At 46.2% G+C, this 72,089-nt stretch overlaps 1 pseudogene; it reads left to right on the top strand.

The window, feature by feature from the left end:
* Positions 1 to 41,775: 41,775 nt before the first annotated feature.
* Positions 41,776 to 43,383, top strand: LOC146810686 (endogenous retrovirus group PABLB member 1 Env polyprotein-like; annotated as a pseudogene).
* The last annotated feature ends 28,706 nt before the right edge of the window (positions 43,384 to 72,089 follow it).

The following is a 72,089-nucleotide window of genomic DNA, read 5'->3' as shown; positions in this document are numbered from 1 at the left end:
AAAGCACAGGTTTCAGGGACGTTATAATAAGAAATTAGCAGTTAAAAAAAAACTTCGAAATTCACTGAATAAATCACAGGTTTCAGGGATGTTATAGTTAGAAATTAGCATTTAAAAAACCTTAGATATTCAAGGAAAAAAAACCACATGTTTCCTGGACGTTATAGTTAGGCTGAAATTTCCCTCGTACAAAACCAGAGAAACTCAGCCATTATAGTTAGCTGAGCTAACTATAACTCATGCCCCCGCAATGTACTGCTGATGACATCATATATTACATCACTCATGACATGGTCAGTGACATCACTGATGACATCACTGATGACATCATCCAGTGACTGAGTGTTTCTACTTTATATATATATATCACTTTTTTCCACGCAGAGTTTGATCATTACTTTTCTCCGACATCAGACACGGACCAAAAGATAAGTGCAAATTAGTTATTTATTCCTCCATGCCGCCATAACGTTTCGGCTCATCCGAGCCTTGTTCACATATACACATTTATATACGCCAAAGTATATTGAAGAATGAGTGGGTGTATGAGTGTCTGTATGGATGATTTAGTGGGTGCGTGACTGACTGTATAAGTGAGTGATTAAACATGTCTTAGTGAATGCATGGTTGAGTGACTAATCTGTGGGAATGTGTGTATCAGTCTGTCAGTCGGTGTGAAAGTGGCTGCATGGGTTGCTGAGTAGTTACATAAGTGTCTATATGGGTTATTGATTAGTTATCTGAGTACCTGTATGGGTGCCTGAGTGTCTGTGTGGGTGGGTGAGGGTGTGTGTGACTCACTGCATGGATGTTTGAGTGGGTGAATCCCTGGGTGTATGGGTTCATGAGTGCATCTGTGAGGGACTGTATGGGTGTGTGAGTGTGCGTAAGGCTGTGTTGGTGAGTGAATGGATGTCTCAGTGGTATATGGGTAAGTAACTGCATATGTGAAAGACAGTATTTGTGAGTGTTTGAGTATATAAGTGACTGTATGTGTGAGTGAGTGATTGTGAGAGTGGCTGTATGGGTGAGGGTCTGCTTGTGCCAGCGACTGTATAGTAAAGTATTTGTTAGTATCTGTATGAGTAGTGAGTGTGTATGTGTTTCTTTATGAGTGACTGGCTGTAGGAGTGCCTGCATGGGTGAGTGAGTGGATGTGTATGTAGGCCTATGAATCAGTGAGTGGGTATGCACATACTGGTATTGGTGTGTCAATGGTTTTAAGAATGGTAATCTGAAATTTGGAGTGGGTGTATTGAGGGTTATATTGGGGTGTGAGTAGGTGCATCAGAGATTATGTGGATGATGTCATCAGTGATGTAATTTGAGATATCATCAATAATATCACTGACCATGTAAAGAATGATGTAATATGTGACGTCCTCAGCAATGCATTGCAGGGGTGTGAGTTATAGTTAGCTCAGCCTATAACGGCTAAATATCTCTGGTTTTGAACGAGTGAAATGTCACCCTAACTATACCGTTCCTGTAACCTGTGCTCTCTTCCATGAATTTCTAAGGTTTTTTAAATGCTAATTTCTAACTATAACGTCCCTGAAACCTGTGGGTTTTTACAGGGAATTTCCAAGGTTTTTTAACTAACAGTCAGGTTTGCAGAGTAGTGGACAAAAGGTTCTGGGCATCCGGACAGCTCTTAGGCATTACGTTGTGTAGTAATTACGGGACTTACGGGAGGTACCAGGAGGGCTTCTTTGCCCCCAAGGTCCCTCAGGAGTAAAGTGGACTTTATCCCCCGACCAGTAGTGCGCCAGGAGGCGTGTTTGGAGAGTGGTGGAGAAAGGGGGGTGTGGCATCTGCAAACCTCTTAGCAATCCCACTGTGTGGGACTTACTGGCGGTAACAGGAGGGGTAGATGGTGGGCACCCCAGGACATTGCTGGAGCTGGCCCTAGGGGATGGTGGTCCCCAGGGCCATGAAGGGCTCCTGGAGGGGACTGCATGGCCCCCCTCCCATCTTCTCTGTAGCCCGGGGAGGTTGTGGTCCCCAGGGTCAGAGGTCCACAATGGATCCCCGCCTTTACTTGATTTGAGCTCCAGAAAGGTGGTGGTCCCAGGGGCAGCGGGGGGGAATATGCCTTCCACATTTCATTGAAAATAGCCCCGGGGAGGTGGCGGGCCCAGGGGCTTTGTGGGGGGGCAGGAGCCCCCACACACATTTATTTTAGAAAAAAAGCCCTGGGGAAGTGGCAGTCCCCGGGGCTCCATGGGGTTGGGGCAGGATCCCCCCACACCCTTTAATTAGTAATTAAGCCCCCGGGAGGTGGCAGTCCCCGGGGCATGCAGGTGCCCGTGCAGGCCACCGCATCTCATTTGTAATTTCCCCCGGGACCTGGCCCACCCTGGAGCTTAAAGAAAACGAAGCGCGGAAGACCACGTTTTTTTTTCCGTCGGGATTTGTGGACCCAATGCGTCTCCCACTGAATTTGTTTTAAAAAAATGCTTTTTTTGGCCCTGGGGAACCTTGTGGGAACACCTGAGCAGGCCTAGGAGGTATGGGTGTTTCTACCCTTTTTTCACCTTTTTTCTTGTGACTCGGTTCAACTGAGTCAAAAGATGGCTGCCAACACTTCCTGGTGTGAAGTGTTGACAGCCAATCAATATGTGAGTGTTGGAGTATATAAGTGACTGTATGTGTGAGTGAGTAATTGTGAGAGTGGCTGTATGGGTAAGTGTGTGCTTGTGTCAGTGACTGTATAGGACAGTAAGTATTTATTAGTATCTGTGTGAGTAGTGAGTGTGTATGTGTTTCTGTATGGGTGAGTAAGTCGTTGTGTTATTGATAATAATTGGGTAACCAGCTTGATTTTCTCCCATTGAGTATAATAATGCCTCCTGGAAATTTAATATCCATCTGATTCTCAGCAAAAATTGAAAATGTAGTTCATGTCACTCTGTGAGGAAGTGGTAGATCATTAAAGGGGCTACATGCACAAGGGAAATATAATGTCACTGCTAGGTAAATCTCTTTCCACGTTAGGACTGCCATAATATTTACTGATACACCCTTGTCTCAAATATAGTCATGTGTGTTATACTCAAATATAGTCATGTGTGTTATACAGACCAAACATGTGTACCACCAATGTTTTTTAGATACCCTGATCTTAAAGAACAAACCATAATTCATAAAAGGAAGAGATTACATACAAACAGACTCCAACATTACAGCAGTCTCAATAAAAACAAGAAATATTATCACTCCTTTGCACTTCATCTCGATGCACTGGTCCTCTTAAAAAACCTACGTAACAGAACAAATGAACATGTGATTAAAAACGAGAAGTAAGTGTTACCCGTCCTGACATTAAAAACGAATAAAAGATAATGAAGGGTGAAGGGAATGAAGTTTAAGCTGAGGAACAGGAATATATGTACAATTATGAGGAGACATCACAATACTGTGATCATCCCAAGTACATCTAATTCCTCGTCGTGACTGAGGTGTCATTGCACAGTTTTCTTTTCTTTTTTTCTTTCCATTTCTTTTCTTTGCTTTTGCTCCTTAAACATGAGACAGGTATAATCCTTCAAGCTATAAATACATACTAGAGGTTGGGTTCAAAAATAAGAAAGTATGAATTTGGGGCACTCGTACTGGTGCGACATCTCATAGCTCCTTTTGTTTCTTACGTCCTTTCATGCTCCTTTGTCAAGTACATCAAGTGTCAAATATAATGTAGACGAAGGGTAAAAAGCACATCAAGTTTCAAATATAATGGACATGAGGGGTTAAAGGCTCTTGATTTAAAATGCCGTCCTTGGCGAATATCAGAATGCTTTATGCAATACATGGGCATTAGGTTCCATGTATTTACGGGCAGGTGCAAAAGGCACAAGCTACCTTGCATGACAGCATGAAATTTACAGAGGTCACTATTTTACACCATACGATTGGTTTAATGTTGAATGTGCTATGTTCAATTTGTAATGTCACTTAAAATGTTATTGAATTTATTTTCAAATCCGAACATAACGGACGGCCCTTATTACTTCCATTGTGTCATAGCGCTTTGACCATTCCCCTGTTAAAATGGCACCCATGCTTGCAGTTCTACTTCAATACATTACAAGCACAGAGTCCTCTTTCTTTGTGAACTGTAAGTTTGTGAAAATAATAAGTGACTAGCAGAGTATCCGATTCCTGACCCGTAAGCAAGGAGACAGCTGTCTCTGAAATGCGTTAGGAGTTTATCCATGTTGTGACGTAACCTGAATAAACTGTTCAAACAGCAGAAGAGACTTGTGGATTTTTGGTGTGCAATGAGGCACTAAGGTTTGGTTGAATGTTTTTGGACACACACGCTGAACCACAAGTCACCATTACAAGTGGCATAGGTAACAAGTGTGAAGCAACGAGTGGAGTGTTTGTTTTTTAGCCTCGGAGCCTGCCCAGCATCCTAAACCATCGCATATTGGCCAACATGTATATGACCTGAGAGAAACTGTCAGTACGAACGCCGACTTGAATAGTTATGAGTGCACGAGTGGGAGGACCTGCACAACTCCCACCAAAGTCGGGTAAGTGATGTGATGATCCTCTCTGTGCACTGTTAAAATATGTAGTTGGCAAATTCCAGTTAATGTGTGATAAATAGGCTTACAGAGCTGCTTGCGGTGGTGTAGCACATGTGGCAGTGGCATCCTCAAGCAGTAAGAGGACACTTTGGTGCAAACTAAAGAGCTGGGCACAAACTAGGAATCTATGGCAGCATGTAGAGGAATTAAGCGGGAGGAAGCAATGAAAGAACTCTCTAAACAACCCCAGGGTGACCCTAGCCCAAACAGCAATGAACAAGCAACAAAGGGTGCAGAATTAGCATCTAAAAAACAAATGTGGGACGAGCTATTAAAACTAATGAAGAAAGAGCAGTCAAAGTGGTGGGTGGCAGAAACACTACAAAAGTATATAGAAGTGGAGACCATCTCAAGAGGGCTGAGGGTTCTTATTATCCCAACACATCAAGATCCGGTCCAGGAAATGTTGGAAGAAAGGGCAGCCAACACACATCAATGCTCAAATATAATGCTGAAAATACTGATTAAGTATGCATGGAAAGCAAAAGATAAATTATTGGAGGAAATCAATAAAATAAAGGAAACCTTTACTGAACAATGTTCCAAGGAAGAATTTGAATGAGAAATGGATACCTTGGATAAAAATAGGACAAAGCAGAGGAAGAAATAAAAGCGAAAAAGCAAAGAAAATTTTATAGAGATTTCAAAGTTTACCATACCGGACGGGGAACAACCTTTACAACGCAACTTTTACAACGCACTACCATTACAACGAAACTGTTACAACGCGAGTGCATTGACAACGCAGGACATTACAACGCAAGTCTTTACATCGGCTTGCACTAGATGGCGTGCTAACATTAAAAATAGTGTAGTTTACTATCCCAACACCTTCCCTACTGTTACGTGGACTGGAGTTGGAATAGTAAATTATACTTTTTTAATGTTAGCACGCCATCTAGTGCAAGTCGATGTAAAGACTTGCGTTGTAATGTCCTGCGTTGTCAATGCACTCGCGTTGTAAAACTTTCGTTGTAACAGCATGCGTTGTAACAGCATGCGTTGTAACGTCATACATCCTACCGGACAGACGTTGTAACAGCATGCGTTGTAACGTCATACATCCTACCGGACAGATCCTAACCTTTGGGAAGAAATATGATAAAATCCACAGGAATCAAGAGGAACACAGGCCAGAGCAAGTAAAACCAGGTGTAAGTGGAGCTATAAGTAATATCAATACACCATCTGGCACCACGGTAAATACCCGGAAACAGAAGAAGAAAGTAATACCAGCAAAAGTGACGCCTTGGAAAGTTTGTCAAGCGACAACACTAAGGGAGTAAAAACCCGGTTTTTAAAAGAATGTCATCTCCTATCCAGAGTAATAGCAGAGGTACAGTCCTCCAGAGGAGCACCAAGAAAATATGGTTGTGGAGGAAGAGGAAGAAAAAACAGAGGTACAAGAACAACACAAGACAACCATAGCTCAATGGGAATAGGAGTAGGGGGCCAAACAACAAATAATGGTTCTGGGGAGAAATGTGGTAAATCTTTCAAATATTACTCTCAGCAAAGCACAAATTGAGTTTCTGTGACTGGGTCTAACTTTTTGTCCTACTAAGAGTTTAGACTGTACACAAAGTCACATAAACCTGTTTCGCTTCACAAGAAAACTAAAGTTGAAACAAAGATTTGATTTGAAATAACACAATAAACAACATACAATATCCAGCTCCAAACCATCAAATTTGCGTATCAGTGACATAGACCTTTTACACACCATGTGCAATCTAAAGGAGGGAGAGCATACTATCCAAGACTCAATACTTAACCTTGGTAACTTTGACATTAATTATGAAAAGAACTGCCCAAGCAGCTTTAAACCCAAATCTACTTTCTTTCCCCCAATTACCAGCGATGCCATAGATGTGTTTGAGAAGGGGATAATAAAAGACTTAAAGAAACTAAGATGCACAACTGTGACACGTAGAAGTAACCTGCAACCCCACCACAATCAGGCCATCAAAGAACTTAGAGAGATGATATTGTGATAAAACAATCAGATAAAGGGGGCAACACAGTGGTGATTCCCCATGACGTGTATCTGAAGGAGGGTTATAGACAGCCAAACGATGTGTCTAGCTACACACCATCAAACAAAGAGGAAGCCTCAAAGGCTATTCAGATATATTATGAACAGTTAAGGGACTAGAGAGACCAGGGCTTATTGGAGTATGAGGAATATCAGCTCATAAAGTGTGATTTTTCCAAATTTTCAGCCTTATACCTCCTGCCAAAACACCATGAAAACGCCATGTCGCCACCAGGCAGACCAATTGTATCTTCAATGGGCAGTTTACTAGAAAACACCTCTAGATGCATTGATTAATTTTTAAGGCCATTTGTGGAGAACCTTTCGTCATACATTAAAGATTCAGTTGACTTTCTGCTCATCATAAAGGGCATAACATGGGAGAAAGATTACCATTAATGTGTCTTGATGTAAATAGACTGTCCACATGCATACCTCATGACTTAGGCTTGGAAGCGCGCAGACATTTCTTAAAAGCACGATCCTTATCTTACCTTTTACGTACAGAAATGTTGTTGGATATTATGGCATATTGCCTCAAAAACAACTACTTTCTATTTGACAAAAAAGTCTACTTTCAAGCACAGGGAACAGCGATGGGCACCTGTTTTGCCCCCAGCTACGCAGGTCTGTACTTGGGCTGTTGATAGGGACAGGTGGTCAGACATAACCATCACTTTGACACCCATGCCATCCTGTGGATAAGTTATTGCGACAATATTTTTTGCATTTGGAATGGCACTGTGGCTACTGCAAAAATAAATTGTGGAACGATTGAACACCAATACTTTGAATCTAACATTCACTAGCAATATTGACAAACATAACTTGGAATTCCTTAATCTACAGTTGGAGATAACTAACAACAAACTGGAATCCAAATTACACCGTAAAACAACTGCAGGGAATAGTCTATTGCATGCACCTAAAAATCACCCTTGTTACTTATTTCACAGTACACCTTACAGGGAACTTCTGAGGGCAAGGAGAAACTACAGCTCAGAGAAGGCATTTCTACAAGAAGCACTATGTATGACATGCAGATTCATCAAGAGAGGTTCTTCTAAACTGTATATACAGAAAGCCTTAGACCAGGTCAGGAACATTAGAAGGGAGGATTTACAGATCAGTAAACCCAAGCCTGAAGCTAAGCCCTCAGTCATTCAGCACATAACATATAACACAGCATCACATGAGGTCAGACGTATCTTTAACAAACACTAGTATGTGTTGCAAACAGACAACATATGAGCCAAACACTTAGACAGCCATCCGAGATTAGCATTTAGAAAGAGCAAATCCTTGAAAGATATATTAGGCCGAAATATTTTAACAAAAAATACTAACAGTGGTCAAGTCAGAGGGTTTTATCGGTGCACCAAAGGTAAGGCCGGTAGATGCATGGAGAAAATCAAATGTATAAAGCTAAATCCAGATTGTAGAGATTTTGAAATCCATCAACATCTCACTGGTAACTCTGACTATTGTGTATTCTGCTTGAAATGCCCATGTAATAAAAACTACATAGGAGCACTATACAAAAAGCAAAGATTAGACTTTTGAACACATGAGGGCCATTACGAATGTCAACAAGCAATACCCAGTGGCCAGACATTTTTCTCTGGAGCAGTCCAGTGAGGTACACTTACTGAAATTCTATGTATTAGTTAGAGCACCAGCAAATATCAGAGGGGGCAATAGAAACCTGGAACTCAGAAGATTGGAGTTGAGGTAGATTATCAACTTCCAAACATTATGTCCAACATGCCTCAACCATGCAGAACAATTAGCAGTGCACTTGGGATGATCCCAGTATCGGGATGTCTCCTCATAGTCGTACACGTATTACTGTTACAGCTTAAACTGCATTTCCTTCACCCTCCATTATCTTTTATTCATTTTTAATGTCAGGACTGGTGACATTCACTACCTGTTTTTAATAGCATGTTCATTTGTTCTGTTTTGTTGGTTTTTTAAGAGGACCAGTGCATCAAGATGAAGTGTGAAGGAGTGTTAAGATATCTTGTTTTGATTGAGACTGCCGCCATGTTGGAGTCCTTTTCTATGTAATGTCTTCTTTTTAGGTCTCGCCTTAGCCAGTGCATGCGCTGCTCTGTCGAGACTTTTAGTAAGTGGGCTTCAAAAATCCGAGCATACGCTTTTTGTGTGGCCTAAAGCGTGCGGTTACGCGCACGGTTACGTCCAGAGGTGCCATCTGGCTTCCCTCTCTCATCATGGCTCATTAAGCGCATCGCTCACGGGCACCCTTACACTTGCGGGACGCTGCAGCTGATTTAACTTTTGCCGCAGCGCACGTGTGCAAACACGCGCACACACAACTCCCGGGATTGTCTTCCATGCCATCACTTGTCAGCCAGGCCCCGCACGCACAGGGCCACCATTTCCAAAGGGCTTTGTGTGCGGAGTCCACTTGAGTTATCTTTAAATAGAATGACAATTATTCTTTGGCGGAATACATGAATGCTGATGCGGCGCGCGCCCTTGCCCGGGGCGCTCTTGAGAATGAAGAGTTATTGCCTGGCCCAGGGGGTTCTCCCCTCATTGTGTGCATTAAGCATGGCATATTATCTCGGGCGCGCTTTTATTTACAGTTAATATTGCACCTTTTAGCTTCGATGGGCAGCAGCTTGTGTTTATTCTAGCAGAAGGACCTCGAACGGGGCGCTGTAGAGAGCAGTAAGGTTGTTGCGGAATCCGAAACAAGGTGCGAAGCAAGGATTACAAAAACGCTGTTGTCTGGTTCCTATAGTCAGGCAGCCATTTTCTCTCTCGCTCTCTCACTCTTTCCCACTTCCTACTTCTCTTTTTTCTAACTTCTCTCCCTCACACGCATATCTCTCTTTCAGCCGGCTGGTTGTTTCTCGCTCACTCACTCCTTTCCATCTCTCGCACTTCTTTTTCTCACTTCTCTCTCTCACACACACATCTCTCTTTCAGCCAGCTGGTCGTTTCTTGCTCACTCTCTCCTTCCCATCTCTCTCACTTCTTTTTTTCACTTGTCTCTCTCTTCTCCCCTCTACCTCCTCTATCCCCTCTTTCTGTCTTTCTCCTTTCTTCCTTCCCCCTGATACTTATCCTCTCTTTCCTTAGTCTGTACCTCTCGCACTTAGGTCTTTGTGTCTCTACCGCACTTCCATTTTTTTCCTTTCTTTTTCTGCCCACTTCTTCCTCCTCTCTCTCCTCCCCTCTCACTGTCTTCTCTCCATCTCCCTCTATCGCTCATTTTCCCTCAGTCACCTCTCTGCTTGATTCGCTTCTCTTTTTCTCTATCTCATTGGATTCATTCCCCCTTGATTCTTTCTCACATACTCTTTCTCTAGACTCTCTCATCCTCACGTTTCCTCTTTCTGTCTCTCACGCACTCTTTCATTGTCACCCCTCAATCTCTCAACGTCTGCGTGTTCCGCTCTCTCTCTTCCCGCATCTTTTGCTCTCAACTCTCTCGCACACATACCACAATTATCTTTCTTTTTCCTGTTACCCTCGCTTCCTCTCCTGGGTCCTTTCTGTGCCTCTCTGTTTATTACTCTTTCTCCCTTCTGTTGTCACCCACACTGTCTCTTCACCTCTCTCTGTCTCTCCTGCACCGCTCTCATTGACCTACTCACTCTCGTCTCTATTGCTCTCCCACCCTACACAGTCCCCTTCCACTCACTCCCTCGCTTTCCTGCCCTCACCCCCTCCTTACCTCTCGATGTTGCATGTTCGAGATAGACCACAGGAACATAATTCTATAATAATCTGTAAAAATAAAAAATAACTAGAAAAGTGTAATGCGAACATACTCAAAAGTAAAAATAAAAAACCATACGCGCAGTTTGCTTGTTTTCATCTTTGAAGTTTTAGCTGTTAATTGTGATTCTATATTTGGGGGCCCGCCATTTCACTCGCAGTAAGAAATGCGGCCCTTTTCCCACATATTAAAGCCAGGGTTTGATTTTACTTATTCCAGCGGTGATAGCTTTGAGGACACCCTAAGACATACGGAGCGGTTCTGACAGGGGCTATGGAGCCGCCCTCACCTGATCAAAGCGGGCAGCGTGTAGGGCTGCCCACATCTGGTTTTCTATCGGCACCGACGGTAGTTTAATGCCTTGGGAGGTACAAAAATTAGCAAAGTAATCGAAAGCCGGTATTTTCCCCATTGCCTGTACATACTTCAGACAGCAAACATGAGTAGAAAGCACTTTTTTTGATGTGTTCGAGGGAGCCACTAACGGTACCGGGCTAATAATTAAAGAAAACAGAGACGGTAAAGTGATGCTATTAATTAATCTAAATGATTTTGTTTAAAGTCATATTTAGTATCATGGCCGGGCCTTTCACAGACTTTTAACATGCAAACACGTGACCGGTATGTTTCTCTTGGGAGGGTGGCAACCCTGGCGGTGTGGTACGTTTCAGGTGCAGGAGAGAGGTCTGAGTTTCAGCTATTGACATTGCAAATAACAATGCCTTTTATTTTTGTTTTCGTTTTTAAAACATAAATAAACGGCATTGTCATTAACAATGCCAACAGCTTAAACTCACGTAAATGTGAGACCTATTACTTTGCAAATACTTGTTCTGAAATATGGTTTGTTCTTTAGGAGAAGGGTATCTAAAAATCATTGGTGGAACACATGTTTGGGCTGTGTAACGCGCATGAATATATTTGAGACAAGGTTGTGTCATTTAGAGACAGTAAATATTATGGCAGTTCCTTTGTGGAAAGAACAGGGATATACTCAGCAGTGATATTATATGTCCCTTGTGCATCTAGCCCCTTTGGTGGTCTACCACTGCCTCACAAAGAGACATTAACTCAATTTTCAATTGTGGCTGTGGATCAGATGGATATTAATTTTTCAAGAGGCATTATTATACTCAACGGGAGAACATCAAGCTGGTTACCCGATTATTGGAATTACTGACATTTTTCATAAAGTGGATCCATGGTTAAGAGCATTCTGAAAGTTTATAACACCTTGTATTAGCATTGGGACACATGTGTACTAGACTGTCAGTGCACACCCTCTGAGGCAGAATTGTTCTGTTTTCTCTTCTTTTCTTATCTTTTCTCTCTTTTGCTCCTTAATCAAGATAAGGTGTAATCCTTCAAACTATAATTACACACCAGATGTAGGGTTAGAAAAGCAGAAAATGTGAAGTTGGTGAATGCCCACTAGGGCGACATCTCATAACCTATTTTGTTTCTTATGTTTTTCATGCTCCTTCGCAAGTTCAAGTGTCAAAATAATGTACACAAGGGGTTAAAAGCACGTCAAGTTTCAATTATAATGTACATGAGGGATTAAAAGCCTTCAGTTTAAAATGGCACCCTAGGCGAATATCAGAATGCTTTACATTATGGGCATGAGGTTCAAGTAAATACGGGCAAGTGCAACAGGCACATTTACCGTGCCTGTCAGCATGACATTTACAGAGGTCACTATTTTACACCGTAATATTGGTTAAATGTTGAAGGTGTTATGTTTAATTTGAAATGTACTTTACATTTTTATTGCATTTATTTTCAAATTGTAAAGACAGCCTTTATTACTTCCATTATGTTGTAGTGCTTCAACCATTCCTGCCCATGATGCAGATCCCCTGCAATGCATTACAAGCACTGAGTCCTATTTCTATGTGAATTGTAGGTTTGTGATAGATAGTAATAAGTGACAAGGGAAGTGTCCGCTTCCTGACCCATGAGCAAGGAGACGGCTGTCTCCTCAACGCATTAGGAGTTTAACTGTGTTGTGACATATCCTGAATAAAGTGATCAAATAGCAGTGGAGACTTGTGGATTATTGGTGCGGACGAGCCACTAAGGATTGGTTGAATGTTTTCAGACCCACACCACGAATCACAAGTCACCGTTACAAGAGGCAGAGGTAACAAGTATGAAGCAGCAAGTGGAATATATATGAATGCCAATTACATTGCGATGCCTGAAGTATTTCTCTGCATAAGTAGGAGTTGATGGAGTAAGGTGGCATTCAGCTTGCAACTTAAAATCTGGGAGGAGAAATAACTTGGCTGTCATTTGAAACGTGAGGAATGAACATTGTGCCAACATGGCGTATATAGAAATGGACATTCACAATAAGAACATGCAGTCCTCTGTCACTGTTCACAGTGTTAGTCAGGCAATTGGAATGGGATTGGTATTTCAAATGACACAAATTTTGCGCACTAAGGGGCATGTTTACGTTCCCTGGCGCATCCCTGCAAATGAGCTTTGATGCGCCAGGGAAGATGCGTCACGCAAGTTTGCCCTTGCGCCACCGCAGGTGCGCCGCATTTACAATGCGGTGCATCGTGGCGCAAGGACAAGCAGATGCATGATGCATCTGCCGGCGTAAGGTTGGCGCAGTGCTAAAGTTGTGTCGCAAGCGCGACGCAACTCCAGCACTGTTCCAACTTGCCGTATCCCTAACATGGTGCGTCACGCCTTACGCCTGCTTGAAGCAGGCGTAAGGATTTGACGCACCAGCGTCGGAAAAGTGACTGCGTGAAATCTTGTAGATTTCACTGCGTCACTTTTCCGAGGCTTTTTCCGAAGTAACGCCCACCCTGCATACATTAAACCTGATGCAGGTTTAATGTGGCGCAGGGCTTTACAACGTGACGCATCTCCCTAGATGCATCACGTTGTAAATCTGTTGCAGCATGGCGCTAGCTTTGCGTCACCTCTGCGTCACAAAAGTGACGCAACGGCGGCGCAAAAGTGCAGCACTGGGCTTGTAAATCTGCCCCTAAAAGTTGCATTTAATTGAGGAACATTGAAAAAGGGAAATCTGCCGAAACGTGTTTGTATAAATAAAAGCAGCAATCAACATACTTTTGGAGTGCTCTGTGTGTTCCTTAAGCAGTATACATATTTCGTGAGCAGAATACATACATCTGCCTGTTCTATGTCGCTCGAAAACTGGCTCCGACACGCCACAGGTTTACAAATAAAGAACTTTTATTTGGCGTGGCCACACATGATGTGATTTGGCTGGATCCCCAGCCTTTCACGAACTGGTGAGATGCCATTTTAGATACATTTAAATATACGTCGTGTTCAGCGTGGATAATAAACATTAAAAAAACACTGCGGTCACCTTTTTTCTGATGGTGATAAAAACATGGAATTTACCATATATTCAAGGCTACAACCACAATTGTAATGAAATATTTTTTAAAATGTAATTAAATAATTTAAATATTTCAAATAAATTGATGTTCAGCAATATCTCTCAATAAAATCATCTTTTTCTAGACAAATAAAAGCATCCCAGTAAAGTACTTTTTCTTGGAATCATAACCTATTCGTTTCCTATTCACACTAATGAATTAATAAACAAAAGCACAATGAATACAATTCAAAATCAGTTTTGCAATCACAATTGTTGTTGATTCATGATTGTTAAAATAATTATTAGACTAATTGCATTTTTTAGGGGCGTGGCTTAACACGCAGCGAGAGCGGACATGCCCGGGTAGAGCTCCTGCCTGAGCTCGCTTACCCCGGGTCTTTTATCCGCCGAAAACTCCTTTTTCTGGCCCGAAACTGCCAGCGGACCTGATTCGGCATCTGCTGCATGCCCTGGCCGAATTTGGGGCACATCGGAGACACCGCGCACCACCGGCGCCGACGGCGAGCCTGGAGCCGTCCTGGTGCGCCCGCACCTGGGGAAGACGCCCACGCGAGTCCCCGGCTCGGGGTGACACACCAGGCCTCGGGCTGTGACCTGCGAGGAGCCCTGCGGCCTCCCATGATCCGACACTGCAGACGGCCCTGAACCGGTCCCTGCTGTGCGCCCTGGCTGACCTTGGGGCGCATCAGCGACGCCACACGACACTGCTACCGACGACGAGCCTGGCGCTGCACTGACAAGCCCACACCTGGGGACGACGCCTACGCGAGTTCGCGGCTCAAGACGTCCCAACAGGCCTCACGCTGCGGCATACGAAGAGGCCCGCGGCTGCTGTCGTGACACCCCCACGAGACGGGCACAGCGACCGGGGGCGCCTGGAGGCCCCCCCTCCCCCGTTGGAAGACTTCGGACGACGACGGCGGGCTGGGAACGGCTTCAGGTGCCCGCGCGGATGCCATCTGCGATGCCCAGCATACACGTGAGTCGGCGGACAGGGGCCTGGGAGCCGGCGGGGTAGAACCGGAGAGGGGACGGAAGCGGGAATCCGAGGAGGAGACGGCGACCCTCGGACCCGCGACGCAGCGCAGGGAATTCACCTCCCCCCTCCCCCCCGCTCCGGCCTGACGGCTGATGCACCGCAACTCGGCCTCCCTCACGCAGGCTCCCCACAGACCAGTACGCCGCTTGTAGCGACGAAGCTCTGTGAGACTGGAACAGATAGGAGCTGCACAAGCGCCCAGATTCCCCGGGCAGAGAGGACATCTGCCCTGCGCTGCTTGGAGCCCCTAGCTCTTCGACGGGGGAAACGCAGCTTACAACGGCGATCCCGGAGACGCTGAGGTGGCCTATCGCGACCAACGGGCCCCTGCCACACAACGCCGAGGGTCATTAACTTGCGCTCGCCACCAGCTCCATGCCGGGAGGAGCGCGGACACGTACTGGATCGGGACCTGCGGTGGCGAAGGGGAGACAAACGAAAACGGCGCACAAGATGGATACCGACCACGTGGCGGCGAAGTTAGACAGCGTCTTGGCAGCCATGGAGCGGATGGAAGAGTCGCTGCAACAGACGCGCACCTCTCTGGAGACCAGAATCGATGGCGTGGCGATAGACTTGACCCACCTCCGCGCCGACCACAAGAAGCTACAAGACCGCACCACGACCCTGGAAGATAGAGTGGCAGCGATTGAACCATTGACGGCACAAACAGACAAAAAGGTACATGACCTCCTCACCAGAATGGACCTCTTGGAGGGCAGGGCTGAGGATGCGGAAGGACGGGCACGAAGAAATAACATTCGCCTCGTGGGCATCCCAGAGAAATGGGAGGGAGCGGACCCCACACGTAGGGTTGAGGACTGGCTACGAGGCCTACTTCCAGCTGGCACGCTTTCCCCCTACTTCGTGGTGGAGAGAGCTCACCGTGTGCCCATGCGGCCGCTCCCTCCGGGTTCTAACCCCAGGCCATTCCTCCTTTGAGTACTCAACTACCGAGACCGAGACGCGATCCTGCGAGAAGCCAGGAACCTCGGGGAGGTCACCATCGAGAACGCTGCGGTGATGTTTTTCCCGGACTACACTGCCAAAGTCCAGAGACAGAGACACTCCTTCCTAGCTATCAAACGGAGGCTGCGTGAAGCAAACCTCAAGTACTCGCTACTTTTCCCGGCCAAACTACGAGTAGTGCTACGTGACAAGACGCACTTCTTCATGAGCCCCGAGGAGGCTGAGGCCTGGTTGGATGGAGGAATGCCTGACGCGCCGCGAAGGGCACCGGGAGCCAACACGATTGAAAAGTCCAGGGGCCCGGGCAGGCGACGCCGACGAAGATCATCCACGCCACCGCTGCTCGGGGAGGCAGTACGCCGCTCCCCGCCGGCAGCCCTAGTCCAACAGGAGCAGCAGGATGCTTTACGCAGGGTGGCGGAAATCAGCAACTCCCCGGCGCCGTTGCTCCACCCGGGCGCCAGCCCAGCGGCGTCTTCTACAGATGACGAGGCGATATATGGACTGCCGGACACGCAGAGCTCTGGGGGACCCCCGGAGGTCACACCCCAGACTGTGGATCTCTTTGGCTGACGGCGGCTAGGCCTGGCTGCTGCCACCTGCATAATGTGAACCTGCCTAGGCTCCTGCCTGGCTGCCCCGCCTGGCCCTGGGGTTGCCCTGGGCCTGCCGACGCTCGCACTGTCGCTGCCCTGGGGAGCCGAAATGCGGAACTGGCCACTGTAAGTACTTTACCTACTTGTGCATCTGCGGCTCATACACCTCCACTGCAGACACGAGGGAGTGCCCCGCTGCGACTCGTTGCCGGCCCGCGGCGGCTTGACCTGACTGGGAGGAGGCTTACACCCCCCTGACACCCTTGCACGCCCCTGACTGATGCCTGAGCGTGCAGCTGCCGCGGCATGGAATAGGAGACACTGGGCGTCCGCTGGCCAGCGAGGGCTTGCGCGCCACACCCGGGAGAGACACTGGGCACATCCACAACTGCACTATTTTGATCACTGTTCGTACGCAACCACAAGCACCCCCTTAGACTGTATAGTTCGCGAGCTCACTTGAGTGTTTGGACGGCGACCTGTTGTGCGGCCGACCTTTTGGTATTTGGACTCTGTTGCCATGTTAAGGCCTTTTACGTTCCCCCTTTTCCCTACCCCACTACCCTGTTGGAGATCATGGTACTGTGAATATGACACTTACGATAGCTGCGTTGCTGGGACGGGCTGCTGGAGCTGGGGGACCTCTGAACGAGGGACCGCGCCTTGGGAGGGGAGGAGGCGCACACGCACGAGTAGCTGCTATGGCTAATATACAACTATGCACCTGGAACGTCAGGGGAATGCACACACCAACCAGACGCTATCAAATATACACATATCTAAAACGCCATCAAATCAACATTGCGCTACTCCAAGAGACCCACTTGAACGGTGCTGAGGTGCAAGCGCTGCGCCGTAGATGGAGAGGGCAGCTTTACGCCACGGAGTACTCCTCCTACGCGCGCGGCACACTGATATGGATCCGCCCTGGGACCCCCTGGGTAACTAAGGAGGTGGCGGTGGACGGGGAGGGCAGATATGCGGCTGTGCAGGGCAGACTGGATGGCCAGCCTCTCACACTGGTATCCCTATATTCCCCCAATGTAGATCAGGGCAGCTTCCTGGCGCGACTCTCGCAGGTCATGGCACCATGTCATGCAACCTCGTGGATAATAGGGGGCGATTACAATTGCACACTAGATACGGCGCTGGACCGCTCCTTCCCACCCCCCGCCAATGCCTCTACAAGGGGAGCCACAAAAGCGTTACTGGACTGGGCTGCGAAATGGGACCTACATGATGTCTGGCGGCAGCGCAACCCGGGGGTGCGGACGTATTCTTACTACTCTGGTGCTCACGACTTACATGTCCGACTGGACAGGTTTATGGCCTCCACTGCCCTCTTACCCCACGTGACGGACACACAATACATGGGCCGCACGCACTCGGACCACAACCCACACTTCATGTCCATAGCATGGGCGCACCCACACCCTCCTGTCCCCACTTGGCGCTTGCAACCTGCGCTGCTGCTAGACGCGGCTTTCCGAGATAATCTGCTTACATGCATCGCGCAATACTTCGAGGACAACGCTGGCACGGCGTCCACTCCACAGACGGAATGGGACGCCTTCAAGGTAGTACTTAGGGGACATTGTTTGCGCACACAGGGGCACATAAGGCATCAATTGGAGAGGGACTTGACTAGACTAGAGTCGGACTTACTGCTACGGGAGGAGGGGGCTGTGGCTGGCGACGAGGGCCCGCTGCAAGAGGCCCGAACGGCACATGCACGCCTTTTAGAGCGACTCCGGAACATAAATTATGCCGCGCACTCGGCGAGGACGCATCACCTGGGCGACAGACCTGGCAAGCTTTTAACGTGGCTAATCTCTCAGGAGACCCGCTCGACACCAGTAGCGGCTGTACGGACGGGAGGGGGGGACTTGGTGTACACACAGATCGGTATCCACGACGCCTTCACGGCTCATTATGAAGAGCTGTATCGCTCCCGCTTGGTGGTCTCTCCTATGGCTATCGCTGACTACCTCTCCCCCCTGCCAATGCCGCAGCTCACTGTTGCGCAGCAGGACGAACTGGGTGCCCCTCTGGAGCCTGACGAGCTCCGAGAAGCCATCTTTAATCTGTCGAATGGCAAAACACCAGGCCCGGATGGATTGCCGGCGGAGATGTACAAGGCCGGCTCGGATATACTCATTCCGGAGCTACTGAAGATGTACACCGCGGCAGCGGAGGATGCCGCTTTACCCCCAACACTAAATGAGGCCACACTAGTCTCTATCCTTAAACCGGGCAAGGATAGTACGCAGGTGGGCTCTTACCGTCCATTGGCACTCCTGAACACAGATTATAAAATCTAGGCTTCTACCTTGGCTAGGAGACTGGCCCCCCATGTGCCCACCTTAGTACACCGCGACCAGAATGGGTTCGTCCCCACATGCCACACTTCCTTCAACATACGCCGCCTCTTCCGGGTGCAGGAATACGCTACGCAGCAGTGGCCGAGAGCGGGATGCCTCATATTGGATTTGGAGAAGGCTTTCGACTCTGTGGAGTGGTCGTACCTGCGGGCGGTTACAGAGAAGTATCAACTGGGGGGAGGATACCAGACCATGATTGGCCTGCTTTACGGTAGGCCGACGGTCCGGGTCCGCACAGGCCGTCTCCTCTCGGACACCATCCGGGTCTGCAGAGGCACCCGCCAGGGCTGCCCGTTGTCGCCACTGCTGTTCTCATTGGCCATGGAGCCACTGGCCACGACCCTCAGAGCGCACGGGCTGGAATGGGGGATCCCGCTGGCGGACGGCTTACACGCCGTGTCACTGTATGCAGATGACTTGCTGCTGTACGTCAGGGACATAACCGCCATCCCTGCCTCCCTCGCTGACATTTTCCGCACCTTTGAGGGAATATCGGGCCTCAGAGGTAACTGGGCCAAGTCGGGGGCGTACCCCTTTAACCCAGACGTGCAGGAATGTGACATCCGGCTGGGAGGAGACAGGCTGCAATGGCATCCCACCACTTTTCGATACCTCGGGATCCGAATATATCGAACACCGGCAGATGTCTTGGAAGGGAACCTCTGCAGAGCGATCGCTTCCGTCCGAGCGCAAATTGGCTTTTGGAATACCCTACCCCTAAACGTGCCCAGCCGTGTGGCGCTGACCAAAATGATTGTGCTACCTCGCCTCCTATACTACTTCGCGAATATGCCTCTGTATGTGCCCGTCAGGCTCTTTCGCGACCTAGAGGCACTGCTCCGCTCCCTCATCTGGAACAAGGGGAGGCCACGAGTGGCGCTGACTAAATTATATATGCCCACAGACTCGGGGGGCCTGGCGGTTCCTAACCTGGAGCTGTACTATCTTGCGGCGCAGATGCAATGGGTGGCGGGATGGCTGAGCGGCAAACAACTCGAAGACACGGCCACACATATGGCTGCATGGACACAAACGCAAATTAATGCGCTGTTCCATCCGATAACCCGCGCACCCTGCCCCTCCCAGATCTACCTGGCAGTGGCGCGCAGATGCTTTCTGAGGAGCCTTCGTCTCACGCGCGCTACTAAACCTTACGCCCCTAGCGTGCCACTCTTGGGTATGCCTGGCCCGACGGGGCCGCTCACGGAGGCTCACCTAGCTAGCTGGGACCAGGCGGGAGTGGCCACATTGAGCGATCTATATGCTGATGGCGAACTGCTCACTTTCGCCAACTTGGCTGAAGACTCGACTCTCCCGGCGGGACAGTTCCTCCTACACGCCTCCCTCTTGCGCACACTCACGGCTTCCTGGGGTGACATGACAAATGAGCCTCCGATGCATACCTTCATGCAATACCTACACGTTATGGGCCATGGCGCGCACATCGTACACTGGCTGGCGCAGGCGCTACAGGCGCACTCGCAGCCATCCCCAATAACATTGAGGGGCGCTGGGCGACGGACAGGGGAAGAGACTGGACGGACAAGGAATGGGCAATGATACTGACCGGCCCGACGAACATCCCACGTAATCCCCGCTTTAAACTTATACAGTACTACATCCTACAGCGCGCATACCTCACCCCGGATAAAATTAACAGATACTTTGCGAGGACAGATGCAACCTGCCCGCGATGCTTTCTGCCGGGAGCGGACTTTTTACATATGCTATGGCACTGCCCGGAGATACAGGCGTACTGGGACACGGTGCTGACACTGCTCGCGCGCGGCGCAGATGGGCGGCTCCCGCATACATGGGAAACATGCATTCTAGGACTCTACCGGCGCACAAAAGAAAATAAGGTGCAGGCACGCTTTTGGGACATGGGTCTTATCACGGCCAAACGCATGCTTACCAAGCACTGGAAGGCAACCGTTCCCCCACACGTACGCCACTGGAGAGCCTCTTTTGTTAACTGGGCGCAAGCGGAGAGCGCGGTGCTCCTTCGTGAGGAAACGGCAGGGCTCCGGAAGTTCCCCATCGCGCACCTTTGGGATAATCTCCTTGGCACATTCCAGAGGGCTTGCCGGGATAGGGGAATAACCTGAATCCCTGGGGCATGTCGCACCTCTGCTGGCGGGGCGGCGACGGCCCTGGGGCTGCTGGGAGGACGACTCTTATCCCCCCCCCCCTACTTGCCCCTGCTTGCTCCCCGATGCCCTAGGGATGCTGGTTGGCGGGTGCGGACACGGACGCTAGGGAATCCCAGCCTCCTTGCAGGCCCTCTTTTCCTTTTGTTCCCCTCTCCTAGCTTGCGACTCCCCGCGCACACCGCGCGGTCCTGCCGTGCCCAGTCTGACAGTCGATGACCCTCCTGCTCTGCCGCAGACTGATCTCCCCCCCCCTTCTTTCCCCCTCTCCCCCTCAGCCCTAATTGAGTTCACGACCTTAACCCTAGCACATACTATTGCTATGCATAAACGGGATAGATAAGGACTATGATGCTGCATACCAGGCTCGCCAGATCTACGCGCTGCCATATGGGTAGCTGTGAGCTATACTGCGTTATCCTTGCCGCGCTTCGGCCCACACTCTGAACGCGCTGCTGGCGCTCGACCACCCGGAGGCCTCTACACTCTGGGGAAACGGAGACTCACGCTGAGTCACTGGCTCGGGGCTTGGGTGGCGGCCGGTGTAGCCGTGGAGTGGGCTAAACCACAGCGCCATCCTCTACCGTTGATAGCATGCACCTGGGACACCACTAAAATTTAAAAAGCACATACGTAACATTACGCACCTACTCCCTTCCCAATGCACACACCTCCATTCTGTGCGCATGTTACCCTGAATGATGCCGCCGGACCCCCGGGTTGTCGGCTAAATGGCTGTGTTCTAATATCTGGAGATGTACACTTTACCTAACTGCTTTACCACCCGGACGGTGACTGTGCGTTGTAAGATAACATAAATGTGCACAATAAAGCTTTACAAAAAAAAAAAAATTAGACTAATTGCATTTTACTTGACTCCCTTAGTCAACTACTTATACATCTATGTAGTCCATTGTGCTGTGCTAAAATTGTGCCCCAGTGGGCTAGCGCAACATAAACATTTAAAAGGTATAAATATCCAATTCATCTATCTAAATGTTACGATTTCACCAATATTCAACTCAATGTCCATATAAAATAAACAAACTGGGATGTATTAGTATTTCACCTAAAAAATAGAGTCTTACTTTTTTGTTTCATATTACTGGCATTGCCTCTGTTTCATGATTGCAATTATGTAGTTCATCCATGAAAAAATATCTGTATGCCTGTCTCCACTAAAAACTCTCCAATATTATTATAACACACTGACCAGAATATACAACTAAATTCCATCATCTTAACTAATTCACCAGCTAGTTAAGAACACAGAGAGGGAGCAATAGAACAAGCTATATTCATCATCACAGGTGCACATATAATTCTTCCTCAGTATTGAGTCCTGTGGGTATTTTGCTGTTCAAATTGAGTATGTTTCTTGATTCTAATCTCCTTAGTTGCTGCTCCCTATGCCTACCTCTTATGTTTAAAGGCACTGAGTCAATCACAAAAGAACTCAAATTGGAGACATCACTATTGTGTACTTCTTCGAAATGACATGTTTGTTTCAGGTCCACGGAAGACCTGGCTTGGCAGTTCGGGCTGGACGGTTCCCATGAGGCACAGGGTCAAGACTGATTTGCATATAGTTGGGTCTGATTTGGGGTGGCAAAGTGAGCTAAAGAACGATGATGTGTTCAACACAGAACAGTGTCTGGGTGTGAGTGTCTGAAAGGTTTCAGCGCTCCATCCATTATCTCCTTGTGTTTGCTTTGTTCGCCCTCAGTTGGCAGAGTATGTCCAGAGGTGGGCCCCTTGCTAACTTTGCCACTGGATTCAAGCTAGCCTGGCTGATGAGGAGTGTTAACCCGAAACCAGTCCCAGTATGCTTGTTTCCGGTCCAGGGAAGACTTGGCTTGGCAGTTTGGGCTGGACTGTTCCCATGAGGCACAGGATCAAGACTAATTTGCATATAGCTGGGTCTGAACTGGGGTGGCAAAGTGAGCTAAAGAATGATGATGGATTCAACCCAGATCTGTGACTGGGGGTTGTTTGTAAAATTGTTAAATGTACTTTGAGTATAGTACTCCCAAAATATATATATATATATTCACCGAAAAAACCATAGGTTTCAGGGACGTTATAGTTAGAAATTAGCATTTAAAAAAACCTTAGAAATTCACTGCAAAAACCACAGGTTTCAGGGGTATTATAGTTAGTTCGACATTTCACTCGTACAAAACCAGTGAAATTCGTCCGTTATAGTTAGTTGAGCTAACTATAACTCGCTCCCCTGCAATGCAATGCTGATGACGTTGCATATTACATCATTCATGACATGGTCAGTGACATCAGTGATACACCCACTCTAAAATACAGACTACCATTTTCGAAACCATAGACACACCAATACCAGTTACTACGTACCCATTCACTGATTCCTAGGTCTACACACACATCAGCTCATTCACCCATACAGTCACTCATACATGAAGTTACTCATCAATACAACACTATCATATGCACTCATACACCTATACAGACACTCACACATCACCACTCATCCAGAGTTATTCACACACCTAGTCAGTCAGGTAAATGATCAACCACACTCCCATTTACTCATCTTTATAGATATACACACACCACCTCACTTATTCATACAGATACTAACACATAATTACTCTCTTATACAATCAGTGACACAAGCACACACTCATCCATACAGCCACTCTCACAATCACTCACTCTCACATATAGTCATTATATACTCCAACCCTCACATAGACTGTCTTTCACATATGTAGTTACTCGCACATATACCACTGAGACATCCATTCACGCACCAACACACCCATACACACACTCACCCACCCATACAGCCCATACAGCCCTTCACAGATGCACTTTTGAACCCATACACCCAGTGAATCACCCACTCACACATCCATGCAGGGAATCACACACCCCCCACCCACCAACACAGGCACTCAGGCACCCATACAGATACTCAGACAACCATAACTATATCGTCCCTGAAACCTCTGGTTTTTTCAGTGAATTTCTACGGTTTTTTAAATGCTAATTTTTAACTATAACATCACTGAAACCTATGGTTTTTTCAGTGAAATTCTAAGGTGTTTTAAATGCTAATTTCTAACTATAACGTCCCTGAAACCTATGGTTTTTTCAGTGAATTTCTAAGGTTTTTTACAGGCCACGCCCCCTTTCTCCACCACTTTGCAAACGTGCGTCTTGGAGCGTTCTAAGTTGGGGTATTAAGTCTCATTGAATACTGAGGGTCCCTGGGGGCCAACTAGGCCACCAGGTACCTCTAGTAAGCCTGACACAGCTAGATTGATTAGAGTGGTATGAGGCCACGCCCCATTTGTACACCACTCAGCAAACATGCCGCCTGGCACACTGCTGCTTGGGGGGATGAAGTCCACTTCAGTCATGAGGTGGGTTTGCAGAGTGCTGTAAAAAGGGGGTGTGGCCCTCACTAGCAATGGGAAATGAATCCCCCAATGCAGAGCATGCCAGGAGGTGCGTTTGCAGAGTCATGAAGGGAGGGGATGAGGCCTCCGGCAAGTTGCCGGTTTCTTTTTTTTTTGGGAGGGGGGTGTTGTGGCCCCCCTCCTCAGGCCAATTATGGCCCCTGGGACCCCATCCCCCGGGGCCGGACTACCTTTTTGTTTTGTTAATTATTAATTTTCCCGGTAGGGGTGGGCCTCGTGGCCCCCCATCCCCTGGGTCAATTATGGTGCTGGGGACCCAATCCCCCGGAGCCTGGCCAGCCTTGTTGTTTTTTTTTGGGAGGGGGCACGTGGCCCCCCTCCTGAGGCCAATTATCCCCCGGGCCGACCTTCCTTTTTTTCTTGTTTTTAATTGTTCATTTTCATTTTCCTGGGTGAATCATTTTTTCCCACTGTCCCCCCTCCCCTGGGCCAATTATGGCCTCAGGGACCCCATCCCCCGGGGCCAGGCCAGCCTTTTTAAAACAAAAAAAATGTTATTGGAGGGGGGCCGAGTGGCCCCGCCCCCTCCCAGGCCACTTCTGGCCCTGGGGACCCCATCCCCTGGGGCTGGCCCTCACGTTGGGGACCAAGGGGGAAGCCCCAAAGACCCCGGGTCCCTGCCGGCTCCCCGCCTCCTGCATGAGCCGGCATTGCTTTTGGACTAGGGGAGCTGCTGACATGCAGCTCCCCTTGCCCAAAAGCAATTCTGCTTCCCTTCATGGAAGCGAGAGCAGGTTTCCTGCTCTCGCATCCATGAAGCAAAGCAGAGTTTGCTATGACAGGATGGGAGAGAAGCTCTTTGCCCAGCCAAAAACAGTTCTGTCCACCCTGGTGCAGCTTCCTGGCAGGAGGTGGAGACAGCATTGTCCTTGGCAGACCAGGCCCATTCAGGTGTGAAAGAAATCTCCTCCCCCTACTCGGAATGCAGCCCAGGTCTATTCAGCCAAGCCCTGACTCACCCTGGAAAGGCAGGACACACCTAACCCCACCTCCCCCCCAAGTGGCTGTCTGAACAGAATGCACATCCCCAGGCCCTGTCACTCCAAAGCCAGATAGTCAATACACAATCTAGCAGAGGCACATTGGATGCTTAGGCAAGAAAGTACCTCATTTCTAAAAGGGGTATTTGCAAACCCATAATGTAAAAATCACCCTCGCTACAAGATGCATCTTAACATTCTGAGTTCAGGCACATCAAACCTTATGTTCCCATGAGCAGTAATACTCATAAGAGGTTATGAGAAAACTCCCCATTCTAACCTATAGAACAGATAGCCTCACAATAGTGAAAAACAAAATTGTCAGTATTTCACTATTAGGACATGCCACACACATCAGGGCCTGTCTAACCTTTCACATACACTGCACCCCACCCACAGGGGTACCTTGAGCCTATCTTAGGTGTGACTTACATGTAAGAAAAGGGAAGGTTAGGGCCTGGCAAGTGGGTGCACTTGCCAAGTCGACATGGCAGTACTAGACTGCACACAGGCACCGCAATGGCAGGCCTGAGACCTTGTTGCAAGCCTGCTTGTGTAGGTGGCACAATCAGTGCTGCGAGCCTACTAGCAACATTTGGTTTACACTACAGGCCTTGGGCACACACAGTGCACTGGACTAGGGACTTAACAGTAAACCAAATGGACCAATCATGGAAACACCAATCCATAACAACAATTTACAAAGGGAGAACTTGCACTTTGGCACTGAACAGCAGTGGCAAAGTGCCCGAAGCATCTAGATCAGCAAAACGAAGTCCAACACACAGCAAAATACAGGAGGCAAAGGCAAAAAATGCAGGGGATACCCAATCCAATTATGCCAGGTCTCTATATATATAATACGATTAAGCAAATAATAATCCCACTCCAGTGTGTGCAACAGTAGGGAAAGCGTTGGACTTTGGGAGATTTCAACTTACTATTCCCACTCCAGTCTGTGGAACAGTAGGAAAAGGGGTGGACTCCCGAGAGGTTAAATCTTCTCTTCCCAATCCTGTGTGTTTAACAGCAGGGATAGCGTTGGAATTCGGAGGGGGTAACATTTACTATTCCCACTCCAATCTCTGCAACAGTAGGGAAAACATTGGACTTCGGAGGGGTAGAATTTACTATTCCCACTCCAGTCTGTGCAACAGTAGGGAAAATGTTGGACTTCGGAGGGGTAGAATTTACTATTTCCACCCCAAACTGTACAACAGTAGGGAAAGATTTGGATTCTGAAGGGGTAAGATTTACTGTCCCACTCCAGTCTGTACAACAGAAGGGAAAACGTTGAACTTCAGAGGGGTAGGATTTACTATTCCCACTCCAGTCTGTGCAACAGTAGGGAAAGAGCTGGATTACAAAGGGGTAAGATTTACTGTTCCCACTCCAGTCTGTGCATCAGTAGAGAAAACGATGAACTTCGAAGTGGTTAAATGTACTATTCCTACTCCAGTTTGTGTAAAAGCAGGAAAAGCGTTGGATTTCAGAGGGGTAAGATTTACTATTCCCACTCCAGTCTGTGCAACAGTAGGGAAAGCTTTGGACCTAGAAAAGAGGAATTTTTGCAAAACGTTTGTGTGCAATTTGCGACCCAATTTTACTTCATCTGGCCTAACTGTCTAACTATGTCTCTGTAAAAACTATGGAAATATGTGACTATACATTGTGTATATATATCAAGAGGGAGGATCTCAGAGCGCATAAAGGTCCAGCATAGATGCACTGATTAGATAATCAAGATAACAGGGGTATGCAGTTCCTAGTAAGTACGAATGTCTGCTTAGGTCAGTTAAGGTCCACAGAGTCTGCAGGGAGTATTACTCTGTACGAACAATGCCCTCATCATTGGGCTTTTGCTCCACGTTAGGCCGGCGCTGCAATGCCCTGCTGGCACCCTCAATGGTTTTTTTTTACCGGAGATTTTTTTATAAGCTGTATGGTGAAGTGTGGGTGTGTAGGTAAAATAGACTTTCAGCTACCTTAGATAATCACTTCTAGTACGTGGCACCACATATTTTAACAGAGGCAGTTGGACTCAATCATTAAAATGAGTACCCCTGTCCTATTTTTATCCCACTCTTTCACATATTTACTTAAGATACACCAATCTACTTTTTTACCCACAACTTAACTGACCTAAGCTGAAAAATCAGTACTTACTAGGAACTGCATACCCCTGTGATCTTGATTATACAGTTTGAGTACCAGGCATGTATGATTATGTTTGTCTGTATTTAGCATTTCTATAGTGTGAACATAGCAGTTAGGTAGGAGAGCATTTTACTATGTCAAAGACAGGCATTAGGTCAATGAGTAAAAAGGGAGGTAGTTGATTTGTGGACGGTTAACGTAGTGTGATGTGGTGTTGTTTAATGAGGACTTGACTTTGTCCTTACTAATTTCGTTGACAAATACAGATTATGGTGTGAACCAGCGGAGTTTTTCCAGGAGATTAGAGTAAAAGCTTTCTTCTCTCAATCCCTGGGACCAATAGTAGATTAAACAATTGATCTTTGGAATTGTCACTCACTGTTAGCTTTCCGTAAGTGCCAAAAGACTCTGCTTTTCAGCAACCTGGCCTGATTCCTATCTCAGCCTGTTGCCTATTACCTGCATGGCCCTACCTCCACTTGTCCAGCACCGGGAGACCCTGTTGGGTAGCTACACGCGCTATAAATCTGTAAATAAATAAATAAAATAAACATTTACTGGACGATCTTTGCCACTTGCACCAGCGTCTTTGCACCTACCTGCTGTGCCCTGTGGTTCCTGGGGCAGTCTTCCCTGCTTGGCCTCTGCTTCTCCCTCCCGACGTCGCCGGACAACGCGACCGCCGTGTGGGGGGAGAGCTTTGGGACAACATTTCCCAGGATACCTTGCATCCCGGAAGCGCTGCACTTTCGCGCCCGAAGGCGCTACAAAACAGACCATGCCCCCCGCGTCGCGGGACCGCGCGCGGGCTAATCCCGGGCAAAGGGCTGTCTGTGGCCGTCAGGGGCCAGAGGAGGCCGGGTCGGGCCACCCCCCTTTGCTGTGCTATCTAGATTTCGTGCTAAAGTTATCCAGGCTCTTGGGTCAAAGACTACTGCCTCCTCACTGTTCCATACGGACTGGTTGAAGACAGCAGACGGTAAAGACTCATCTTCCTTTTAATATAGCGCGAGCTGTACCGTGTAACTTGTCCACCCCGTTTTGCAATCCTTTTACCTCTTCAAAATGGAAACACGCAAAAGCACAGTGGGCACACTAGATGCCTACCTATTGAGAGCAGAATCCTTAATCATACAGGAAATACAAACAACTTGAAGGTGGCTTTCACTATAACCCTCGACAAGATCAACCAGAACTTTTGATGTTCCAAACCTACCCTCACCGACTAAATCACCCACTCTGATGACTGCCATTGAACTTTCGGGCAATCCCCCTTTAACTCCACCGGATCGAAATGGATCCCTGCTAAAAGTCATCTCGCCACAATTAAAGGGTCCTTTAACACGAGGGAAAGCCAAAACTAAACCGAGTACTGGGAGGGGGGCATATAGAAAAGGCCAGCTTCCCAAAACTGGGAAGACTTCATTACATTTAGCTACTTGTGATATAGGCCCACAAACAGAGGAAAAAAACCTACTTCCCCACGACCAATTAGCTACCCTTGGCGAAACGATCGAGTTATCAGTACAAAACAGTGTAAAGGCAATACAATTAGCAGTCAGTCATGACATAGAAGACAAACTTGGCGAAATGATCTCCTTACTTTCTTCGGTTTTTGAAGACAAATTTGTTCAACTTACAAAAACCCTACTTGATGGCATAACTCGACCAAATCCTCCCAATATACCGTTGGTAACGAGCCAATCTAACCTTCAACAAGAACGGAACTTACTTTCCTTAATCAATCATTCTAATAACCCTATTACAAACATTCCTATTATCCCTCCTACAATAAGACCGTCGAATAACCGGGCAACAAAGGGAGCTTCCAGACCAAATACCGAAGTAGAACCACCCGCGAGTTTGCTAGAAAGCCCAAACCATAATAAAAGGGTAGATCCCACAACCTCTACAATCCCAAACAAAGACCGCTTAAACTTACCACCGGCCGCTCGGCCATATGTCCTGGTCCTAACGAACGTTCCTCCTTTACAAAAAGATTCAATAGAAACATGGGTCTCACTAAGGAACAAGGTCACCAACTGGCTCACTAAAAATACCTACTTCCACCCAAGGCACATAAATCAGATCCTGATGGTGAGAAGAGTGGGTTGGATTGGTGACTCTCACAAAAAAAGTCCTGGAGACTGCATAGTCGTAAACTTTAGGTCACCAGGCTTAGTTCGCTCCCTACTTAGGATTAACAGGACAACAATACATGAAACTACATACATCAATCTGGTGTCACTCGACTATTTCTCTCTAAGCGAGCAAACAAACGTCCACAGAGGGAACGGGTGCATCCTTACTCAAAACAGATTTGAACAGCTTACCACACTAGAGGAGATGGACTGACAGCTAACATCATTGGATAATTCTGTCCCCCCAACCGTCACCCTGCCTCTTCCTACATTAACTGGACATTCTGACTTACATCCCGACAAAGACAAGATCTCGGTCCCTCCTCTCTCCACCTATTCAATATCTATAAATCAACTAGGGATCTCACTCAACCCCGATCAGATCAGTACCCCTGAAAACATTCCCCCTGTGACAGTTAGACCTCACAGGGAGGGCGACATTAACACCACTGAGGACTCTCTTGCACATAAGCAAAATATCCCCAGGACCTCCTCTAGACGTAAGAAAATAAATTCACCTCTAAACATAACATTCTGGAATATATCAGGCCTTCGTCTAAAGATCCAAAACGAAGAATGGATTAAATTTATTAAAGAAAGCAAAATTATCGCTCTCCAGGAGACATGGGTAACCACTCCTATACACATAAATGGCTTCAAGACCTTTTTTAGCGCAGCACTCCCTTCAACATCCGGTAGAGCAAAGGGTGGATTAACCATTTACGTCTCAAACCTAATACCAACCTTGGAGGCCCACAGTCTTAAAACTGAGCCACAATACCAGATTATACGAGTCACCATAAGTAGAATGCCACCTATTCTAATAGTTAACATCTATAATAACCTTCCGCATACCAGATTTATAGAGGTCATAAAATAAATCCGTGACTCCCTACAAAAACAACTCACCTTTAGTAAAGGCAATGAACCAATAATAATCTGGGGGGGGGATTTCAACTTGACATTATGCAAGAGTACTCTAAATGGTAATTGTGGTTACACGGATTACCTACAAAATGATATCTCTAATTTCTCACATTCCCATAAGGGGTCCCTCTTGAACGAGACCATGATCCTCCTCCAGTTGGCCTTTGTAAATGAACTCACCGTCCCCAAAACTCCCTTTGCCCCAACTTTTAACGGTAGAGGATTATCCTCCTGCATTGATTTCATTTTGGCAGGGAACATTCCCCCAAACCTGATCACCGACGTCATCACTCATGACTGTGTATTTAGTGACCACTTTCCACTGTCCGTCACAATTCAAACCACCGCCCCACGAAAAAACGCCGAAACTGTATATCACGCCGAGCTTATTTCTATGTCCCGTCTAAACGGCTACGCACTCAAATGGTCCAAAATCAACCCTGCCGCCATTTTAGAAACCATAATTAACGCGGCCCGTCCAGCCTTTGAAGTCTGCTTAACGGAGACGTGTTCTCCTGCAGAGATCGTGGCCAATTATGAAAAAATAATACAAGAGGTAAAGAACGCCCTGACAGTGCACCCTAGGGTGCAAAAAACATCAAAGGATAAACCTAAGTTCAGGTGGTTTAACTCAGTATGCTCTAGAGCTTACAAAAACATTAAAAATACCCTAAAAAAATCCCCAAGAAATACCCTGGAAGTTTCAATGGCTAGGCAAAAATATAACAAAGCAGTAGCATCTAGGAAAAGGGAACTAAAAGAGGAACACTGGACTGCTTTACATGATAGCTGCCAAAATAAAGATTCGGTAACTTTTTGGGAGATCGTAAACTCCTCTTTTCTGACTGGGCTAAAAGCCAGTGGTACACTTGAAACGACCATCCCTGAACAAGAGTGGGTTACCCACTTTTCAAAAATATTTTCAATTCCGGTTGGGCAATCTACACACATCCACTGCTCACCAACGGTCCGAACCAACCCACTAACGATGAACTTCAACCTCGCCGAGGTAGAGCTGGCCCTGAACGTTAGCAGATCAGGAAAGGCCCCGGGACCTGATGCGGTCCCTATGGATCTTTACAAATCAAACATCGATCTCTGGGCTCCCCTGCTACTAAACGTCTTAGAGGCGTTGGGACATGTAGGACTACCAACTTCTTGGTCAGATTCGATCCTAGTCCCTATATTTAAAAAGGGAAATAGGAATAGTCCCGCGTGCTACAGACCCATATCCCTACTGGATTCTTTTGGAAAAGCAGTAGGTAGAATCCTTTTAGCACGCCTACAAAACTGGGCTGAGACAAACAACATTCTATCTGACCTTCAGTTTGGCTTCAGGGAAGGAAGAGGTACCATAGAACAGGTCCTTAACCTCACCCTCCTGAGAGGGAAGTATGTTCATGCAAAGGGTGGCAGTCTTTACATGGCATACGTTGATCTATCCGCAGCCTTTGACTGCGTAGACCACAACAAGCTTTGGACCGAAATGACTCAACTGGGCATTGATACCAACTTGGTCAACTATATCAGAGAAATTTATTCGAACACCACTACTAGAGTAAGATACGGCTCAGGGGGGCAGTTAACATCATCTTTTGGAATCGAGCGGGGGGTAAGGCAAGGCTGTGTCCTGGCTCCCTTTCTTTTTAATATATACACCAATGGCCTAGAAGTAGCCTTGTTAAAGGGTAGCCAGGACCAACCACACATCAAACTACGCCCAATCCCCGCCCTTCTATATGCGGACGACGCAGTCATACTCGCCCGTATCCCCCTTGAGTTACAACGGGCCCTGGTTAGATATACAAACTTTATGAAACACCTGGACTTAAACATCAATGCCAAAAAGACTTTTATAATGGCATCAGGTAAACAATCACGTAAAATGAAAAATATTTACTTAACCGACACCAAAATAGAACATAGCACCACTTATCCCTATTTGGGAGTCGTAATAGACAACAAAACCACTTGGAAAAGCGCTATAGAGAACAGAAATTTACAACTTTTAAAAGCAACAACGGCCTTGAGAGCGTTCGCACGGAGGTTGGGCAAAAGAGCATCTAAGGAAATGTTAGACATTTACAACTCAAAATGCCTTAGTACGGCGATCTACGAGGCCGGGATTTGGGGAAGCGCACGAGTCACTTCAATTCAAAAGACAGAGAATTCTTTTTTGAAATTTCTCCTGGCAGCCCCGTCGTCCACTTCGACTTTTAATATTCATAGCGAATTGGGACTTCCATATATCACAGATGTGATACACATGCAGCCTATTCTTTTATGGCATCGCATCTGGTCCACATCGGAATTAAAACTCACCCAGGAACTCATTTTTGATTGCATGAAACTGGAGCACGGATTACACATCACTTGGCTTGCTTATGTTAAAAACTTTCTAACGGATTTAGGACTTGATCACCTTTTTACTAACCCTCAAAATATTAACCTAATCCCTAGAAAAAGACTGCGAGACATGTGTTTAAGCCACTTAGCAGACCTGCGCTTGGCACTTGAATTAAACAAAAATTCCATGCAACTGTCTCTTCCCATCCAAACAACAGATCATATAGAGCCTTACTTAAATTCCACTCTAAGTAACTATGAGAAATTCCTATTGACCAGATTGCGATTGAATATATTTCATCGCCTAATTGCCTTTCCTGGGACAAACGATTGGACACCCCAATTGACGCTTTGCCCCTGTGACGACCTTTCTTCCCAATCGACATTGCATGTAATTATGTTTTGTAAATTTTATGTAGAGCCAAGAAAGTTATACCTGATTCCCTTTCTGAAACATTTGGGCCTAACTCAATGCCGGCCAGCTCTTATGGCCCTCCAAATGCTAGAAACAGAAACATTGGCAAAAAATATGGCTAAGTTGTTAAAATTTTGCGTGCGACATAGAACAAACCTTTAAATGGAGATTTGCCCCCTTTGTTCGTTTTTAACACTCAAAAACAGACGGTCTTTATGAGTCACTTAAACATACCCTACGATGAACTGGGATCAGCCCCCCTAAGCATCCTAAAATTGCCTGTGGGGGGTTTGTTTTTTCTGTACCGCCTAAATATTTTTATTGTACTTTTATTACCCTAGTTACTGTCAAACCTTTTTAAAGTCATATGAACATTCCTTATTCGCTGTCTTTACACTTACTGCCATTTAGTCAGGAAAAATCAATTCACCTTTTTTAATAATGTTATATGTATATTTGTAAAGTTTTTTCTATATGTAAATGCTTTTATGGTATGTAATTGCCTTACCGAATAAAGCTTTTTCATCATCTATTCCCACTCCAGTCTGTGCAACAGTAGGGAAAGAGCTGGATTACAAAGGGGTAAGATTTACTGTTCCCACTCCAGTCTGTGCATCAGTAGAGAAAACGATGAACTTCGAAGTGGTTAAATGTACTATTCCTTCTGAGGTTCCGTGAGAATCTGACTGACATTTTGGGTATGTTCGAATATGGATGAGTTTGGTATCTACGAACCGCAAATGACGAGTTTAGTGGGTGTACGCGTTTTCGCTACGCTACTATGTATGGTTCGTCTCATTCTTGGGTATGTCCATCTGAACCCTTGGGTTCCATTTTAGATACGACGTCCATTTTGTCTCTTGCCCTCAAGTAGCCAGCGAACGGACACTGTCTGCTTCGTGACCCTGGGATTCCCAAGCTTTCGTGGAGGACACATGTTCCTTTGAAGGTGTCTTTTATGGTGAGGGGGCTGACACGGCAAAGGCAGATGGCCCCGCTTAAGGCTCATCTTGCCATGCCGTTTATTGTTTCAGTCGTGCATACATTGGGCACGAGTCCTTTGATCCTGCAATCAAGTTTCCGTTATTGCTCTCTACACTGTTTTCTAAACTGTTGTACATCCTTATCTTTTTCCTTTGCATCTGTTTCTGTCCCTTCCTCTAATTCGTTACGGTCAGAATGGAATGTGTTTAATGTGCTTTTACGGTTGGGAACCGGCAATGCTGCTGTAATTATGTTTCGGGTTTCTGAAAACATGAATGCGACCTTTTTGAAGTTTATTATGGGAGCTAAGCTGTAACCTTTTGTTCGCCATGCTGAGCAATGACGAAAATGTGTATAAAAGGAGCGATCCACTTGTGCAATTCGAAGCAGTCTCTCAGAACCTACACGTTGTGTACTTCTTGCGATTTCTGTATCCCTGCAGTGAATAAATGCTGATCTTTGATGCCGCAGGAAGTGTCCCGTGTCTCTGTGTTTTGTACGCCGGAACAGGTAACCCACGAAGGTTTCAGGTGTTGTCCCCTGGCACCGCTGGGCCTTAGAATAGCCCAGTCCTTCAGTTGGCGCCCAACGTTGGGCGACATCACCGGTACCGGTCCAAAGCCCGACGATCGTGAGGAACTTCGTGTGAAATCTCCGAGGGAAGGTGCACCCCGCTTCATCGATCCAGTTGTCGAAATAAGTGGCCCGAAGACTTTTCCCGCGAAGATTCCCGCCTCCTGACGGCTGCGACGGACTGATGCCCTGACTGTCGACCTGTTTTGGCGCCTGGCGTAGTCCTTTGTATGGCGAGATGATAGACGGGCCTTCCTGGTGACGCCATTGCTTTTTCAGTTAAGTATTTGTGGGTCGCTCCCAAAGTAGACTTGGTTGTTTGCATGGTTCCATTGCATTTGTGGTTCTTAGTCGTTGGTTCTTAGTTATTGGGTTTTATTTGACAATTGCAATTGCCAAAAACCGAGGGTCTTGCATTTTTTTGCGAGGACATCGTAATTCGATAGCCCTTGAAGTTTGTAAACTAGGTTAGTGTGCACGATGCCTGGCCGTAGTACTTTGTTTGGTTTCTTTAAATGTTGCAGCACGGATTCCCGACTAGAGGATTCATGTCCGATACCTCCAGTTGGAACTCCAATTTATGAGCTCTATAGTCGCCATGGAGTAGGTCCTATCGTATATAATGAATATTGGATTCGATATACTAAAAATGATGGTGTTCTTAGTTGGCCACCACATGGTAGTTTCGAAACTGCAATATTGGATAATCTTGAAACTAAATTGTTTAAAAAGAAGGCTAGGCCAGCCATGTTTGATTCCTTTCGGTTATGGCGTAAAGAGGCCAAGCAGAAAGAAATTAAACAGTCTAAGAAAAATAAGAGAGAAGGTGTTATTGCGGTGATGCGAAATGCAGAACAGTATCAGCGAGACAAGGATGAGAAGGAGCAGGAAGTTTCTGCTAGATTGCATCATATGGCGGTGGATAAATGTTATCCGGTTTTACCGTCTAGTCCTGATAAGACGGGAGAAGAAACGGTCGAGGATTCCTTATTGTCTTATCTATTGAAATCACCACCTCCCTATGCACCAGATACTGTGGGTCCTGTGATTTCTCCTGCTCCCCAACCTGCTGTCTTGGCGGCTGCTGGACAGCCTGTTGTTCCTCCTGTTCTTCCGAATCCTTTTGTGCCGCAAATTGTTCATCCTCCGCTCCCCGCTCTTTTCCCTATTGCTCCTTTGCCTGTACCTCTTCAGCCTATTGTTACTACTACTCCTGCTATCTCGACTACTTCTACTAGTTCTATGGTTACCCCTGATGTAGTTACTCCTGTGCTTCCTTCTTCTTCCCCTTCTGTTCGTATTCGCATATTTAATGCTGTCGCTAATCTCTATTCTCCGCTTTTTGGGCCGATACTTGGGTCCGATCTTTCTGATGTCTCTCAGAGGCGTAGTCAAATTCCTGATGGTAGAGAACGTGAGTCGTTGGTAAAACTGGCGCGTAAATGGATTAGTTATCCTGCGAAGTACACTTCGCGTATAGTCTTCGAGACATTTTCTCAGTTTAATGAGCCCACACAAAGATTTGTGTACGAGGAAATGTGTAAATCTTTGCGAGAAAAGTGGGATGCTGAATCGGTAGACAATGTACCGCCCGAGATTACTGAACTTCAGAATCACGTTTCGAGTGGTATGATTGTGGGTAGTAATGTCCGACATGCTTTAGAGCGTTTGTTATCTTTTCGATCTACGGTATCACCTCGAGCATTGTTTAAGGACGAAGCTGAGGAGCGGATGGCACAATCTGGTCAGTACCCTATGCGGGAAGTTCCCCCAGTGTGGATGCCAGGTGATGCTGCTGCTAACCCTGCCATTCCACCACACTTTCAGAGAGTTTGGATACACCACCCCTGGAAGCGATCGGAAGTTTTGCAGGTGAAGCAAACTTTGCCTGACCCCCGCAAAAATCCGGCAGGTTATTATAAGGAGTTATCCCAACTAGTGGATGCTACTATTATGAACCTTGCCGATATCGACATGTTGTTCGGTAATGTAGTACCTCAACCGATTTGTGCGAAAATCCGCCAAGAGAATCACGTAGCCGAGTTAGGCGGTGATTGGGCTGCTCTTGCTGCGGCTGACGCACGGCAAGTTAGTGGGGCTTTACCTGAACAGCTCATTGAGAATCTGCCCCAGAGGATAATTACACTTATGAAGACACTTATGCCGGCAATAAGAGTTAACTGGGATAAACTGTCCGCGTGCAAACAAAAGAAGGACGAGAGTGTCTCCGATTTCTTTACGAGATTTGAGGAGGCCTTCATTGATCACAGTGGTCAGGATATGAGCACTGAGGGAGGTCAGCGACTGTTTGTTGATAAATTTGTATCGAATCTGCTGCCTGAACTAAGCAACAAATTGAAGAATTCTGAAAGTTCGTGGGCTGTTTCTACCACTGCTCAAATATTAGCTACGGCCCAATACTACGAAAATAGAGAGAAAGAAGAAAGCAACGTGCAGATAAGAAAACGAAGGATCTTAAAACTAAGGTCTTATTGCAGCAAGCGTATTCCCCGCGCTCGAATCAAAATACCTCGCAACAGCAAAATCGATTACAGTCACAGTTTTCTAGGTCGCAGTCGCGTACCGACTCCTCTACACCGCGAACTATGTTGGGGTATAATCAATGCGCATATTGTAGGGGTGAGGGTCATCTGAAGTTTAATTGTCCAGTTTTGCGTGACCGAAACAATGGTGTTTCGGCTCGAGGAGGTCGTAGTGGTCCTCAACAAGCATCCCGTGGTAGAGGTCGCCGTGTTACTCAGAATCAGAATGAGCGTCTTGCCACTTCAGCAGACTCGCAAAATTGCTTTGATCGGCGCGATTTATCGGCTGGTAGATCTGGTTGATCAGAGAGGGCCTTACGTTACAGTTGCCACAATGGGCGTAGTTGAGCCTTTTCTGTTGGATACTGGTGCAGCGAAAAGCTCCATCATGCATTCGAAACTCCCTGGCGCGCCTTTGTCTGGCTTAACGAATGTTTCCGTTGGATTCTCTGGCGCCCCCGTTAGCAATCCAGTTTCTAGCCCGTTGCCCCTTACAATTGGGTCTCGTGAGTTAGAAGCTCCTTTGCTTTTGACTACTGGTTGTGGTGAGAATCTTTTGGGCCTGGATTTGTTGAAGCGGTTATATGCGACTTTGTACTGTTCTCCTGCGGGAGTGGAGCTTACGTTGGGTCAGAAAGTGATCTCTCCTATGTATTTGTCGACTGGTAAGCTCCCACCGGAATTGAGTTCTCTTCCTAAGTCTTTGTGGGCGACGGGTCCCAACGATGTGGGCCTGTTGGATATACCGCCTTATGTTGTTCAATTGAAACCAAATGTGCGCTTACCACGCATTCCCCAGTATCGTATCTCTCTTGACGGAGAGCGAGCACTATTAGCGATCATTTACGATTTCATCGATAAGGATGTAATCGAAGAAACTCGGGGTAATGTGTGTAATAGTCCTGTGTTACCTATTTTGAAACAAACTGATCCATCTAAGCCTCCTGTGTATCGTTTCGTCATTGATTTACGAGACGTGAATAAAATTGTGATTCCACAGTTCCCCGTAGTGCCCGACATTACGGCTTTGCTAACTCTGATTCCAGCTTCTGCATCATGGTTCTCGGTAATCGATCTGAAGAATGCCTTCTTTAGCATTCCAATTGCTGAGGAAAGCAGAGATCTATTTTGTTTCTCGTTAGGTGGTCGCATTTTCAGGTTTAAACGCGCACCTCAGGGCTACTGTGAGAGTCCATCGATCTATAGTCAAGCGATTAAGAGCCAACTTGATGCGTTTGTGTTACCGACTGGTGCGGCCTTGATTCAGTACGTTGACGATCTGTTGGTAGCTGCTGACACTGAACAGATTTGCAAAACTGCTACAGTATCACTGTTACAGCATCTATGTGACTTACATCACAAGGTGTCACCCTCTAAATTGCAATATTGTTGTCAGGAAGTAAGCTATCTCGGTCACTTATTGTCAAAGGAGGGAAGAAGGTTGACCCCAGAAAGAATTGCAGCGATTGCTCTAATGACGGTGCCAACAACTCAGAGAGATGTGCGTGCCTTTCTAGGTATCACGTCATACTGCAGACAGTGGATCCCAAACTTTTCACTGTTAGCGAAGCCATTGATAGCTCTCACGTGCAAGGATGTTTCGACTCCTTTGCCATGGACGGAAGAATGTCAGAAAAGTTTTTCTGAACTGCGTGATGCGTTGTGTTCAGCTCCTGTGTTAGGTACTCCTGATTACAGTAAGCCATTTACACTATACGTTCACGAGAGAGAAGGTTGTGCGGTGAGTGTTTTGACGCAACAATTTGGTGGTAAACAACGTCCATGTGCATATTTTTCCTCGACCTTAGACCCGGTAGCTAGAGCGTTGCCGAGTTGCTTGAGGGCGACAGCAGCAGCTGCGGTGTCTATTCGACAATCCGCAGGTCTGGTTATGGATAATATGCTTACAGTGATGGTTCCGCATGCAGTTGACACTCTCCTGAATCGTACAAAAACTCAACATCTGATGAGTGCAAGGTTGTCCGGTTACGAGTTAACACTTTTGGCAAGTCATATACAGATCAAGCGTTGTAATGTGCTGAATCCGGCGACATTGTTGCCGATTAATGTGGAATCAAATGATGTATCACCACATGATTGTTATTTACGAACTGAAGAAGAAACGAAGGGTCGTGTGGACCTGAAAAACACTCCATTGATAGACCCCGATGGCACTTTGTATGTTGATGGTTCATGTTTTAAGTTGCCGAATGGTGATGTGACGATTGCGTATGCTGTAGTGACGTTGAGTACGGTTGTGGAAACTGCGAGATTGAGTCAGAATTCAGCGCAGGCGGCAGAGTTGATTGCGTTAACGAGAGCGTGTGTCTTGTCTAAAGGAAAGCAAGTGAATGTGTTTACTGACAGTCAGTATGCGTTTGGTGTTGCACATAGCTTTGGCCGATTGTGGAGAGAGAGAGGATTTATGACATCGCATGGTACGAAGATCCAACACGGACAGCTTGTGAATGATCTTTTGGATGCACTTACATTGCCTAAACAGGTGGCGATTATTAAATGTAGTGCGCATCGAAAGGTTACGGATGATGTTGGTCGTGGTAATGCATTTGCGGATGAGATTGCTAAGGAAACGGCTAAGAATCTTGCGTCCCGAATGTATGTTACGAGTTCAGTGCGGTGGCTGACGGAGACTGGTATGTGTGAAGACACTGTTGAGAGCGTGAAAGCAATTCAGAACGAGGCCACTAAAACTGAAAAGACCAAGTGGAAAGAAAGTACGGGAAAGTTAGATACCTATGGATGTTGGGTTGACTTGTCAGAATGTCAGAGGTGGATGTTACCGGATGCATATGTGCTAGCCGTTGTGACTATGGCTCACGGCTTGTCACATATTAGCGCGAAAGGTATATGTAAGCTATTGTCTCCTGTATGGAAGAATGATGGTATCGCTAAATGTGCTGAGAGAGTGGTTAAGAATTGTATGGTGTGTTTGATGTACAATCCTGGCAAGGGCACTCCCACTCCCCTGGCCATTTTGCCCCTCCTACATGTCCCTTTGAGGTTATCCAACTGGACTTCATCCATATGGAGAGATGCAATAATCTGAAGTACGTTTTGGTTATGGTTTGTGCGTTCTCCAGATGGATAGAGGCCTATCCTCTCAAGGATAATACTGCCTTGTCCACAGCGAAAGTCCTACTGAAGGAATACTTTCCTCGGTATGGAATGCCACGGATTGTGTGGTCAGATAATGGAAGTGAGTTTGTGGGAAGTGTGATGCAGAGTGTGTGTAAGGGCCTTGGAATTCGACAGAAATTCCATAGCGCCAATCATCCTCAGGCAGCGGGTTTGGTTGAAGGGTACAATGGTACTCTGAAACTGAAACTTGCAAAGATACAAGCTACGACTGGTTTGTCATGGCCTGATGCTTTGCCTCTGGCTCTCTTGTCAACCAGGGCGACTGTGCACTCTCGAGTAGGGCTTAGCCCATATGAGATTGTGTTCGGCCGCCCTGCAAACATTTGGGGAGTCCCGAGGCCTAAGGCCTTTGATAGCCTTGAGTATCCAATGTTAATTGATTATCTTCATGATCTGACTGCTAAACTGAGGTTAATTCATCAACAGGTCTTTGAAGCTTTACCGGCACAGACAGAGGGTCATGGACATCGACTCCAACCGGGTGACTGGGTTGTTACCCGCAATTTTGGCAGAAAACGCAATCTGGAGCCGAGATTTGTGGGCCCTTTTCAGGTGCTGCTGGCTACAAGGACTGCAGTTCGGTTGGAAGGCAGAAAGAACTGGGTGCATGCCACCCATACCAAAAAGGTTTCGATCCCTTCACCAGCAGATAATTGGGTGAGAACTGGTATTGCGACAGCGGAAACTGAGACTCCTCTACGTTACGTGCCGTTTAGCGATGCTCAACCTGTAGTAGACAATTCATTGCAGCCGGACAAATCTGTTGAGTCGTCAGTTTTGGAGAACTCAAGGTCTGAATTGTCATCTGATCGATTGAACATTGTTTCACCAGCTGAACAATTATTTGAAGAGCAGATGTCGATATTTTCTTCGTTCACATGACAAAGACTGATAATTTTTTCTATATTTTCCTTTACTGTTGCCACGAACATTAAGCTGATTTTTGAGTTTCCTTCTACGTGCATTTTTTTACAGCTAAGAGATTTTTATTAAGTTGGATGTTTGTTTAAGAAAACCTATCATCTGGGTTAACCGTAGGGCCGTGCGGGTACTTCCTTCTGTTTATCAGGTTCCTGATACTAGGTCAGTTACCTTTTGTCGATTCCTGGGAACTCCTGGGGATTGATAATTGCTACTCAGAACGAAGTGCGTCAAGAACGTACGGACGGTTTTTAGAGGATGGCGTTCTCTAAGCTGTTGGAAGTAGAAAGGATGTCGGCGCAAAGATCAAAATTGCATAAGACTGTACGAACAAAATGTTTTTTGTTTCAGGTATTTCTACTGTTTCTGACTGTTTCTATGCTATTGGTGGGCGGAGTGTATTTTGGGATACAGTCGTTATTGCCTTCTGTTTCACCTACCTTTTCTTCTAAACTAAGTTCCATTACTACTGTTTCTCCACATTCCTTTCATCCTCTGCCCCAACATGAGCAGGTTAGACGTGCGGAATTCATGAATAACTCCTTTGTTCAACTCCTACATCAGCATCAGTTGGTAATGAATACTACCAACTGTTGGGTGTGTGGGTTAATGCCACATACCATGGATAGAGGTATTCCGTATTTGGTTCTTCCTTATAGTTCCCAGGGGTCAGCTCGAGCATTCCAAACTATGTTCCGTAGTGCACTAGATTCCTACCCCAGTCGAGAGCCACGTTCCGCGAACTTTGGTCCTGGTCCGTACCACAAGCCTTTGGCGATAGCGATTGCTGATCTCGATCGAGATATTTTTGATGTGTCGCTTATTCCAGATGCAGAGATACAAGCATATAAAGATCTGAGTGAGGCTGAGTATAGTATGTCAGTGGGTGATAGACAGCTCAAGAGCTCGTCTCCAATATGGATCATACCCCACCTCGGTAATTTCTGCTTGAAAGGTCTTGGTCGAAATCCGAGAGCCCAGCTTGGGGACAGTGCTTGTACTGACACGTACGTTCTACCGATGCTCTCTTCCCCTGTTTTCCTGACTGCCAAGGGTACCTATTTCGTATGTTATGAGCGTGCATATACATGGTTGCCCCGTGACTTCTCGGGAACCTGTTATATTGCGAATCTTTTGCCACCGACTTTTACAGTTGCCTCCGACTATCATAAAACTAGAGTTGTGAGAGGCGTTGTCAGCAAAGAAGACACTGCGGGTCAAGAAGCAGGAGACTTCTTTAAGGGTTTCTTGCCGTTTTGGGGACCTATGGTTAATAGTAGGAACCTGAGACAGTTGACCCGTGTGGTAGAATTGACTGCTAACATAACTGCGAGTGCTCTTGGTAATTTAACAGCTGAACTTCAGGCGGATCGACTTATGACGTTGCAGAACCGTATGGTTCTAGATGTTGTTCTTGCAGATAGAGGTGGTGTGTGCAAAGTAATCCATTCGAGCTGTTGCATTTTCATTCCTGACAACGCTCCAACTGTTTACCAAGCCACCTCGAAGTTGCATAAGATCTCCGAGTCCATACACGTGGACGAGGGTAATTGGACGCTTCTAGGATGGTTTTGGGGCCTGATATCAACTTGAGGTTGGAAGATTCTGATGATCATGGGGGTTGTTGTAACGTTTCTGTTCACGTGTTGTCTTTGCGTACAGTGTGGTCCGGCCTTATGTGGCCTCTGTGCTACAACGTGTATAAGACGGCCATCAGTTACCAAAGAGACGTTGATAAATAGAATGATGTTCCAGCAGCAACTGAACGATTTGATGAATATCGAAATCGATTCTGATCTCGACTAGTGCTTGCCTACATGAGGGCAAAAGGAGCGTCTGAGGTTCCGTGAGAATCTGACTGACATTTTGGGTATGTTCGAATATGGATGAGTTTGGTATCTACGAACCGCAAATGACGAGTTTAGTGGGTGTACGCGTTTTCGCTACGCTACTATGTATGGTTCGTCTCATTCTTGGGTATGTCCATCCGAACCCTTGGGTTCCATTTTAGATACGACGTCCATTTTGTCTCTTGCCCTCAAGTAGCCAGCGAACGGACACTGTCCGCTTCGTGACCCTGGGATTCCCAAGCTTTCGTGGAGGACACATGTTCCTTTGAAGGTGTCTTTTATGGTGAGGGGGCTGACACGGCAAAGGCAGATGGCCCCGCTTAAGGCTCATCTTGCCATGCCGTTTATTTTTTCAGTCGTGCATACATTGGGCACGAGTCCTTTGATCCTGCAATCAAGTTTCCGTTATTGCTCTCTACACTGTTTTCTAAACTGTTGTACATCCTTATCTTTTTCCTTTGCATCTGTTTCTGTCCCTTCCTCTAATTCGTTACGGTCAGAATGGAATGTGTTTAATGTGCTTTTACGGTTGGGAACCGGCAATGCTGCTGTAATTATGTTTCGGGTTTCTGAAAACATGAATGCAACCTTTTTGAAGTTTATTATGGGAGCTAAGCTGTAACCTTTTGTTCGCCATGCTGAGCAATGACGAAAATGTGTATAAAAGGAGCGATCCACTTGTGCAATTCGAAGCAGTCTCTCAGAACCTACACGTTGTGTACTTCTTGCGATTTCTTTATCCCTGCAGTGAATAAATGCTGATCTTTGACGCCGCAGGAAGTGTCCCGTGTCTCTGTGTTTTGTACGCCGGAACAGGTAACCCACGAAGGTTTCAGGTGTTGTCCCCTGGCACCGCTGGGCCTTAGAATAGCCCAGTCCTTCACTACTCCAGTTTGTGTAAAAGCAGGAAAAGCGTTGGATTTCAGAGGGGTAAGATTTACTATTCCCACTCCAGTCTGTGCAACAGTAGGGAAAGTTTGGACCTAGAAAAGAGGAATTTTTGCAAAACGTTTGTGTGCAATTTGCGACCCAATTTTACTTCATCTGGCCTAACTGTCTAACTATGTCTCTGTAAAAACTATGGAAATATGTGACTATACATTGTGTATATATATCAAGAGGGAGAATCTCAGAGCGCATAAAGGTCCAGCATAGATGCACTGATTAGATAATCAAGATAACAGGGGTATGCAGTTCCTAGTAAGTACGAATGTCTGCTTAGGTCAGTTAAGGTCCACAGGGTCTGCAGGGAGTATTACTCTGTACGAACAAATGCCCTCATCATTGGGCTTTTGCTCCACGTTAGGCCGGCGCTGCAATGCCCTGCTGGCACCCTCAATGTTTTTTTTTTACCGGAGATTTTTTTATAAGCTGTATGGTGAAGTGTGGGTGTGTAGGTAAAATAGACTTTCAGCTACCTTAGATAATCACTTCTAGTAGGTGGCACCACATATTTTAACAGAGGCAGTTGGACTCAATCATTAAAATATTTCTGTAGAGTACCCCTGTCCTATTTTTATCCCACTCTTTCACATATTTACTTAAGATACACCAATCTACTTTTTTTACCCACAACTTAACTGACCTAAGCTGAAAAATCAGTACTTACTAGGAACTGCATACCCCTGTGATCTTGATTATACAGTTTGTGTACCAGGCATGTATGATTATGTTTGTCTGTATTTAGCATTTCTATAGTGTGAACATAGCAGTTAGGTAGGAGAGCATTTTACTATGTCAAAGACAGGCATTAGGTCAATGAGTAAACAGGGAGGTAGTTGATTTGTGGACGGTTAACGTAGTGTGATGTGGTGTTGTTTAATGAGGACTTGACTTTGTCCTTACTAATTTCGTTGACAAATACAGATTATGGTGTGAACCAGCGGAGTTCTTCCAGGAGATTAGAGTAAAAGCTTTCTTCTCTCAATCCCTGGGACCAATAGTAGATTAAACAATTGATCTTTGGAATTGTCACTCACTGTTAGCTTTCCGTAAGTGCCAAAAGACTCTGCTTTTCAGCAACCTGGCCTGATTCCTATCTCAGCCTGTTGCCTATTACCTGCATGGCCCTACCTCCACTTGTCCAGCGCCGGGAGACCCTGTTGGGTAGCTACACGCTCTATAAATCTGTAAATAAATAAATAAAATAAACATTTACTGGACTGAAGAAGAAATCTTTCTTTCAATTCACCATCCTCCACAATTCCCCCCAAGGTCATAGTTTCCGAGGAGGCAGTGGTAAAAGATATTGAATGTATTGACACTAGGAAACTAGGATACCACAATCTGACTAAGAAAGAAAAGGAAGGTCTAAGAACAATACAAGGAAACAAACACCTGGTGATAAAACAGGCAAATAAAGGTGGAGCAATAGTGATTCAATCCAAAGAATATTATCAGAAGGCGTGAATAGCCTAATTTAAGTATGACAGAAACTAAAAAAGTCTGCACACAGACCCCACCAGAGAATTGCAAATGGGAATGAAAACCCTAGTGGAGGAGTCAAGAAATTAAAATGTGATCACAAAAAGAGGCAGAGTTTTTGAGATCTGAAAGACAAAGGACCCCATATTTCCATACACTACCTAAGATCCACAAACTAACAACCCCATCTCCAGGATGGTCAATAGTTTCAGGTATAGGGTCAGTGTTAAACGCACTGTCTGAATTTGTTGATTGGTTTCTGCTACCATTGGTCACTAAAATGAAGTCCTGAATTAAGAACACTAAATCTTTGCTGAACATATTTTCTGATTTTGATTTCGACACCAGCACAGAGCTGATGGTATGCTTGAACTTTGAGGCTCCCTAAATGAGTATCCCTCAAAAAGAGAGCTTCCGGGTTATTGAAGGACTCCTACAGGAAGAACCATGGCCCTTTAAAGAACCTATCCATTGGATAATGAAATTAGCCATAATTGTACTAACTGGAAATCACTTTGGATTTGAAGGCTCTATGTACTAGCAGCAACAGCACACATCCATGGGTAGGACATTTGCTCCCTGTCTAGCCTGCCTGTATGTATATCAGTTTGATCAAGAACACAAATGAGCTAACAACAACCCTTTCAAACAAGAGTATGATTATGGCACCGCTATATAGATAATGTACTTATCATTTGGCATGGCAGCATAGACACAGCAGTGCTTTTTGTAAATTTGCTGAATACCTGTGACCAATATTTGAAGTTCACAATGACAATGAAGAAAGTGAAGATTTTATTTCTTTGATCTTACAGTCAGGGCAGAAGCGGGTAAACTAACAAACAATATATACATAAAATCAACAGACTAAAATGGCCTCTTACTCTTTGAGAGCACACAACCCTGTGCATTGAGGGAGAACTGCCCAAAGGGCCAATTAATCTGCATAAGAAACAACTGCTGCAATCTACAAGAATATAACACAGAGACAAAACAACTAGCAAGCAAACTCATTGGGCAATATTATCCAAAAAGATTGATTGGCAGAGCTAATAAGAGAGACAAAAAAACAATAGAAAGGCTTTGTTAGAGGACAGAAAAAGAGAGGAAAAGAAACAACTAATCTGTGTTAGTGCCTATATAAATGTCTCCAACGACGTGAAAAAAAGAATTATGAAACTTACAATTTGACTTACAATCAACTCACGGTTGAAAAACCTTAATTATTTTTTTTGAAAACAGATTTTATTGTGTCAAACAACAAATATTCTGCAGAGCTCTGTAACCCATAGAACCTCTGCCACAGATATGATACAGTAAGAGCACTGATGTTTATGATATGCAAATTATAAGACAACATAAAATAACAACAAAAAAGAGTAATAGACCCCCTGCCCCTACGCCCCCCTGATGCACTGTCAATATGCCCTTCCCCACCAGTTACTGCTCTTCCCTCACAGTAAAAAGCGAAAGCAAAAGGAGAAAAGAAGAAGACCCCGGCTAAGCAGAGCTACTCCTGAACTACATTGCAACATACCATCTTCAGTGTGTGGCAATACCAAGTGAGGCGGGTTCTAACGGAAGACCTCTGTATTCAGCCCACCACCTCCATATCTTTGTGTGCTAACGCGGACAACCCCATGCCTTGAAAATAGGAAGCTCCAGTCCCATATTGAAGTCCAAGCCATTCTTCCATGCTGCTAACGGGGGCGAGGCAGTTGCCTTCCAGTGGCGTGCAAAGTCGCGTTTGGCTAGCGTAAAACCCAAAAACATTAGGTGGCGTTTGTATATATTGCCTCCAATCCCTTCCATAACATGCAGGAGTACAAGCCTGGGTGAGTAGGGAAGTTCCCATCCCAGGACCTCCGACAGGCATGCCAACACTCTTTGCCAGAATCGCACAATAACCTCACATTGCCATACCGTATGAAAGAAAGTACCGTCATCATGCCCACAGCGTAGGCAAAGTGGAGAGGCTATCAGGCCGACCCTATATAGACGAACACGGGTATAGTACACCCGATGTAGATAATTAAATTGAATTAAGCGAAGCCGCATAGCGATAGCAGCTTCTCTAGGGGAATAAAGAAGCTCTGTCCAGTCTTCACTTTCCAATGGGCCCAGATCCTCCTCCCAGGACTCCCGGAGTCTATCCAATGTAGTGGAACTATTAGTCACCAGGGACTGGTACATTTTGGAGATTTTGTGATCCTGTAGATCCCCCATAAACAGTTTGGCTTCAATAGTGCTGAAGTCTGGAAGTTACTCCAGTTTAGAGACACTAGGGAGAAGAGCATGTTGGAGCTGCAAATATTTGTAGAATTGAGTCTTGGACATCATGAAGTCCTGTTGGAGTTGTGCAAAGGACCTATGGGCCGTACCCTGCATCACATCTCCAAGGGTGGAAATCCCTATGGCATCCCAGTCTCAGAAGCCCGCCAGGCCCGCCAGTTGGGGCAGCAATCCATTTGACCACAATGGGGTCTCCTTAGTAAGTCTACCCCACCATCCAATTTTACGCACCGCTTGCCTCCAAACCCGAAACACCACAATAGTATTAGAGGGAAGGGCCCGACGCACCGGTGCCGAGTAGAGTATGGTATGCACGGAGTGGGTTCCATGAGTGTCCGCTCTAATAAGTAGGCCAGGTCTGTGCGACCCCCATACCACCACTCATTCAGGACAAGCAGGTGTGAGGCCATATAGTAGGACAGTATATCGGAGGTGGCCAAGCCACAGCAGTAGGTGGTTTGGAAACACGTATGTAAAGGCACCCTGGAAGACTTCACGGCCCACAGAAATAGCCCCAGCACCAAATTAACCTGACGGAACAACGACGGAGGTATACGAAAAGGATAATTTTGTAGTTGGTATAATAAGCGTGGCAGGGAGACCATCTTGAAGATAGCCGAGCGGCCCGGTGGGAAAGGGGCATATGGGACCATGTTTTCAATTCATCCCCCACCCACGTCCATATCGATTGGATGTTGCGTTCCCATGAAGTTTCAGCATAAGTTGACAAAAAGTCCCCCAGATATTTAATGCCAAGCGTGGTCGTCTGTATCGTAGAGGCCCAAGGGCCAGCTGAGGGCCAAGAACCCAAAGGGTGGACTTACTAGGGTTCATATATAGCCCAGAGGTCTCTCCAAAGATCTCCATGATCCGGAGCAATCTACGGCCGGTCCTATTAACATCAGTCAGGAAGAGAAGGACATCGTCCACGTATAAAGTAATACGATCTGACACCCCATGCTCCCCCAGCCTGCCACCTGCGAATCAATGCGTACCCATGCTGCCAGGGGCTCCATGGCTAGGGCAGAAAGGAACGGCGACAGCGGGCATCCCTGTCTGGTTCCCCTACCCAACGAGAATGTTGACGAGACAGATCCTGCAATACGGACTGAGGCTGTAATATTCATATACAAGAGTCTTAAATAGGATAGAAACCGCGGGCCCAAGTTCAGTCGGTCAAGAAGGGCAAACAGATACGTCCAGCTGAGAGAATCGAATGCCCGATCCATATCCGCAAGGAAGAGGGCCCCTGAGATATTGAGTCATTGGATAGTATCGACTGTGACATGGGCACGACGTATATTATGCCGTGTCACCCGTTGGGGCATAAACCCTGCCTGGTCTGGGTGGACCACCGAGGTAATATAAGGTACGAGCCTATTGGCCAAACCCTTGGCCAATATCTTGGCTTTGATGTTAAGCAACGAGATAGGCCGATATGAGGCATGCCTATCAGGGGGAACGACCTGGTTAATGGAAGACCACTATTTCGGCATGTCGCCAATCTAGTGGCAAACAACCACCTCTATAGTGTTTAAGAGATGGGGTCCTAATTTAGTAGAGTATCGTTAATAGAATTCACAGGGATACCCGTTAGGGCCCGGTGCCTTAACCGGGCTGAGGCCGGCCAATGCTACCCCCAATTCACCTACCATGAGCGGACAATCCAGGCTATAGCGAGCCACATCAGAAAAGCACTGGGGCGGGATGGCATCCAAGAACTGATTAATCTGTATCTCGGATACCTTCTCCCGAGGAGTATATAGCGTAGCATAATATTGTGCAAAGTTTTTGGCAATTGCATGGGGATTGTCCAGGGGTCTACCATCCGGCCCCACTATAGCGGGGAGGGTCAGGGGACAGTCAGAGACGGTGTAGTAATTTATCTCGATATGTCTCCCCATTGATAAATTCTGCTACAGGTAGCCAGACACACCAACCTGGCCTCCTCCATCAGTAAATCTGCATGGGTTTGGCACGCAAGGCCCAGCTGACGGCGCGCCAGCGCACCGCTTTCCTCTGTGCTCGACTGCTCCAAAGCGATCAAGCGAGCCTCAGATTTCAGCAACTCATCTTTTCGTGTACGGCAGGCTGCGGCACAATAAGAGATATCTACCCCACGTATTGTGGACTTCATGGCCTCCCAAAGGGGCTCAGCCCCCTCCACAGATCCGATATTTATTTCGAAGTACTGCTCTATGGCCTTATCCATATGTGCACGATATTGCTTGTCCAATAGGTTCCATGTGGAGAGACGCCATCGGAAAGGAGGTCATGCCGGGCCGAGTTGCAACGTTAAGGCTATCGGGGAGTGGTCAGAAAGGCCCTTTGGGAGAATGTCCACCCTCTGCACCCTATGGATATCCCCAACCGGAACAAATAGATAATCTAGGCGGGAAAAGGACTCATGTACAGAGGAAAAATAAGTGCAGCTCCGGTCCACGCCGTGTAGTGCACGCCAGGTATCTGTCCACCCCATACCAGTCACAAGGGAGCTCAATTTCGTTGGGAGGCAGGCCATGGGCAGGCCGCCCCGTCTTCAGCGGTCCCGGGACACATCCAACACATCATTCCAGTCGCCACCAATAACAGCCATACCAGGGGGGATCTCCTCCCAGGGTCCAAGACAGGGGGGGAGGAGCGTAGACAGAACCTAGTGTTGCTTGTTCCCCGTAGATGGAGCCCTGAAGTTTAACGTATCTGCCCTGTGGATCCACCCATGCCCTGGAGTGTAGATATGGAACCCATCGGTGGATAAGAATGGCCACCCCCTTGCAGCCCCTGGAAAAGCCGGAGTGGAAGACCTGTTCAAAGCCATAGCGGAGAAGACAGGGTGCCTTGGTACCCAGTAGATGTGTTTCCTGGAGCATCAGGACATCAGCATTATCACGCTTGGCCTGCTGGAGGATAACCCCCCTTTTGATTTTGTCGAGTGCACCCCACACATTCCAGCTAATTATACGAAGATCTGCAGTATTAGACTGCCGACCCACCATAGGAGAAGACATTTCCAATTACCATTGCGGAGGTATCTGGAGCCAGGATCTGCCACTTGGAGACGGCACACTAAGAATACAATAATATATACAGTATACAGGAGATGAATGCAATCACTATGTAGAGGAGCAGTATCATCAAGCTACATATATCAATGGCAGAAGAAATGAGACAGTGCATAAAACCCCCCCCAACAACCCCTCCACCCCCCCAATACCCCATAACCAGTGAAGCATCTGTCGTGGTCAAGACGGCCTGGGGACCCCAACGGGAGCACTCCAGCCATCTTGTCAATGGATCCCATAGAGCCCACCTAACATTTGAGCCCTGTCTCCTGGAGCCCCATCGGTCGGGTGATTCATTTATAGAGCAACGGCCCGAGAGAACTATGCGTATGCCACGTTGGAGATTCAAGCCAGAAATCACATGTAACTATTATACAGCAACACAGGCCCAACCTTTGTCCTGGGGTAGGCCCACGGACCCACCAACAGCCACCGGAAGACGGCCACCATAGTTAGGCATCAAGCAGCAGGCACCGTGTCATTCCTCCATTAGGGGTATTCCAAAGTACTCACGATGCCGAGTGTCCTGGCCTAGATAACAAGGCGGATCTGCTGACATCACTGCGGGACTGTGAGCGGCGACGAGAACGGGACCTCCCAGGAGGTTTGTCCTTAAGCTTGGGAGGTTGACGAATAGGACCTCCAGCCGACGAGTCTGAATCCAAAGGAGGCGGCGTGTGGGGGCGCAGCTTTACTGTCTCATCAGTCCAGGTGAACACTTCTTCGGGTGACTCGAAAAACCAAGTGCGGGACTGGTAGACAACCCATAGGCGAGCCGGGTAGAGCAGAGCATATGATATCTGTAGGCTGCGGAGGCGGGTCTTGGCCGCCAGGAAGGATTGGCGTTGCTGTTGAACTAGCCTGGTGTAATCCGGGAAGATCAATATCTGAGAATTATTATAATGGATAGGCTCCTTGAGGCAGGCCTGCTTCAGGATAGCGTCTCTGTCATTGTAGTTTAGGAGCTTGGCAACGATTGGGCGCGGTCTAGTCCCAGGGGGTGGCTTCTGCAGGAGAGCTCTGTGGGCACGTTCAATGATAAAACAGCGGGACATAGCATCCGGTGGGAGCCAGCTGGTCATCCATGTGGTTAGGAACTGTTCCGTTGCACCGGACTCACAGCCCTCCGAGAAACCCACGAAACAAAGATTGCACGTCCGAGCCCTTCCTTCTGCGTCCTCGAATCTTGTGGCCAATGATTTAGAGATCTTTTTCAGGGACGTGACTTTTTTCCGCAATGCAGCTACGGTGTCTTCCACCTCGGAGACCCTGGTCTCAGCCACCGTAATCTGTTCAGTCGCATTTCGTAAGTCCTGGCGGAGAAGCATAACCTCAGAGCCCACCTCTCCTATTTTGGTCTCAAGAGTCGTCCTGCTCTGTGTGACAGCCCCCATAAAGGCTGCGTTGTCTGGAACTCCACCCTGGGCGCCTCCAGGGTCAGGTGCAGAGGCCCCTGGGGCTGTGTAGCGATCAATTGTGTTGTGTTTTGCCACCCCTCGATGGAGTTTGTCTCTGGTCATGGTGTCGGTAGGAGGCCACCAAGTAGATAGAGGGAGGGGATCTGGGCAAGGTTAAATACGTGGCTAGCAGAGTCAATGGACGACCACCCAGGCACCCAAGGCAAATAAGGACTGGTGCGATAATACCTCTGTGTCGCTGGACCCGGGCAGAGGCCGTCCAATCCTCAGCCTCACTGAACACACACCCGGTCGCCGCCGCAGGCAGTCTGCACCCCCCTATCTCCAGGAGGCGCCCAGGCGCGCACCGGTAGGACCAGACCGGCGCCGCCAGAAAAAAGGAAGAGGTTCAGGCGTACCTCCAAAGTAGAGGCCCCCCGCTGAACTCAGCAGGCCTCAAATCACCAAATCGCCCAGCGCGCGGCCTTGGCACATTCAGAACTGAGGGCAGATGAAGGCGAGGATAATCAGGGCATACCCCACGCAGCCCACCTCTGCGGCCACTCCAGCGGCCGTGTAGAAGTCAGCGGATCCCCCAGTGTCTGCTGCAGGACCCCCCTCCCCGTGGCCCGAAATGACCGCCGATGGAGACTCGGGGGGGAGGTGCAATGGCCATGTGGATCAGGAGTCACAACAAGAACACCCCAACAGAAGGAAGTCCGCTATGGCTGTTGCGTAGGGGTGACCTGATGCTGGCACCGCAAGCCCTTCAATCAGGCCCTTACCAAGTGGTGGGTGGGACAAGTCGACAGGAACGCTGGGTCCAGCCAATGTAGTAGTCCCAGATGCCCCAACGCCAATGATGCAGGGGCCAGGAGGAGGCGAATTGTGCAGACCCCACCGAGGATGCCACTGAAGTTCGCCGATCCGTGCGGGCTCCGTCCTTGATGGACGCAGCCACTCTGTTCTGCGAAGAGAATGGTGAGGGCAATGTGCTCGTCCCTGGCTCCCAGTTGCCGGCACCAACGTGCTAAGGGCCGTGAGCAACAGGCCCATTCTTTCAAGAGAAGCCGGGGCCTTGCGTAGAAACTGGAAGGACGCGAGCCCAGGGGATGCCACGGGATCCCCGCCCCCTCAGGCGCAGCCAGGCCCGTCGGTCGCGCTTCCACATGACTCAAGCGCCGCGTAGGTGATGGCCAGTCACCGGCGATATCACTGCATCCCCCAGATGTTCAGGGGCTCCGCAGGCGTCGCGTAGGATATTGCAAACCGATGAGGCAGGATAAATGTAGGATAATGCAGACACGCTCAGCAGAGCTCGCCTAAGTTGTGGCCGCCATGTTGGCACGCTAGGCCACGCCCCCCGAAAAACCTTAATTTTAATTTTTTTTAAACTCTAGCTTGAGGGACCTACTCATCCACACTCCACCTAAACAAATTGCTACTCAGAACCAAAGAACCTTACGCTTCTTTCCCAGTCAATGACTAGCAGCTATCGTTAGGGACAATGCACGCAAATGAGGACCCTAGGCCTAGGCTTCAGCACACCAGTGGAGCAGAGAAATCACCCCTATTGTAACTTGACAAAAGTAGAATACATGATTGAGTGTTCGTGCAAATTGAGATATACTGGGATGCTGAGATTCAAATGTCACTCTCAGTTGTAGGGGGCCAGAATGCATGACCAGGGGCCTGCCTTTTGCCACGGTGACGCTCGCCTCACAGAAGTAAGTGCAATTCGTTATCATCTGCACTGACTTGACATGAATGAGTCGCAGATTGTCATCTGCATATCTGAGCTGCTTGCCTACCTTGCCCAACTGTGAGAACTGCATGCTAAAGAGTGACTGACAGCCGAGTAAAAGTCTTTTGTTTTGAATAACGACTGGTGCAAGTAACTAAAGTTGAACTGTCGCTGTCGTAGCGGGTGGCCGTCAGACCCTGGGGTCGCTCACGTAATTATTTTTATACAGAGCAGAACTGTGACTTATAATACAGCCTGCTTGCCCTGTGACTGTGAGCAAAGTAAGAATATTTTATTTTTGAAATAATGACTGGTGCAACTGAACTGTCTGAACTCGCAGAAGTAGTGGGTGGTTCACCGGACCCCGAGGCCACTCACTTAATTATTTTTATACTGAGCTGTTACTTTTTTAAATAATACAGCCTGCCTGGCTGTGACTGCTAAGTATGTCTCACAGCCTGCAGTCTTAGAGTTTCTCATTGCTCAAATGGGTGTAATTTCTGATATTTGTATGTTTCCCTCGTCTTCATTGCTTGATTTTGCTCACGAGAAAGTCACTCATTGTCATTAAAATGTCCCTCATAATTACATTGAAATTATGAAAATGTCATACATAGCAATCTGAAACCTTGGCAGCTTTGCATTTGTATATTTGCGTTTCTTCCTTCTTGGGTTTCCGGAAAAAGAATTCAACGGATGACTACTGTGTGTGACATTATAGCGTGTGACTACAGGGGCATGTCCCCCCCTCCTTTTATGTTGCACAGAATGTTCCCAAAATAGGGTAAGACCTCTTGTGTACAATTGACACTTCAGTACGTTTCGCTGTGCTTGTTTGCTGTGCTCTGACAGAGCATGTCCTCATTTGTTGAGTCCAGATGTCTATGTAATGTAAATGGGGAAGAATTAATTTTCATTCTAAACATTGGATGAGTTTTTATTTACTACCTTCAAGGGGCCCAAAATTGCACATGGATACACCTCCATTTAGGTGCAAAAGGAATAAGAAAGTCATAACCCCGCTTCTGGTTGATATTTGTTTTTCCTATAGGAACACAGACAAGAGGTCACATTACAGTGCGACCCTGTGTGTGCATGTTATATGTTACATGTTGTGTGCCCCAACTAAATTCGATAGGATTACAAACGATTCCTGACATTATCATTAGAAATACCGGGGCACATTATGTAGTCCCGACGAAAGCCCTGGACCCTATGGGCCTTTCAAATCAGGGTTGAAACATGTTGACTAAAAAGAAGGTGAAGGGACCACCATACCTCTTCATACACCCATGCAATGTAATTTGTATCCATACCATAAACATCCACCTTTAGAAGGGATACCTGGGTGTCTCATGGTATTTTTTCTCTTAGAAGACCCCGACAGATAAAATATTCAAAGTCAGCGACGGCCCGTATAGGGCGTGTTACCGGGGCGGTGACAAAATAAATAAAGAAAACGAATTTTGTTGCGCGCGCTGCATCGCATTTGGCGATGCTGCGCGGCAACGAAATTCGTTTTCTTAATTTCTTTCGTAACTTACCTGCAATCGGCCGTATGCTGCATTTTGCAACCCCCCACCCTGCCCCTCCTCTGCCCCACGTCACCGCCCCGGTAACACGCCCTATACGGGCCGTCGCTGTTCAAAGTGCTCCCTGCAATACAGCTGAGCCTATCCTGATTTTTAGGGACCAGGATGAGACCCGATGATTAAGCATGCCACTAAGAGTGGGTGAGGGCTTAAAACAAGAACGTAAAGGTTGTGGGTCAATCATTTCTTTCAATGTAGTTTGTGGGATACCCTTTTGTGTTGTAGCATCATGTAGGGAGACTGTAACCTATATCCCTATAAACCTATCTATCCCCTTCCTGACAAGTGATTTTGAGGGTCACTTCTCAGGTCAAGACGTCTTTGAAACTTTAAAGAGGTGAGTCATGTGTGTAACCAGACCTGCCATAGTGCGAAGTGTAATCAACTGAAATGAAATAGTACAAAACACACTCAAACCTGAATAGCATTAGTACATATTGACACAGACATAAATCATCTAAGAGCCTGATTTAGCTTTTGGTGGACAGGGTATTCCAAACACTCAGGAGTACCCTGTCCAACAAACTCTCGGTCCTTCCACTCTGTTGTAAGGAAGGCGAATCATCAGCTTTTATCCGGTGGGGGCCCCTGTTAAAGCCGTCAATAGAAAGCTTGCTCCAATTTCTTGACTGAGTGCTGGCCCTTGAAATAAGGGTATCACAATGGAAAACCTGGTGGTTACAAACGACAAAAATGCAAACAACGACCCTCACATCCAGAGAATAAACTTCGTGGGTATGCAGGTTATCAGTTTTTTTCCCCCAAAAACAAACACCCACTTTTGGAGGTTGTTTTTGTAAAGCAAAAAGTTTGGTGGATGGCTGTCAAAGCCTACGGCGGACATCCACCAAGCTCTTGGTACTATCAGAAGAACCACTATGATGTTGGTTCCTCTGACGGTACAGAGATCACCAGCTTTGCCAGTGGGGACCTTTAAATATGTTATTCTTCTGTCCTTCCGGATCGCAGATGTAATGTCCTCCGCTACTCTGATGAAGAGAATACATTCTTCCAAACCTTGTCAGCCCTCATGTCACACTAAAAGCAAATCACTAATCAAAAAACAAAAGCCCACAATGCAACTCACTGCAGAAAATTGACCACCAATAGGCACAGGGGTCGTTATGTCACCATTATTCAGTGCAAAGAGAGCACAGAAAGTAAGATCACTAAACAAAATAACATTGCAAGGACGAATTAGCACAAATCAAATGGGCATACACTTGCTAAAAAGGGACCCCTGTTGCATCACAATCAATGAATTATAAGCCTTGTCTGCACGCATGCATGCAAACACCAGCAAGTCACATGCACTAGCTTTAAAACAGACTCCTTCCCTCCCTTTTCAACTCTTGGAGAAAGCTGTATTTAACAGACAAAGCGAAGGTAAAACCTCAGTATAATACACAGGTAGCTCTGAGCGGCATGCATACTCACATGAAACTGCAGAAGGCAAGGGAAACCACACCGACAAAAGAGGTTGAGAATAAGTGATCACAAATGCATACAAAGATATAAACTCAACATGAATGCAGTTAATGGCCATCTAACCTCCACTACCAAACAGGCGCACCTACCTAAGGTTTAATTTTAAACAATAAACCAAGTTCAACATACACTTTAGGGCTCATTAGGATGTCGGTCGGAAAGCCTCCGACTGCTGGTCTGAGGCTTTCCGACCGACATCCCTGGTTTGACTTCCAACCGCCATATTACAATTATGGCGGTAGGAATTAAAACTGTCCGGTCAATCCGTCTGACTTCCAACGGGCTCGGGGGGCCTATCGGTCAACCGGAAGGGCCACATAACCCCTTGAGGAAGGCTTTTCCTCCATCGGGATTCTGATGACACTTTCCGAGAGCAAATCTATGTTGGCCCTTCTGACATGGATTTGCTCTCGGAAAGTGCCTGTGGGGGCCCCGATCAGAGTTTCCTTCCCCCCTGGCACCTATGGTACCCCATGTAAATCCCTGCACGGTGTGGTGCCTGACACACGGTGCAGAGATTTACACAGGCTCCCATTTCTCTATGGGAGCTTGTGCTATGGCTGTTTTACGGCCGCTGCACAAGCTCCCACAGAGAAATGGCAGTATGCGACCGCACCATGTGTGGTCACATTGTATTTACGGCGTCGGGACCGCCGACCAGAGGTCGGTCAGTCCGAGACCGTTCGCCCGACATCGTAATTATGCCCTTAGTATGTTATGTTAGCCTATTCTTCACCAAATCCTGGACACACTTTCCAAGTGCATGGCATAAGTTAATCAAACTGAACTCCAGTGAAGACTCAGAAAGAAATCAAATGACTGATATACTAGAAACTGGGTAGAGGAGTTGGCCTAATGGCTAGGGTGGTCAACCTCAAATCTGAGGAACTAGGTTCGAGTCTCGGCAAGGACGTGCAACAACCTGTGACTCTGGGCCTAACAAAAAAAAATGAATGTGTCCTCATGTAACTGAACTGGTGCTCGTGTAAAGCGCTCTGATACCTGATACCCTGGGGTCAAGTTTGCTCTATATAAAAATCCCTTAATTTTTCTTTTTATCATACCTGATACCCTGGGGTCAAGTTTGCTCTATATAAAAATCCCTTAATTTTTTTTTTGTCATACAAGATGAGGCTTCACACATCCAAATACCACATAGTGTCACTGCAAGGTACACCAACCATTTGTGACTCTCTTCTAATCCACACAGGTGACAGTGGATATCCCATGATCACATGGCACTCTACCACAACATGGCAAAGATGGAACAGAAGAGGTACAAAACATCTCACATCGAAGACGATGCTCCATCAAGTGGCCAATTATGTCTTCAAATGATGATTCATGTGTCTACATCAGTGCATACTGCAGTGTCTTGTGGATTAGAAATGAACAAACCCTTTTGGCTCCAGATGTACTCTGTAGAAATGTGACATAAGTGTTGGAACGGAATGCACTGAAGGCTGATTTAGAACGATGAGTATGCAGTTAAACACACAGAGGAATAAAGACGTGTATTACTAAGCTCCATGTGTGGTGTATTCCTTTGAAGGTACGCAGGCTGGGCAGGATACTACCACTGGCAACGAGTTAGGGGATAAGTAACCCCAAGATCAACAGTGCTATCTCAGAGAGTTTGCCGTGGTCCAAGCTAACTGCTTGTGCATGCCACATGTGTTGTATTCGAAGTGAGGAACCAACGCTTAATGCATGTGGAGTCAAAGAGCAGCTCCAGCTGGGGTGAAGAAGTAAAAAATTATGAAAGCATTGCAAAGAAAGCTTGATAACCAAGAACATGCTGGTTAGATTGTACTTGAAGGTACAGCGCTGCTATGCAATATACAGTCATATGTAATCTGCAGTGTGAACACTAAAAGCAGAGACAACTAGGTTTTCAAAGAGCAGCCATTAATAATCACAAAGTGCAAGTTAACACTACAATGAGAAAGTTGTGAAGACAAAGAGCACGCAAAGAGACGTCTAAGAATAAAACTGTTATATACTCACCAGAACCGGAGCAAAGTGAGCTGGTACCATCTCAGCGCCTGGTGCTGCAACCCAGGTCAAGCACAGGGGGTGTGCTTGACAGGTGTGCGACCATCACCACAGTCTCTGAATATCTTCAGAATAGTGAAATGTTTCATCTGGCAGAGAAGGAAGTCACATTTCCAGCTATCCTTAAAGAGGATCCTGAGGCGAGCATGTCACAATACCTCTTGCTGAGTCACCTAAACCAAGCCACAGAGATTCACACGCTGCATCAGTAAGGTCCACACTAATCTACAATGCTGCTCCTTTCTTGAAACAACCACCTTTCGATACTGCCAGAAAGCAAAATATTGGCAATAGATGGACTGCTTGGATAAGACATTTGATGATTTCATCGATGCAATTAAAGAGACTGAAAAGCAAAAAGATTATCAAGTATCTCAAAAATCTTGCTGTTGATGGTGTAAAAGAAGTCATAAGGAGAATGCCGCGAACCAATGAAGAAGTGTTGAATCTTAAGTTTAATCCAATGCCAAATATTGATCACGAAAGATACATCTTCAATCAGGATTGCCAGAAAGCTGCTGAAACCAATGATGAATTTGTGGAGAGACTCGACACACTCATCCGTCATTGTAAGTTGAAGGAATTTAATGATGAAGAAGCTATGCGTCTGAGAGTTATTGATGGATGCTTGCCAGATTAATTCAGATGGCAAATGCTGAGAGAAACTCTTATGGCCTTATTTAGATCTTGGCAGGACTACCGTCGTCCTGCCGTGGCTCCAAGTACTTCGTCAAGCTGATAGCAATCTCCTGCTGTATTTAGATGTGGCATCAACAGACTGGTTCCCACCACAGCAGCAGTCTTCTCAGCTGGCCAACATTACTCTGTCGCCATTCGGCCGGCGGAGGGTGCCCGAGCCAATTCAGATGTTCCCGTTTTGCTGGCAGTGTCCTGGTGGCGGAGTCCTGATGGAGTAAGGCCATGGTGGTGTGGAGACAGGCAAGTGCTACTTATCATCATCTCACTACACACATATTTTGTGAATCTATCAATATGTACACCCAGTCACCACAAGCACAACACCCACAACCACCACCAGCAAATAAATACTTTTTTATGTGTCGCTACAGGTGTGTACATATTACCATGATAAGTCATAAAATGAACACTTATTCATGACATAAGAAATTGCATGTAAGAGCAATGTAAAAATACACAAGGCAAAAGCTAATGTTAACAAACAATTCATAGTGAGACTAGTGACACAGAAGCCTACCTTAGATTCTGGCAACAACAAGATTGCTGAGTGTCGTGGTCAAGTAGCAGCAGCACAGGAAGGGCCTGGACAATAGGGTTCAAGACACAAACAGAAGTGGGAACCCAAAAAAGGAAAGTTTTCAACTCTTTTTTGTAGTTTCCACCAGCCCAAGTTGGAGGTTTCCCCACCACAGCTGCCTCGACAGAAAGGCATGTCATAATCATCTCAGCGGTATTCTTAGGGGGACTCGACAGCTGCTTTTGCATATGACACCATTGACACAGGAGAAAGATTCTGGCGGAGGTGGTGGGACTCCAATGACCTTCTCTCCAAGGACTAACCATCATCTAAATACAGCGGGTGGACTGCCAAGTCAGCGGGTGTGGGTGGGGGAACCATTGGATAAGCGCCGGGTTGGACCAAATCCGCTAACATCTAAATCAGGCCCTTAGTCTGGAGTGAGTGTTAATGGCTGCCAGAGCTGAAAAGCATGCAGATAGACAATCTGACGACATGATGCCGGAGGTGCCAAGAATGAATCAGTCATGAGGGTAGAAAGTAAGCGAAAGCCAATGACTGAAGAACACAAGGTGATGTCTACCCATGAAAAGAAGTTGTTTGAGATGTGGATTTTCATTTCCACATGAACTTAAATGCCCCACTCATGAACAGATTTGCAAAGGTTTTGGGAAGGACAACCCTTTTGTGTGTAAAGCCAAGAGAAATGAAAGTGCATCACGGTGTTAAAATAAAATGGCAGCTGAAATGTACCAGATGCAATGTTCTACGTGCATCCATAAGTCCAAGCGGGGACATCAGCTAAGACAAATTGACACAGAACCCTGTCAACTATCATCTAAATCATCGGCAAACAGTTCTTCTGTATCAAGGTCAAGTGAGAGGAAATTATTGTGTCATTTCGATGATGTGTAACCAAAGAAAGTGTACACATGTTGGGCTGGCTGCTTGTGAAGAAAAATGTCAGTCAAAGAAAGATCAACATGTGAAACCACCAAAGTCATTCAAACATTGTCCTAAAATTACACTGAAAGTAAATGGTTGTTCGATACCTTTTTCAACAGTGGTGCATCGATAAACATTATGCCCGAAGAGAAATACAATAAATTATCTCCATTACTGCAACTTATGCCATTGAAAACCAAAATGTATACATGGGCTGCATTGACGCCCTTAAAAAGTCAAGGTTAATTTGTAGCGACAATGAAACAAGAAAACAAAAGTACATGCACCCCTCCATGTGCTTCAAGGCGCAGTGTACAGTGCCTGTCTACTCAGTTTCAGCACAGCCGCTGATATGGGACTGATTTCTGTGACTTACAACATGAATGCTCACCAGGAAATGTAATTTCATGGTTTGGGAAAACTTAAGACTATGAAAGTGAAGTTGCATATTAATAAGGACACCTGCCCTGTTGCTCAAAGACAGAGGTAAATTGCTTTTCATTTGCAAGAAGATGTTGAGAAAGAACTTAAATCATTTCTTAAGCATGATATTACTGAGCATTCCACTTGTCCCACACCATGGGTTTCTCCCATAGTAGTAATGCCAAAAAGGACAGGACAGGAGAGGTGTGGCTCACTGGTTAGAGGCGGCAGACCCGTAAGCAGAGAATCGGCCAGGGACCAGGGTTCAATTTCTGACGCGGCAGGGTCGTGGACCAGGGTCAAAACGGACTCGATAATTCTCGCCTCGGTACCTACTCTAACCAGGAACACACTCGGCAACTCTGGGCATTAAGCTTGCCTCATCTCTACAACGGCCCCCAACAGACGCCAGGGATGCCTGGTTTCACCTTGGAGATACCCAGAAAGGGACCATCTCACAGGGATAGCCAGGACGGGTTCCCCAGCGGTCTACAGCGCCGGGACGCCCCATTGCTGGGGCAGCTGTGCGCTTTACAAGTCTACAACATTTACATTTACATATACGTAGACATGTGTTAAGCTAACAAGGTAATTGAACAAGAACAACATCCTGGTCCAGACATTGCTGACATGATAACGCAGTTAAATGGTGCAAAGGTCTTCTCTCGTCTTGATTTAAATAAAGATTATCATCAGTTAGAACTTGAAAAAGACTACTAGATTACAACCTTTTGTGCACATATTGGTCTGTTTCAATACAAAAGACTATGTTTTGGTGCGTCATCCCCTACAGAACTGTTTCAAGGTGTCATTCTTCATATCATTAAGCCTGTCATGAATGCGTTCAATTACAGTAATAAAATATTGGTTTTAGGAGCTACACAAAAATAACATGCTAAAGTTCTTGCACAACTATGTTGTTTACTTGCCGATGCAGGTTTGACATTGAATGCAGACAAGTGTGAGTTCCATAAGACAAAGCTAACATTCTTTGGCCATATCTTTTCTGATGGGGGTATGATACCAGATTCTGCTAAAATACAAGCCCTGTCAAATGCTGATCTGTGCAGGATGTTTCCATGGTGCGTTCATTTCTTGGCATGGCCAGTTACTGTTCCAGATACAATCAAGACTTTGCCACTGTAAGTGCTCCGTTGAGAGACTAGACAAGAAAAAATGTTTCATTTCATTGGTCACACGAATGTGAGAAAAGTTTCATGAAAATTAAACAAGCCATTGAGGACGCCACTGAAATGGCATATTTCAATCTGAAGCTTCATACAGTTTGTTGTTGACACTAGCCCTGTTGGGTTAGGGGCTATCCTTGCACAGCACGGTGGACACCCGAATGCTCGAATGCATATTGTGGCATATGCAAGTAGAGGTGTGTCCCAAACAGAATGTGCTCACTCACAAACTAAGAAAGAAAGCTTAGCTGTTGTGTGGCCTTGTGAACATTTCCATGTATTCCTGTATGGGAAACCTTTTACGATGGTAGCTGATCATCAAGCTTTACTGCCTATATTTGGAAATCCTAAGGCCAAAATGCATCCTTGGATTGAACAATGGGGACTACAGTTACAAGAGTAAGACTATACCATTGTGCATCGTCCAGGTAAGGATCAGAACCCTGCTGACTACATTTCCAGAGTGCCTTTACAAGGTCACAGTAATCTATCCAAGGTGGCTGAGGCCTATATCAACTTTATTGTAAACTCCAACACACCAGCTGCCATTTCGTTAGCCCAGATTATCACTGCCACAAACCATGATAGCGACATGTTAAAGCTGAAGGACATAATTATGCATCAGTCATGGAACCAACACACTCGACCGCTCACCAGTGATGGTGAATATCAAAAGTAAAAAAAATTCAAGGATCAAATGTCTATAGTTCAGGAAGGAGTTATGTTATGAGAGAAGAGAATCCTGATTCTGAAAACTCTGAGACAGTAAATAATTGAGGTAGCCCATGAAGGACATTGTGGAATTGTTGCCACAAAACGAGCGCTCCGAGACCGAGTTCGGTTTCCTTACCTTGATGACAGGATTGAAAAGGAATTAAAGGCCTGTCATTTATGCAACTGCTTTTCTACAAAAACTATTCACCACACCTTGCGCATGTCAGAACTCCCGAAGCATGCATGGGAGAGAATAGTCTTTTAACCTTTTTGGTCCACTTGACAATGGACATCATCTATTGGTGATTATCGATGAACACTTGCGATTATCACTGATTGAAGATCTTTTATCTGCACCTCAAGAACGAGTCATTGAAAGACTAGATGGCAACTTTGCGACATGGGGTGTTTCAGCCATTTGGAAGTCTGGCAATAGCCTGCCCTTCAATAGTCGAGACTTCTGAGATTTCTTGGAGCATTTGAAAATAAGACATCAAAAAAGCACACATTTGTGGCCACAAGCCAGTGGACTTGTTGAGCGTTTTATGAGTACGCTAAAGAAAGCAGTGCGGCATCACACTCTTGAGAAGCTCAATTTAAAAAACTGTATTGAATTCTACACTGATAACTTATCATTCAACACCCTACTCGACCATGGGTAAAAGCCCTGCAATTCTGAAGTTCGGGAGAGCAATGAATACCAAGTTACCTCAGTGGACCAATCAGAGAAAGAAAGATGAGACACCAACTCATGAGAAGGACATGGTTAATAAACAAAAGATGAAAGTGTATGCTGGCAAAAGATGGCATGCAAAGAACATTGTCTTTAAGAGAGGAGATCCAGTACTCGCATTAAAAAGGCAGAAAAGAAAATCTGGTTCAGAACCTTTCTAAGTGGTGTATACTAAGGGAAACATGGTGACTGCCTAACGTCCTGGAAAGTCTATTACCTGAGACTCTTCTCATTTCAGGCACTTGATCAATTGTTCATCAAATCTAATAGTTAAAAGAGAGACTGGGTCTGAAACATAAACAACTGCTGTTGCTTCTACACCATCAACACAGATCCTGGACATTGGTAATGACACCTCCTAGTTTCCCAAAACAATATCAGGTTGAACAATCAAAGCGTCAAGAGGATTGATTGAAGAGATTTAAATGTATATGTCAATTTAAATAAATATTTTGTAAAATGTATAATTTTTTATTTAACAGAGGGGGAGATGTATGGTCTTGCAAATGAGAAATGGAATCCTTTTGGCTCCTGATGGACTGCGACGTAAGTGTTAGAGTGGAATGCACTGAAGGCTGTTTTAGATTGTTGAGTTCGCAATTACACACAGAAGAATAAAGACATGTATTACTAAGCTCCGTTTGTGGTGTAGTCCTTTAGGGGTAGCCAGGCTGGAAAGGACACTACGCACATGTATGTGCTAAGCACAGCCAACATGGGCAGCGGACCTGCTGCACATTTGTCAGCACAAGGCAACCTATCTTGGGTGGGCACTGACAGGGCTTTCATACTCGCTCAGCAGGCATGGAGTATGCAGGTCACTAGTGCAAAAGCACTATCCTGTGACTGCCACCACGTAGTGAGGGAAGCACTGGTCCAGGGGATGCGTGGCTGACACACGCAAAGATAAAATGCCCACCAGACCTAAGAGCTCTTACTGGAGGGTGGGGGGTCTCCTGGCTACTTAAATTGGGAATACATACACATCCACTCCTTCCATGATGCATCATGCAATCTTCTCACTAGACTACTCTACTGTTACTGCGGTGAATAGGAGAGAGATAACGGGGAGGTGCAACGACGGAAATGCAGTTCTGACCAACAGAAATAGATACTGTTGTACATGATAGGGGAGGTGGGTAGTGCTTGTCGTGTGTAGGTCCTGCACATTAAAAATGAAATTGTACTCAATAGCCCTCATATTGTAATGACACGAGGTCTACTCAAGCCCCCACTATCACTATCGATGGGATACACCTGCCACAATTAAACCTGACCATGTTCTTCTTTTTCCCATGAGTCCTTTCCAAACATTACACTTGCTCATCGCATTACGCATTATCTACAAAACCACTGGACTCTTCTGTTGCTCTTCCAACATCAAGTTCATCAAATACAAGTGTGAAGTAACAGTTTCACGATTCTTCCTTATTTCCCTTTCTGTGGTGCAATGGGACTCAGGTAAAGCTGTGCTTGTCTCCCTGTAACCATTGTCACTCTCGCTTCTTTCATTCTCAGTTTTGTTGGCACTATGTCTATCTTGAACATCACACAACCTCTGCCTTGCCCTTTGCAATTTTCTAATGTGGGAAGCACCAATATCATCATCATCTGTGCTTGTGTTTGTTGATTACTGGGAACTCTGTCCTCTAGAGTAGTGTTGGTGGTACCTCTCCACCAGATTGCCTTCACAACACTCTGCCTGAAGTACTACCTTGTGCACATAATTCTATTAATCTGCTCCTTTAACCATTGTAATGCCCACTCAGCCAAGGATCCAGCATGAGATTCATTATCAGTGATGGGTGTTTGTGTCCTCCCTTCTCCTGATGGGGTTTTGGGGATGCCACTGCCATACCATGTGTTGACAAGAACCATACTCTTCACATATATGATGTGAACTCTATATGGGTAATCAAGTAACTATCTAGAGGCCATATAATGACAGCAATCAAATGGATTAGAGATGCAGACATGTGAGTAAGTTGAAAACTGAGGGCATCAAAGCTTGGCGGCTCATCTTGCCACATTTAGAGGTGAGGAAAGCACCAGGTTTACACTGGCGGAGCCTTAGCTGGCTCTACTGAATTAAACATCTGATCTGGTGAACGTCTGCTTCTGGGACAACAAATCATGCATTTGGTTTCATTTTCTCCAAGTATGCTATGCTTTTATGGGTGGAAGAATAGGTGACCACTCGGAGTTGATGATGGTGGGCAACAGGTGCTGGGAGTCCTGAGAGGAGAATGGCAGGCAAACAGTATGTAGTACTTGCCTATGTGAGTGTAGCTTTTGTGACAGCGGCTGTCTTGCATATCAAAATTGCTTTTAAAATGGAATAGTTAGAAATTTACAGCAGTGTACTGGTGCAGATATTGAATTATTTGAGGGACAGAAGGGAATCGTCTTGGGATTGGGGTCAATACTTACTTGCAACATTTTTTATCGCCCTAGATCCTGCTGTATCCAACCTGTATGCTGTCTCCTGGATGGGAATATTTGCATTCCTAACTTATTTTAGTGTGGTGTAGCAGTTGAGATTGGTGTCATCAGCTTAGGAGATGATGTTGAGCCCATGCGAACTGACATTGTTGACCAGGGGAGTCATGTACGTGTTGAGGATGGTGGACCTGAGGGACGATCCTTGTAGGATGCAGCAGATGATCTTCTTGGGCACTGAGGTGACTGGTGGGAGACAGATTCTCTGGGTTCTCGCAGTGAGTTATGAGGGGATCCATTTGAGGGCGTCACCCTGGATTTGGATGTTGTGGAGTCTGTTGATCAAGATGTGATGTGAGACAGTGTCAAAGGTGGCTAACAGTCCCAGGAGGATAAGGCTGCTGTTTCGTCTCAGGCTAGGAGGGCTCTGATGTCATCGGTGGCTGCGATCAAGGCTGTCTCAGTGCTGTGGTAGGCCAGAATCTGGATTGAGCGAGATCCAGGAGGCTGTTATACTCCAGGTGTTTGGTGAGTTGCTGGTTGATTGGGTTCTTGAGAACCTTTGCTGGAAAGAGGGGCAGGGAGATGGGCCGGTAGTTCTTCGGTTCTTCTGGTTCAAAAGTTGGTTTCTTCAGGAGGGGTCTCACTTCAGTGTGCTTCCAGTCCTCAGGGAAGGAGGCCGAGGTGATGGAGGTGTTCAGGACTTTTTGAGCTCGCCACCAATCGTCTTGCTCCTGAGGTCGAAGATGTGGTGGGGACAGGGGTCCATGGGTGCTCCCGAGTGCACAGAGTTCATGATGGAGATTGTGGCTTGAGTTGTGAGAGGGTCCCAATGGGTTAGCAAGTGTTCGGTGTTTGTGTTCGTGGGTGTGAGCAGGCTGATGCTGTCTGCAGTAAGGGGTTGGGTTTGAAGTTTTTGTAGATGAGTGTGATCTTGTGAAAGAAGTCCGCCAGGGTGTCACTCAGTTCTTGGTGGGCGGCGATGTTTTGTCTGTGGCAGCGTGGTTGGAGAACTCTTTCATGATTGTGAAAAGCACCTTGCTGCGGTTTGTGTTGGCTTCTATGCAGTCCCCTAGGGCTTACTTCTTTGTTTCTCTCAGGAGGCATGGTACTGATTGAGTGCTATCTAGAGGGTGGTGTGGTCTCTTGTCTTTTTGCTAATGTGCTACTTATGTTCTAGTTGTCAGCAGTTGCATTTAGTGGATTTTGGTTCTGCGGTGAACCAGCTGGCTTTTCTGGCAGGTCTTTTGGATTTTGCTGGCTTGGTGGGGGCGATTGCGTCAGCACATTCTGTGATCCACTGGAAGAAGTTCTTTGCAGCTTGGTCTGGGTTGGATTTTGTGTCTCGGAGGTGAGAGTTGAGAGCATTGTTCTTCAATGGTGTAGCTTGCCCTGAGTATGTTTTCATTTGCTTCAGGGAATTATCATTTTCATCGTTGACATCTGTACATTGTATTTTTCTGTTCATAGTTCAGTTGTAGTCCATTTCATTGCATAGGTTGTCATGTTTGTACACCAATGCCCAAATTTCATGCACGATGCATGAAAGTAATGTATTCTGAGGGCTATGTTTATGGGTGCGTCTTTCGGCAGAAAACGCTATGACGTCATTATGTTTTTGTGACCATTACATGTAGTTCACAGAGATTTTTTTATCTGACTGTCGCTTTTGTCCCATTTTGGTGTTGGGTAAAGTCTTTCTTTGCCTACTCAAGAAGGCCACAGATTATGTATCAGGTATTTACTTATTCAAAATCAGCCTTTGTTTTAAAACAACTGTGGTAACTACAGAGCCATGCGACTACTGCTATGTTATGTTATGTTATGTTAATTTGATTTGTATCACGCACAGATACTCGAAAGTTTCCCGGCGCATAGCACAGAGACGTAGCCATCAGAGATCTATGTAAAGAAATGTGTTTTCAGGTTCTTTTTGAAGATCAGCGGATTCTGAATGTTCCGGAGAGCAAAAGAAAGAGCATTCCACGCAACCGCAGCTTTCCGAGCAAGAGAGCTGATGCCAAGCATCTGATATTTAAAGCGGGACCCTGGGCGAGGCGCCGGGACAGGGAATGCAAATGTCATCCTGGCGCGTAGAAGGCGAAGCGTTTTTGCAGGTAAATAGGGCCACGCCCATGGAGAGCACAATGGATCATGACCAGAGATTTAAATTTGACCCGATCGGCTATAGGCAGCCAATACAGAGAGCTCAGGTGGGGTCTCACGCTAGTCCTTGCAGGAATTTCAAGAAAGAGTTTGACTGCCGCATTTTGGACCCATTTTGGACCACCTGAAGTTTTTTTAGTGGATAGCTCGGAATGTCTACCTAAAGGGCGTTAGTATTATCCAGCTGAGACAGAATACGGGCACAGATGACAGTCTCTTTCGCCACTCTAGGCAGAAGAGAGAGACATTTCCTCAGAGATTTCAAGAGGCCAAAGCAGGTCCCGGATAATTTCTTAATCTGTGTAGCAAAGGAAAGATTCTCCTCAAACCACACCCCCAGGTTCTTGGCGGGCTTCCCTGTAGAAGTGGGAATAGGGAACTCGGGGGGCCAAAGAGTTTCTCTAAAATTGGAGGGAAACTTTCCATAAAGTACTTGGGTGGCCGGATTCATGATATCTGAAGGAGTCTAAAGAAACATACACAATGCCTGCATGGGGAATTTAAGTATTACATGAATTCCCTACATAATGGCACATAAATGTGGGGATACACCAGTGTCACAAAGTCAGTGAACTTTGCTCTTGACAAAGAAGTGCACATTCTCTCAGCTTTGCTTTGCCAAATGTAAAGATGTGTTTATACCAACCAATTCCTTGTGCTGAGATGTCCCTCTCAATATGTCGGGTGTTTCTCTGTTGGAACACGGGGCTCGCCCTGCAAAGAATGGCAACAAGGAAACACAATAGGCGTTGCTCCGAAGCCACATACGTCTCATTGCCATCTGTCGGACGTCCCACCCTGGAACGACGGGAGGTGAGAAATTAGATGTCAGCAGCACAACTTCTGAGTAGCGTAGACATAGCCCTAAGCCGCACTGGAGCATTCATGATGTCATGTAGGGTCTTTTACCTTATGACTTTTATTTTTACTTTACCATTTGGCAAGGTTGTAAAAATGGTGCTGAGCTGTGAATTGTTAAACTTTGCAATTTTGCACATGAATACCTTTGAGGTGTGCAAGTGCTGCAACCACATTGAGCTGTGAGTCTCCATCAAACTAGAATGCCCAGTGGATTTGTGTCATGGCAGTGCTAGAAGGATAGGTTCCAGGATTGCCTCATGCCGCTCTACCAAAATTTCCATCTCAATGTATCAGAACTGGATGTGAGAAAAATGCAGCAACACATCAGCTCACATTGGCATACATATGCAAATATGGAGGCTAGAACACTCCTCTGGTTCATTGTTCCACAGCATGCCCCCGCAGCCAACCAGTATAATCAACCTGGTATTTAGACAGACTATCAGAAATATAGCACACCTAAATATCATGTCAAGAATATCAAGGACTCAAATATCATGAAGGTGAGTTTCTATAGGTGAGCATCATTTTACTATATATAGCTCCACATACAGCCAACGACACCCGCCTGTGAGTTGTTCGGCAAGCGAGTGACTTTTGGTGGTAATTGTGTGGAACTTGCCAGAACCGCTGCCACTCACAAACAAGGTGACGTCATCGACACTGAGTTGCCTGTCACAAACACGAACACAGGAGGCTTCTAGTTACTAAACGGGAACCTGTGAACTCGCCCATATGTGGAGTGTAGTACGGCAGGGCGAGGAACCGACTTCAATCAGCCCCCGTATGGTGAGTGAGTTCAAGCATGAAAATGGTACCAAGACTGCCTGTTTGTGTCCACTAGTGACCTTTCATTACCAAAATGGATTAAACAGGCCAGTAGGTACACTCACTAAGAGTTTTACATAAGGAATACATGTTGGCATGGCGGACATGGTGAGAACTTTTGACCAGTCATGCAGTCCGTCAACACTTACTGTGTCTTTCTGGAAAAAGTGCACATGGTAATTTAAATGGGGGCTTTGTGATTTCACAACGTAAAGGCATTGAAAAAGGCGTGTTGCCGAAACTGGTCTGCCTGCGGATTAAAATAATAAAAGGATTGAAGTACATAGAGTCTGAGGAGTGCGTTGTATAAATTCCTGAGGGATATTGGTGAACCACACACACACATGTATATATATATTCACTTAAAAAACCATAGGTTTCACACATGTTATAGTTAGGTGGAAATTTCACTCGTAAAAAAACAATGAAATTCCCTTCCCCCGTTATAGTTAGTTCAGAAAACTATAACTCGCGCGACCGCCACTCTATCAAAAGGATGATGTCATCAGTGATGTCATGAGTGATGCCACTGACCATGTCATGAGTGATGTAATATGTGACGTCATCAGCAGTGGATTGCGGTCGCGCGAGTTATAGTTATCTGAACTAACTATAACGGGGGAATTTAATTGGTTTTTTACGAGTGAAATGTCCACCTAACTATAACATGTGTGAAACCTATGGTTTTTTAAGTGAATATATATATATATATATATATATATATATATATATATTCACTGAAAAAACCATAGGTTTCACACACATTATAGTTAGGAATTAGCATTTAAAAAAACCTTGCAAATTCACTGAAAAAACCATAGGTTTCACACATGTTATAGTTAGCTGGACATTTTATTGATAAAAAAACAATGAAATTCCCCCGTTATAGTTAGTGCAGGCAACTATAACTCACGCGACCGCAATCCTCTGCTGATGCTAATACTGTATTTAGACACTTATTTGCCCATGTCTTCTTCCATTAAATTTTAGCTATACATATATTACAAATATTTTTTTTTCATAAAGACACATATGTCATCAGCAGAAGATTGCGGTCGCGTGAGTTATAGTTGCCTGCACTAACTATAACGGGGGAATTTCATTGGTTTTTTATCAATAAAATGTCCAGCTAACTATAACATGTGTGAAACCTATG

This window comes from Triturus cristatus, chromosome 7 (assembly GCF_964204655.1).
Source record: "Triturus cristatus chromosome 7, aTriCri1.1, whole genome shotgun sequence".
Taxonomy (NCBI): Eukaryota; Metazoa; Chordata; class Amphibia; order Caudata; family Salamandridae; genus Triturus; species Triturus cristatus.
Note: the sequence above shows the minus strand (reverse complement) of the source record. Positions and strands in the feature narration are given on the sequence as shown.